The sequence below is a fragment of the Zootoca vivipara genome, chromosome 9, assembly GCF_963506605.1.
Source record: "Zootoca vivipara chromosome 9, rZooViv1.1, whole genome shotgun sequence".
NCBI classification, from domain to species: domain Eukaryota; kingdom Metazoa; phylum Chordata; class Lepidosauria; order Squamata; family Lacertidae; genus Zootoca; species Zootoca vivipara.
In genome coordinates this window covers 27,010,954-27,083,042 of record NC_083284.1, presented here as the reverse complement: position 1 = coordinate 27,083,042, position 72,089 = coordinate 27,010,954, and the positions used below count along the sequence as shown (strand labels likewise).

Here is a 72,089-nt window from a genome sequence, read left to right as displayed (position 1 = left end):
GATTTTATGTCAAGATCTGGCTCTGAACTGGTGTGTCATATTCAAACAGCTTTTCTCTTTCCAATATCCCCCCTTGGTCAGGTTGCCCAAAGCCAATTGAAATCCATTTCTGATTCTGCCTTTCTGCACAAAGCAGTTTACAAAGGCCCAAAAGCAAACTGACAACAAAACACTTGATTAAAAGCAACTAAAACACAGATAAAAGCAGTGGGAGCAGATGAACTGCAACAGCATAAACACAGTTTTCTCCTCAAGCAGCTGATAAGAAAAGAGGCATCACTTGGTGCCTGAAACAAACTAATAAGTGTACCAAAACAATAAGTCTGAGGAAGGCCTGCCAAAGTTGGGGTGCCACAGCCATGAAAGCCCTATCACCATTCACTACCCACCAAGCTTCTGAATGTGGAGGCATCTGCAACAAAGCCTCTGTTGATGATCTCATTTGTAATTCTCCCTTTTCCAATACTTTGTGCCTTGCACACAGCTTGAAGTTATATGTAGATATCAACACCTAAGCCCTGTTGGTAACTAAAGGGATGGCTTCTACTTCTTACCTGACACATGGAGACCACATTAAATGGAACCTAATTAGGGTAATCCAGTCATATGGCTCACTGCTCATATCATCTGATGTGATTAATATTTCTTTTTATACGTTTGTAGGGGTGTGGAAATTTTAGGATCATACAAAGCTACCTTATACTGAGCCACGCCATTAGTCTGTCTTGTTCAGGATTTTCTACACTAGTTTCCAGGATTATCTCTAGCCCTTCCTGAAGATGCCAGAGATTGAACCTGGGGGATTTTGCATGTAAGACGTGTGCTTTATTGCTGAGCACTGATCAAAGCAGACTCTGGAAAAGGGCAAAGGAATTCAGTATGTTTAATTTAGAGAAAGCTGTAGTCATACACATGCATTTTGCACTAAGTTGTTATACAAGCTCCAGTTAAACTGTGTTTTAATGCAATGTGTCAAACAAGGTCACGCTGTTTGTCTGTAGATTAAAAAAAGAAGTTTTATACCAGCTGAGGCTCCAATACTTTGGCCACCTCATGAGAAGAGAAGACTCCCTGGAAAAGACCCTGATGTTGGGAAAGATTGAGGGCACTAGGAGAAGGAGATGACAGAGGACGAGATGGTTGGACAGTGTTCTTGAAGCTACGAACATGAGTTTGACCAAACTGCAGGAGGCAGTGCAAGACAGGAGTGCCTGGTGTGCTCTGGTCCAGGGGTCACAAAGAGTTGGACACGACTAAATGACTAAACAACAACAACATACCAGAAAATAGGGTACCCATCATACAGTTCAGCAGAAAGTCCTGTGCCATTTCGGTATTAATGAAAAAGTAGGAAAATACTAATGCACATTTAGAAAGTCATCCTTTTCAAATGATTTAGAACATAGCTTAAGCTTGCTGGATCAGGCCAATGACCCACCTAGTCCTGGGTTCTGTTCTCACAGTGGCCAACCAGATGCCTATGAGAAGCCCACAAGCAGGACATGAGTGCAACAGGAGTTACGGTCATCCCCAGTAACTAGTATTCTGAGCCATGATGCCTCTGGCAGTGGAGGCAGAACATAGCCATTGTGGCTAGTGCTGTGTTTCTCCGAAAATAAGCCATAGTGATAGGCAGTTTAACCTTGTAGGTTAAACTGTACCATACTTAATAAAAAAATAAGACATCCCCTGAAAATAAGCCACCGTGTTTTTTTTTTGAGGAAAAATAAATATAAGACGGTGTCTTATTTTTGGAGAAACACGGTAGCTGATGATAGTCCTGTCCTCCACGAGTTGGTCTAATCCTAAAGCCATCTGAGTTGGTCTTAGATGAGTTAGGCTTCGTCACTGCCTCCTGCGGGAACTCATTCCCTAGCATTGGAATATTTTGAAATATTGAAATGGTTGCTATAGGATTGCACTGTTAAGCTGTACTATTTGTAAAGTAGCCCAAGCAGCTTAATATTTTTCAGGTTCATCCATTCAGGATTAGCAAAAAATGAGACAAATCCCTCAGTTGTATTAAAAAGTGCTGAAGGTGTAGAAATATATATATATTAAGTTGAAAGGAAACCCGTTTGGATTTTCCCTCAGCTTTTTGTAATGAAGGCGAGGGGAACTAGGGAGTCTAACATTTTCTATGGAACTACTATGGGAGGGTGGCGCATTACTTAACAGACTGCAGCCATGGGATTCAAGCAAACATTTCCACTTGTCAGTGGACATGCATGTTTTCTGCGAGAGAACTAAATTCTGCTCATGACTCCTGACCTCCCTAGGAATAAAAACACCAATGAATGCATATTAATTCTGTCCTTTAGCCAACAAGTGTGAAAATGTTTCTATTCAACTGTCTATACTATTCTATTCTATAAGGATTATTATTCTATTCAACTGTCTATACTATAAGGATCAAACTAGGCACAACTTTAGCCTAGGACATTTCTCATAGGATTGCACTGTTAGGCTGTGCACATAAGGCTAGGTACTATGAACTAGATCATGGTGGTTAACACTTTTCCTTCACATTGTTTTCATTTTTAACATGATGACAAATCGTACCTTTGCAGGCTGCCTGCGTGGCTGTCAGTGTGGGTGTAAGTTTGCTCTCCCTTGAGCCATTGCCCCAATACAAGCTGCATCCCTTTCCACAACTTTTTAGTTTTTTAAAAAATGAGGAGACATTACCAGTGGCAAGCACACAATTCAAAAACATGTTTAAAGTCATGCATTGTTTAATCCTATCTTATTTGTAGCAATTTTGACCTTTTTTAATAGACAAAGAATGAATAGTCCTTGCTTCATACTAATTTTTGCCTCCCTTATCATGCGAAGAAGAGAGCAAGAATTGAATCTCAAAATAAAATTATGCTGTAATAAAAGATTCCCTCAGTACTTCTCTGAGGAAAATATTGATCCTTCTGTATAATTGCTCCATTATCAAAGAGCACAATGCCATTAAATTCCTTCAGCATTCCATTAAACTAATGCTTGTTTCTTTTTTAATTATTAGAGGGCCAGTAACAGACTCTGGCCTAATCATTCAGGTGTTATTTTCCTTTTCTTTTTTTAAGTCTTTAAAGCCAAAATAGGAGACAGAGAAATTGTACAGCTCTTAACCAAAGGGCCTTTATAAAAACGAAGCTGACTCAGCTGGTTTTACATACAGACCTTTTCTTGCAGGAAAGAATGAATGTCTAGGACAGTGGAAATTAAAAAAAACAGCACTGAAACGATATTTTTGAAGTGGGATTCAAGGTTTCAAACACTAAATGTGTAATTCCTTCTCCTTTCTTTCTGTCCTTGTGTCACTGATATAAAATAAGTGTGAAATAGATACAATTCCATGTCAGTAGCAGAAGATGAAAGCTTAATGGTAAGTTATTCACATAGCTTGTTGTGTTTTGGTAATGCTAAAGTGACAACACAACATTTTTTTGTTTAAGATATGTTCTGCGAGGGCTTTGGCTTTAATCAAAGTGCTTTATTACAATTATTTTAATGCCCTCATAGAGATTAATTTTCTACTCGTCTACTTTTCTGGGACATACAGTTAAACACTTCATAATCCTGCCATGGACAGTACTTTGACTGAGTACCATCATCTCTTTCTCATCGTGGGTTTTTATTTTTGTTCTTTTCTAATTACCAAAATAAGAAAGATAGTATTGATGTTAATCAAATAATGCTAAATCCCTCCCCTCCAGTTAAGCAACATACTGGTAACAAGGCCTGCTTTCAATCTCAACACTTTTCTTTTGAGGGCGCTGAAGTTAATATTAGGTGACTGTGTCTCTGTGCTGAGTGGTACATTGTGTATGATATATTGAGAATTGATCATACTGAAGATTGCCCACTTAGTTAGCAATTGTACAGCGACCTAGTTTCCCAAGTTCACTAGCTGAGCAAACTGTCTTGATGATTGCATCATGCATTTTTCTTCCTTTATGCACATTGATTTTTCAGTCTGCAAACATTTGGGCATCCTAATCTGTTTTCCAAGGGTAAATCCTTGAGGAACATCATTGTCCTCTATTGTGAGGACAAATAAAGGAACAAATTCAAGGAAAATCCAGGAGTCAGTGAGCAAAACTTTCAATTTACAACTCTACCAAAATTATGAATATATTTCTAAACACAAGCCAAAAAATGAAATAAAATCACTTAGAAGTTATCCCATGGTCAGGAAATTTGATAAGTCTCTTACGTCCCTTATAATTTTTATGCCTTCACCCATTCTTTGAGTGTCTTGACTAGGATTTCTCATGTCTACTTGCATCTCTTGTGATCTCCAAGGACCTCTCTACTGCCTTCGAAGTTGCTCCACAGGCTTACATGGGCAATGCCAACATTATAGCTGTTCAAATATCTTCCACACATAAACATCTGTGCATGGAGAGGAAGTGGGACTGTGCTCATTGCCTCATCTTAACATCATGCATCCTGCTGGCACCACATTTAGCATATCCATATTTATTATGATATTTGAAAGGGAAACCTATGTACATAAGCTGTATGTGCAAAGGCTCTCTGTGAAATAATGTACCGTTTTCAGATGATGTACTGACTATGCAGATGTCAGGGCAGAGTCAGCAAGGCACAAGATGTTGGAGGTAAAGATGAGATTGGTGGTCCTGCTCCTTCTTCACATCTTGGATGTGCATATGGAGGGGGTCAGTTGAAAATCCCTATTATCTCCAGGATGAAGTGCTGAGAATCACTTTATGTTTAAAACAGATTTTCTACAGATGAAACTATATTTTAGAGAACTACAATGGCATTGTATACATGTCCACTCAGACAAGAGTGAGGAAGGTAGCATACAGGAGGTCACCCATCCAGAGACTGACCAGACCCTGACCTGCTTAGCGTAAGCAAGTTGGTGGCTTCATGTACCTTCAGACCATACCCTGAGACACATAAAATAGGTGGACAGCAATGGGAGATTTCACATTCACAAAGTTTTCTACAATATTCAGATCATTATTGTTGATGGAAAATTGAGACTACCTAATGCCTTGGTTCTACTTTGCAAATTATAAGTCCAAAAAAGTGATCAAGAAAATAAGGGAGAAATTTGGAAGAGGAGAATTCCAGAAGCATCCCTACTATGGCTAATGCTGCACATGTTACTTATCACATCCATTACCCAGCATCATTTTGATTATATTAAGCCACAGACAGACTTCAAGAGATTGGAGTTTCCAATCTGCATAGTGGCTGTTTTATTTAAAGACTCATTTGTTGTGGCAAACTAGTTGGCTGAAATGAAGTGCCTTCATTTTCTCTTAAAGCAACAAAGTGCACATCAGTAATATCCCTATGGGATCTTGAGACATGGTCAGAGGCCAAAGCAATGCAGACGTACAGTAGGCATAATTGGCCATCCCTGGGTACTAGCCTAGCTTGTTCCTCTATAGACTTGTTAAATTTTGTTTCATTAAACAAACAGTGAATATAATGATCAATAATATATGATGATGTGTATCACATGAAATTACATACAGAGGGAGTTAGGCCAGAACTAACAATTAAAATAATAATAATGCGCTTAGTTTTATTAGGTAATCTCTAGGGGTGCTGTGAATGATCACATGGAGCTTTGGAAACTCTTTTGCACTCCTGGAAATCACCAACGTAGTTGGATGCAGAGAACCTGTCACAGTGGCCGGAGTGGACTACTTCAGAGTAACGACGCTACGCAGCTCTGCATTTTATTCTTTTATTGGTGCTGCGTATTTACAGTGCTCAAGTCATTGCTATTTACACGGAGCGATGTTGTCAGTCGGTTTCAGAACCTCCTAATGGCTTTTGGCGCGTCTTTCTCCAACACAAAAGCTTTGGCAGACCCATCCTCTTGCCCCTCCTCTTCCTGCGTAATTCTGGAGTTGGGGGGATGGGTCTTCCCCCCTTACTTGCCCCTTCCTGTCCCACCTGGGACCCTGGCTCCTCTACCTTGCCTGAGCCTCGGACACGACTTCCTGCTTCCCCACTGGAATCGGAACTCTCCCTGCTTTCCCCTTTGCTCGGGGACGGGCTTGAACTCAGGAGGGGAGGGACTTCGCGATATCCCCTGTCCCTCACATCCACCCCCCTCCCAAGCTCTCCTTCACCCCTCCCCAGGCCCCCCCCATGTGTCGGTGACGACTGGAAGCCTAAAAACTCGGTGCTCTCCGAGCCCGTTGGTGTGAACACCTCCCCCCAGTCCTGCGAGCCCCCCCCTTCCGCCTGGGAGGACGGGAATCCCAAAAAGTCCGTGGCGTCAGAGCTGGTGGGGGTAAAAATGTTTTGCCAATCTGCTCCTTCCTCTGACTGGGTGGATCTTGGCGACACCCATACCTCATCCTCTGGTTCCTCAAACTCCGCTTCCCAGCGCCATGGTGAGCTGTTCTCCCGTGCCTCCTCCTCCTCCCCCTCCCTTTCCATGTGCCAGGGCTTGGGTCTGTGGGGAAAGAGGGCGTGAAATTCTTCCACCAAGAATTCCTCCTGTATCTGAGTGGCGGGAACCCATTCATTCTGGGACGGTGGAGCATCCTCCCATGCCATGAGGTACTCCAGGCCCCCCACCCCCCACCTTGAATCCAGGATGGCCGTGGCCTCATTGAGTTGCTCCCTGCTTTCCCTCTCCCCCCCTCCCTCGGGGGTTTGTTCGCTGTCTCTGAGCCTGCTGCTTTCCCTGTACGGCGACAGCAGCGATCTATGAAACACTGGATGCACCCTCATGTCCTCTGGCAGTGCCAGCCTGTATGCCACCGGGTTGACCTGTTGCGTGACCGTGAAGGGGCCCAGCCATTTGGGTGCCAGCTTTTTGCACCTCCCTCTGGTGGGAAGGCCCTCCGAGGACAACCACACCTTGTCCCCCACCCTGATGACCTCCCCTTGTCGCCTGTGGCGATCTGCCCCCTTTTTGTACGCTTCCTTGGCCCTCTCCAAGTGTTCTCTGAGCTGCTGGTGCACCGTCTCCAGTTCCTCTGCCCAATCCTCAGCCTGTGGGCCCTCCTCCTCCTCCTCCCTCTCCCTCTCTGGGAAAGATCTGAGGTCGCGCCCGTAATTGGCCTTAAAGGGCGACACCCCTGTGGAGACGTGCACTGCATTGTTGTAGGCAAATTCTGCTAGTGGCAAGCGATCCACCCAGTCCGTTTGCCGCTGGCTGACGTAGCATCTCAGGTACTGCTGCAGAATGGCGTTGACCCTCTCCGCTTGTCCGTTGGTCTGCGGGTGTCTAGCCGTCGACAAGCTGACCTCCACCTGCAGGAGGTTCATGAGCCGCCGCCAGAACCTGGAAACAAATTGGCGGCCACGATCCGAAATAACCCTTAAAGGTAATCCATGCAGTCTGAAAATGTGATCAACAAACAGTTTGGCTGTCTCTTCTGCCGAGACTGCCCTGGCACACGGTATAAAGTGACACATTTTGGACATGAGGTCCACCACCACCAACACTGCAGTCTTACCCCTGGACGAAGGCAGATCTGTGATGAAGTCCATGGACACCACTTCCCACGGCCTGTGTGGTGTGGCTAAGGGCTCCAGCAACCCTGGTGGCGCTGCTCTGACCACCTTCGCCCGCTGGCAGGTGGTACAGCCCCTTACATAGTCTCGAACATCTTCCCTCACCCCTGGCCACCAGAAGTGTCTCATGACTAGGTGAGTGGTCTTGTCCCTTCCAAAATGCCCCGCTGTAGGGTTGTCGTGCATCTGCTTGAGGACCGTACGTCGAAGCTGGGTGGTGGGTAGGTACAGCGCACCCTTGTAGAAAAGCAGCCCTCTGCGTTCTGCAAAGTCTTTTGCCTGCTCCCTCCCCCCTCTCAGTTCTCTGAAGATGCGGTTGGCAAATTCATCCGCTGCCGTCAGTGCTGTGAGTTCTGCCTCGCTCACCACTGCTGCTCCGCAGGACCATGCCGACGGGGGGAAAATGTGCCTTGGGGCTGGTGGCGCCTCCTCCTCCATGTACTCTGGCTTGCGGGAGAGGGCATCCGCCCTGACATTCTGCTCTCCTGGGATGTAGTGTATGGAGAAGTTGAAGTTCGAGAAGAACTCCGCCCACCGTATCTGCCGCTGGTTGAGCACCCTGGCAGTTCTCCAGAACTCCAGGTTCTTGTGGTCTGTGCACACCTGGATGGGGTGCTTGGCGCCCACCAGGAAGTGTCTCCAGTGCTGGAACGCCGCGTGGATCGCAAGAAGTTCCCGATCAAAAACTGTGTAGTTTCGCTCGGGCTGGGTCAACTTCCTGGAGAAGAAGGCACAGGGTCTCCACTCTCTGTTGGCGTCCAGTTGCAACAAAATGGCGCCCACAGCCTTATCAGAAGCATCTGTTTCAATGCGTAGGGGCGCGTCCTGAACCACGTGGAACAGGTTCTGGTCTGAGGCGAACACCCTCTTGAGGCTTTCGAACGCTGCTTGCGCCTCTGGTGTCCACCTGAACTTCTGCTTGCCTCTCAGGCAGTCAGTGATGGGAGCCGTAACTCGAGAGAAGTTCTTGATGAACTTCCTGTAGAAGTTGGCAAAGCCTAGTAGGCGTTGGGCATCTTTGCGCGTCCTGGGGCTGTGCCAGTCCAGGATGGTCTGCACCTTGTCCTTGTCCATTGCCAGCCCCTTGTCTGACAGCTTGTAGCCCAGGAAGTCCACCTCCTTGGTGTGAAACTTGCACTTCTCCAGCTTCACATACAGGTGGTTCTCCTTCAGGCGCTGTAACACCTCCCTGACGTCCTTCACGTGCTGCACTGGGTCGTTGGAGTAAATAAGGATGTCATCCAGAAAGACCAAGCATTTCCTGAAGAGTAGGGACCCCAGGACGTGGTGCATGAAGGCCTGGAAGCATGCTGAGCCCCCTTGCAACCCGAAGGGCATCACCAGATATTCAAAAGAGCCCAGAGGCGTGAACATCGTGGTTTTCCACTCATCGCCTTCCCGGATCCTGATCAAGTTGTACGCCCCCCTCAGGTCTAGCTTGGTGAAAATCTTGCCTCTGCGTGCCGCTGTCAGGAGATCATCCACTCTGGGCATGGGGAAAGCCACTGGCTCTGTCACCGAATTCAGCCGTCTAAAATCCACCACAAGACGGCGCTGTTGCGTGTCTTTCTTGTCCACCCAGAAGACCGGGCTGCCCCCTGCTGCCTTGCTTTCTCTGATGAACCCCCGCTTGAGGTTCTTGTCGATAAAAGCGCGCAGATCCTCCAGTTCCTGGTCTGACATGGCGTACAGCTTGGCTGGGGGTATAGTTGCCCCAGGCACCAGGTTGATCTGGCAGTCAAAAGGCCTGTGTGGGGGCAGGTGGTCGGACTCCGCTTCACTGAAGACCTCCTGCAGGTCCCAGTATGGTTTGGGTATCGCCTCACCCCCTTTGACGTGCATGGTGGCCACCGTGGCTATCGGAGGCCCCTCCCCTGGTTGGTGCTGCATGCAATGTTCCAGGCAAAAGTCCGATCCAAAAGTGATGCATCTCTGATGCCAACTTATGGAGGGGTCGTGGCGCGCCAGCCAGCTCATGCCCAAAACGATTGGGGGGTCTGAGATGGTGGTGACGTTGAATGCCAGTGTCTCTGAGTGCCTTCCAACCGTCATTCTCATGGGGGGGGTTTGATGAGTGATGGCCCCTCCCAGCAGCTCTCTGCCGTCAATGGTTGCCACGTGCAGAGGAAAATCCAGCTGCAGAAGCTGGATCTGGTGCTCTTCTGCAAAGTTTCTCGAGAAGAAGTTGGCTGAGGCACCACTGTCAATTAGGGCGAGGACCGTCAATGGATAGCCATTTGGGAGCGTGAGCGTCACTTCTAGAACCACTCCTGCTCTGGGAGGGGTGGGCTGGCTCTGCTCCTCTCTGTGCGGGTGGGTGGGCTGGGGCTGTTGTCTGCTGACTGTGCCTGGCTGCCGCCCCTTGTCTCCTGCAGCCAGGCTTTCCCGTTTCCCTGCTGTGGTGCTGCGTCAGTGGGGGAGGGCACAACCGTTCCCGCCTTTCCTTGCCACTCCCTGCGATGTGGGCAGTCTCTGACGAGATGCTGGGGGGAGTTGCAGAGAAAGCAATTCCCACCCCTTCCCTCCTTGCGTCTTGGCGCCGCTGGGGTTTGAAAAGCCCGCGCGCGCGCGCTATCAATCTGCATGGGTTCCTGGTCCTGACTGGCCCCAGGCGTGGCTTGAAAGGGTTGTTGAGGGAGTGGCTTCTCCTGCGACCGTGGGAACCAAGCCCGCTTTGCGCGCGTTGCTTGCTTGTCGCTCCATCTGGATTCCTGCCTCACCCCCACCGCCAGAGCCGCTTTGCTCAGTTGATCCATATTACTGGGCTTTGGACCTCTCGAGAGCTCATCCTTCACCTCCTCATGCAACCCCAAGTAAAACGCCGCTTGCATTGGGGCAGACTCCAGATCCCACCCCAATCTGTGCACCAGCATGGTGAATTTCGCCCAATACGCGCGAACTGTCATATTTCCTTGGCGTAAATTATGAAGTTCCTCCTTAGTCTGGTCCATATGACTATCGGACGAATACATCGTTTTCAAACCTTCTAGAAATAGTTTGACATTCTTCATGCAAGGATTCCTTGTTGCAATTAACGGTCTTAGCCACTCCCTGGCCGCCCCTGTAAGGTGCTCCACAATAAACGCTACTCTGTGCTCATCATCAGGGAACTCATCGTGGTGCAGCTCAAGAGCATACACAATCTCAGTCTCAAAGCCCTGAAACTCCTTCGGGTCTCCATTGAACTTGCTTACTAGGGTCCCGGCTCTCCTTCCTGGCAGCACTTGGACTTGGGGTGCCCCTCCCGCCTTGTTTTTCTCTGCATCCAGCTTGTTTTGGAGGTCTACCGCCACCGCCCTTAAATGCTGCTCTTTTTCCTGGAGCTCTCTCACCTGTTCCGCAAGTTGTAGCCGGTCGTCCTGGACCTTCTTAATCTCCTCTTTAGCTGCCTTCAATTCTCCCTGCGCCTGCAGCGACAGCTGTTGCAGTTCTAGCTGGGCTTGCTCAGCGATCTGCCGCCACTTCTCCGCCTCTGACACGCTCATCCCGGCAACTCCAAAGTAGCCCAAAAATGATTAGGAGGTTGCTGTCACAGTGGCCGGAGTGGACTACTTCAGAGTAACGACGCTACGCAGCTCTGCATTTTATTCTTTTATTGGTGCTGCGTATTTACAGTGCTCAAGTCATTGCTATTTACACGGAGCGATGTTGTCAGTCGGTTTCAGAACCTCCTAATGGCTTTTGGCGCGTCTTTCTCCAACACAAAAGCTTTGGCAGACCCATCCTCTTGCCCCTCCTCTTCCTGCGTAATTCTGGAGTTGGGGGGATGGGTCTTCCCCCCTTACTTGCCCCTTCCTGTCCCACCTGGGACCCTGGCTCCTCTACCTTGCCTGAGCCTCGGACACGACTTCCTGCTTCCCCACTGGAATCGGAACTCTCCCTGCTTTCCCCTTTGCTCGGGGACGGGCTTGAACTCAGGAGGGGAGGGACTTCGCGATATCCCCTGTCCCTCACAGAACCTATCTTCCAAAAAGGTCACCATTCTGGAGTTTTATTGTTTTTATCGTTTGGAATGCATTTATTACCTATTTAATAGGATGCATTTGTGTCCAGCTACAGTATTAACCACAGAACGGTGCTTACTGAGTTTGACTTTACTACTAGAAATCCCAATGAGGTTTTAGAGGACAATACTTCCAGAACACAAGCTCATTGTTGTCTATGTGCTATGTATAGTGGCTGACCTTGGAAGCATAGCGTTGTAGACTTGGAAGGGACATTGAGGGTCACCTAGTCCAACCTTCTGCAATGTAGCATTCTCAACAAAAGCCTACATGACAGAAATGGAGGCAGTGAGAGATTTTATTTTCTTGGGTTCCATGATCACTGCAGATGGTGACAACAGTCACGAAATTAAAAGACGCCTGCTTCTTGGGAGAAAAGCAATGACAAACCTAGAAAGCATCTTAAAAAGCAGAGACATCACCTTGCCAACAAAGGTCCATATAGTAGGAAATGGGAGATTGGCAGTTAGATAATGTGATGCACTCCAGAATATAAACCATAGATAGAAAATATGATTGCAATGTATCACTAAAAGAAAAAAGGACCTAAGAGTTCAATAAAATGAGTATATGCTAATTTATATGTATAGCTGAAAATTATTTATTATTTAATAGAAATTGAAATGCAGTGGTTTACCATAATGGGAAAGGCTATATGACCAAGTGACTTGCCTGTTAAGCCTGCTGCTTAGGTCCTAACTGTGGATGGGCAACTTCAAGGCCCATACAATTGCTTTTTAAATAATTCTTTATCTTTAAACCAGACTTGGGCCAGGCAGCTCCTCAAACACGATTCTGCTTTCTGGCAACCATTCAAATGGAGGACTGTCCTCTTTATATTAGGTCACAATGCTACCCTGATAAAATAGATTGATTTTACTTCATTTTCTTTAGAACGGGCTTTAGATAGTGTTCTCTAATATCAGAATAAACCTGACATTCAATAATATAGTGAGGTCAAGATCTCTGTGTGGGTTCCTTTCACCAGATTTAGTGGGGTTATTGTCGATGATTCAGTTAAATATCAGTATGATTCTGGTGATGAAAAGCAAACTAACAGCAGCTTAGAAGAATACTGCTTTTTAGGAGGCTCTAGGAGATTGATATATACTGACTAATGCTTTGGATAATTCTTTTCTCAGAAAGATAAATTAGAACAATTACATTTAGGTCTGCAAGCCATCTTTAGAGCTATATATAATTTGTTAGAACTTGAAATATTGGGTTATAGTCAACTAAATTTACTCACAGTAGACCCATTGAGATTAATGGACCTAAGGTCTACTTTGAGTATGACTCACTTTGCCAGTCCCCTGACTCCCCCTTCTTTTTGTGGCTACCGGAGATTATCTCAGAGATTCCTAGACTAATGGGTCTGTTTTCAGTAGTTCCTCAGCTCAGGAGCATGGCTGCCAAGTCTCCTGCTGAAAAATGTGGGATCAGCAGTGGCGCGGCACCGGAAGGTGCGTAGAAGCAACTTCGCTGCCTGATTTCTGGTGCCCAGGCATGGCCAGAGCGGCACCGGAAGTCGCTTCTACGCATGTCCGGACATCTACGTGACTTCCGGTGCCGCACTACCCATGTGTGGGCACTGGAAATCGGGCAGCGCCAGGACCCAAATGGAGCCTCCCTGACAGGTAGGAAATCCGGGGATTTACGGGATTTTTTCCAACCCGGGCTGCCAGCGGGAAACGGTTTAAAATACAGGGGTTTCCCGCGAAAAACAGGAGACTTGGCAGCTATGCTCAGGAGGATTGGTAGCTATGCTCACAGACAATCCCTGCTGGGATCATGGCACTGGGTATCTTAATACTAAAGTAACTAGGAATTTGGATGATACTATTTCATAGTCAATGCTACAGAGACTTCATGCTGACTTTAGATGAATATAAAGAATGTCCCTCTGGTGAATCCATCTTGTCATCATTAGGAAGAATGACAGCTGAGCATGAGGAACAATCTTTTTTTTATAAGAAGGTATCAAATAAAGACAAAGCAATCCAGACATCTCTAATACCTGAGGCAATAGATGATCTGTGCTTGGTAGGGTGCCCACAGGAAGAGATAGCCTTACTAATTATTCACAATTGGTGTGTGAGGAAAATTAATGGTTCCTTTATGGGAAAAGAAGCCTTATTTCAGGAATTACAGTGTTTATGGGGAATTCTCCTGAGCGAGGCGATTCATAATGCTCATTTTCCAAATGATCTCTTTTCATCAATGACATTGTGACATCTGAGTGATAAAAATTATTTCCTAATGCAATCAGTAGTAGAAAAACTCACCTTTTACTATGCAAAGATTACATGGCTCACTTTTACCTAAGCTTTCTCTGGTCTTTGCCTCACACCTACCTCATCAACTGAACTTCCCGACTGCCATTATTTCTCCCCAAAGACAGCTATTTGTCCCTGCCTCCATTGACAGTGAGCTCCTGCCTTTTCACTGACTAGTCCTTCTAGCCAATCAGAGACTGTTGTTTCCCAGACCAATCAAAATGCTAGTCCTCAAAAATATGTCTGATCCAGGCCCCATCTATAAATTTAAATGGCAATTGTCTTTCTTGCCTTCCTTTCCCTTTTCAGAACCTGTAACCAAGCAACTACTTCTAAGTAGGCCTGCAGCAGCACAAGGCTTTGACAGTTACATGAAACTAATGAAGTTCCAGCTCCAGGACCCCTAATCTTAGAAGGGCCCCAGAAGTGATTCAAGTCCAACTTGCTTAAATAATGTTTTCAAAGGTTCCCTAATTTTCATACCCCTCTCCATAGAATCCTAGAATAGTTAGAAGGGACGACAATGATCTAGTCCAGCTTCTTGCAGTGCAGGAATATTTCACCCTACTTGGGGCTTGAACCCATGACCTTGAGATTAAGAGCCTCATACTTTACCAATTGAGCTATAACTCAAAAACTATAAGGCATAGGAAATTTATATTCACATCAGTGACCTTGATATGTGAGATAATCCAGTACAGCCATTTTAATCAAAATATGAGATGTAGTAGCTTTTAAAAAAATGTGATCTACCATGGAGCAAACCCATTGAAGAAGATAACAGTGGTTACCCAGACCTCATTGCTGATTTGTGAAGAGGCCCCCAATTCAGTTCAAGCTTCAGGGCCCCAAAATGTAGGCCCACCACTGCTGATATCCACAGAGGTCACAGAAATATTTCCCAAAACACAAACAAACATTTGTATAGACAGCATTTCTCTATTTGGCAGCATAGATTTGATGATATTTTTTTTTGCAAATAAATAAATAAAATAAAATAAACCTCTCAGAGAATTATGAGGACATTTTAAGATATGATCTTTCCTTGCCTAGCATTTTCTTATTATCATAGTATATTTATACTTCATGAATCAAATGTTTTGTTAAGGAGGCATCTAAGTTTGAGAAATTTGCTGTAAGTTCCTTCCGATCCAACTTCGAGTCAGTTAGATGACAAAATATCCTGGAATTCAAGAATTGTGCTTGGCATACTTGTCCGGCACTGACAAATCACAAGCTTGTTCTCCCTTGCTTTTGCAAGCACTTTATTTCTTCCCATCTATTTACTATACCCACTGTCACTCTGATGAAATCACTGCAAGTAGTCTTTTGAGTTAGTCAGTTGATAAATCACACAGCCCATTTGGTATGCAGAATGGCTCAATAGCTTTAGAGTGACTGAGTGGCTTACTGGTGGGGGAGAGAGAAGAGTGTGGTTGAAATAAAGAGTAATTAACTTCTAAAATATTAGCAAGATCAAAATTAATGGTTGTGGCACAGTCAGTGGCTATAATTTGACATTATTTTTTAATGATAAACAATGTAAAATGGTGCTAACAATGATGTACTTCATACTGGCTAATTGACATTTACAATTATGGCAAGCCGCTTTTGGGGAAATTAGTACAATAATTGAATTTTGCCTCCTTCATTTGTGGCAATAGATATTGAAGCACTTGGGCACCCTGGACCTATGGTGGATCATTATGGTTGGCACTGCCTTTCTGCTTCCGCTTGTACTTCAGTAGGCATCCTGTTTTTGGGGAGAAGCAGCAGATGCAGGTAAGGAGAGAAGCCAAGTCCAGGGTCCAAAGAACTATGAGACCAAGAGGTTTTCTAAACTCCCTGCATTCAAGAAGCAGGCCTCCTACATTGAATAGTCAAGTGCTTTGAAAGTAGGAGGAACTCCGAGACTGAGCTTTGAGAAGAGTACGGATATTAGCGGTTTAAAGAAAAATTCTCATGATTAGAGCAACCTCCTTAAAAATGAGCTCTTTAGACCAATTAAAATGTAATTCTGGTTGGAAATATCCTAAGGTGACCCTTACTCCTTATACCTAGGCAATGAAGGGACTCTGCTGGACATTTTGTTCAGTAGGTCCAGGAAGCATCTCTGAGTTTGGTGGTCCATGTCAATATATTCAGGAACTGCACAAACATCTGGATTCCAAAACACATACTTTCTCTAAGGTGTGCCCAGTGGACTCGTTCAGAGACTAAGGGTGTGTTCACATAACAACCTCAGAGCACAGAGAAGTTAATGTTTCTTTCTGGTGTGTTCCACAGCTCCTAGTTGTTCACATCAGCACATGCTTCATTACTTTGAGATTCATTTCTTTTTGTGTTGATGAAGCAGAGATGTCTTTACTCCAGGCAAAGGTGTTCACACCTTGGCTAGAGATGAATTGTTGTTGTTGTTTAGTCGGTTAGTCGTGTCCGACTCTTCATGACCTCATGGACCAGAGCACGCCAGGCACTCCTGTCTTGCACTGCCTCCCGCAGTTTGGTCAGACTCATGTTCGTAGCTTCGAGAACACTGTCCAACCATCTCATCCTCTGTCGTCCCCTTCTCCTTGTGCTCTCCATCTTTCCCAACATCAGGGTCTTTTCCAGGGAATCTTCTCTTCTCATGAGGTGGCCAAAGTATTGGAGCCTCAGCTTCAGGATCTGTCCTTCCAGTGAGCACTCACGGCTGATTTCCTTCAGAATGGATAGGTTTGATCTTCTTGCAGTCCATGGGACTCTCAAGAGTCTCCTCCAGCACCATAATTCAAAAGCATCAATTCTTCAGCGATCAACCTTCTTTATGGTCCAGCTCTCACTTCCATACATCACTACTGGGAAAACCATAGCTTTAACTATACGGACCTTTGTCGGCAAGGTGATGTCTCTGCTTTTTAAGATGCTGTCTAGGTTTGTCATTGCTTTTCTCCCAAGAAGCAGGCGTCTTTTAATTTCGTGACTGCTGTCACCATCTGCAAAGGCTAATAGAGATGAATTATGAACGGCTTAAGGAATTCAATTGATGTTGGTTTGAGAAACAGTGCATCACATAGTTATATTTTATAACAAAGTATAGGATATATCATATTTACTTGAATCTAATGCTCACCTTTTTTGGCGAAATTATGTGCGAAAACTAAGGTGTGCATTAGATTCGATGGCACATTAGACTCAGTAAATACGGTATATGCTTTTAAAACCCAACTGGAAATGCAGTGAGTACGCAGCAAATAGGAGTGTGAAGACAGCCTAAGTGACTATAGAGTCTTAAAAATACGCAATTTGGTGCTTTTGAAATTTGATTGTGATTGGCGGTTATTTTTCAGGTGAAAAATACATAATTTTCTTTCTTGTTTCATTTCTGTAACTATTGCATAACCTCTCTTGTCAAAATAGCACATTTTCATATGAAAATTGAATAATAATAAAAAATCAGCTCAGCTCCAGTTCTGAGATAACCTAGGCCTGGTTAAATGGCTGTTATATTTTTATACTGGAAGAGACATATTCAAAATAGATTAAGCAATAGCTTGCTCTTTAAAAAGACAGAAAATGGCATTACATTCCTAAATCCTCATTTTTTTCAAAGACTATATTAATTCATACATCAAAGCCCACAGTTTAAACTGCTTTTGTGTTTCACAGTGTGATGTATATTAGACAAAAAGAGACTAGAGCTTGTTATGTTAATGAAAATAGTGTTTGGTCTGAAATTCATCGCCAAGTGCCTAATGATATGTTCTATTGTGGCACATCTTGTGGCTTATAAGCATTCTTTTCAGAAGAGATTTCCCTCACCATAAATCCATGTGCATATAATTTTGAGGAGAAATAAACAAGGAGAGAACTTTAGGTTGAAAACTGATAGTGGTAGACATATCCTGGCTTATCCCTGAGACAGGCGCAGAATAAATCAGATGCCACACTAGGAAAACGCATCCTGATTCATGACTGTATACTATGTGTATTTGTTTCTGATGTCTAGTTATTTAAACTGTAAAGCTAGAACTGTTTTATCCCTTGAATATGAAAAATGATAAAATCTCACAAGCTGCATAAAGATAATATTCCTCCTTTATAACATAAACACATCTATGTTTACTTTCCTTCCCCTGTACTTTAAAATTCAGTGGGAGGGAAGTGAAAAATAGAATATTCTTGTACAAAGCACCTGTCCATATGATTTGAAACGTTTTCAAGAAAAAAAATACAAACGCTCCTGGAACTTGGTCATTTCTTTAGTTTTTGACAGCTAACAGGGCACAAAACACTAAGACTAACACTAACAGGGCACAAAACACTAAGACAGTCTTTGTCAACCTGATACCATCTAGATCAGGGGTGGTGAACTCCCAAGAGACTGCGATCTACTTACAGAGTTAAAAACTGGCAGTAATCTGGGGGTTTCAGGTCAAAGTTGTTGAGCTTTTTTTGTGGAGCTTCTTTGGGGGAAGCCAGTGATCTACTGATGATCTACCACAGACCTCCAGTGATCTATTGGACGTGCCTCATCTAGATGTTTGCGACTACCAGTGCACCGCAACTTACCATGAACACACCTCTTGTTCTCTTAGAATGGTAATGGTGCCTACTTGAGAGATGCCAGAAGCCACCTGAGAGGTGCTGGAACTCAGTTCCAGTGACTTCCAGCTGGAAAAAACCCTGGGGACTACAATTCTCATCCGCAAAGGCCAGTGTATGTTTTACTATGTCATCTGTGGCCTAAATCTGGCCTGCCTCAGTTGTGGACTACCAAGCCAGACACTAGCTTTGTATTGTAGCCTGCCTCCTACTTGCCTAATCTCTTATGTTTGCAGTCCTATGTGGGCAGCTGCAGGAAACAGTATAGTGAAACCCTCATGACCCACCATACATGGCTGGCGGCATTTGAGCCTGGGCTCAGTTTCGTGAGCCACAAGCTGTGCAGCTCTTGTTGCAGTTATTAATATGATGCATTTGGAAACACCTGCCCGTGCAATTTGCAATTACATGCCTACAGCTTTCAGGATTTGACTTCATTTGGAAGTCTGATTCATCAAAGCAGGACCTGCAGTTAAGCTGTGCTATTGACCTTATTTGTATTCTTCTGTTGGGATTTCTGAGTTAATTATACATTTTGCACAGATAAAGGTTACTGGAGAGCTTTAAAAAAACTTTTTGAGAAGTCTAAGGAGTAAATGGAAGGTGAAATTTGAGATACTAATAATTAAATATATGTCTCTATTTCAATGGCAAATGTATCTGTGTGATTGTATATGGAGTTTGAATGTGGTGCCCAACAGCTTTCCATGGGAATCATGCAGCCCTCAACTTATGCAAGCATCATTGAAACGATTGGGAGCAATCACAGGAACATCAGGAAGATAACCTAAAAATGGATTTCCTGTGTAATAGGTGTACCAAATATACACAAAAAAGACACAAAAAAAGAAGCATTTCCCCATCTGATGAAGTGTGCATGCACACGAAAGCTCATACCAAAATAAAAACTTAGTTGGTCTTTAAGGTGCTACTGAAGGATTTTTTTTTTATTTTGTTTCGACTCAGACCAACACGGCTACCTACCTGTAACATTTCCCCATGGTTGCTCTATTTTGTGGAGCAAAAGTTTGGTCCAGGAACAATAAGCAGAATATTGAGGTCCAGGTTCTGTCAGCTCTCACAAATATATAGCTATTAGTATGAATGGATTTTACACAATTATTGGAGGGCCAGCAATGGTTTCTCTCTCAAACTCTTCCCCATTATCTCCACAGTTTCATTTGCATGTACTCTATATACAGTACAAAGGCCTACATTAGGACAAGTTGTTTTAAACTGTTTAGTGTTGTGTTTTAATGTTGACACCCTGGGACCTTAAGATGAAGAGCAGGTAACAAACAAACAATACATAAGCTAACAACTTTTGCAAGCAGGTGTGAATAAATGGACCATATTTATAAATTCTTCTGCAATTAACTGATGTCTGAAAAGTGCTTAGATTTCCTGTTCTGTTCCCTTCTTGGAACCCAATGCGCAGAACACTGTCATGCCAACCAACTGGAAAATATTCAGAGAAGGTTCATGTTTTCTTTAACTCAAGAAAGTGCTTCTGCTTCATGAGAAGATATACCTCTTACTTGGAACTAGGGATGGAAGAGAAATATGTTTGGTCTGAGACTGAGTTTTAAAACTGACCTAATTTAGCACTCTCTGGATTTATATACTGGTTGAAATGCATATTTCAGTTGGGTTATGCACTTTTCTGAATTTTGCGATGCATTATTTTGTGATGTGCAGTGAGGGGAATGCATTGAAAGGCATAGAAAAAATGTGTATTTTAAGGGGAATTTGCATATAAAAAGGTTTGCAAAATATAGACAATTTAAGGGAAAATTTTACTTGCTTCATACTTTCCAAAAAAATCTGCTAAAATTGGGATGAAACGAATTTATGATAGGGAATTTTCAAAACTGATATAGAATGTAAATTAGCTAATCCATCCATCCTACTTGGAACTAAGGAAGCAACTGCAGAAGACATAATGGAGGTGGAGTAGTGAGAAATGCAAAGTGAAGAATTATGTGTTCCCTGGCAAATTATTACCATTTCTCCTGCACAAGGCACTTGGGAGGCAGCTTGCCATTTCTATATGTTTCTGCTACATTGTAACCTTTATTCATTCCTCCCATAAATCACAGGACACTGTTTGCTGACTAATCTAGCTTCCATCTCTTGCCCACAGTTTATTGTCTTTATATTTCAGCCATCATCTCCTTTCTGCCTGCTTTGTTTACTGAAAATTCAATACACTATTGAGTAGAAGTTGTTTAAAAGATCAAAACAATGTCAGTGATTAAAATGATGATTTTGATCTATTGGGTGCAGATTTTCTGTGATGGGATGAAAGTTTGTTGGCACAAAATGATTCTGTTCTCCCTAGGCATTCTCTTCTAGGAGCTGAACTTCCTTGAGCATAATAATAAAGTGAGGGAAATAACTGCAGTAATAACATCTGACATTTTATGATGTTGCTTTCATACCCAAGGGTTCCACAGTGATTTACAAATGAGAGGACCGATTCTGCAATATTCTATGTTGTATGCATGGATCTTTTATAGCTGGGTGCATTGGGACCCCAATAACCTCCTCACAGTAATTATATTTATGATGACAGAGTCTATACAACAGTCCTGGACTCGGTTCTTCTTGTGCTTGTTGCACCTTTGTGATTTACAAGATTAAACATTGCAGGGCGGATTCAAAATCTTCACTTTAATTAGGATATTTATGGTCACGTCTATGGCTGCCAAACTACAACACAATTGTTGTACAGATCATTCCACTTTAGTTGTAGTGGTAATGTTTTCTAAATATACAAAGCTCAGTCAGTCACTTTAATCATTTCCCCGAGCTCTTATCTGATAAGGCTTATCACAATAACTGTCATTATTTACCAGGGTTTTTCCAAGAGAAAATCTCTAAGACATCGTTTTGACTCTATATAGGTTTGAGTCTTCCATATTAGTTCCCAGGCATTCTTCTATAGAGATGATGTAGATATTTGTGACTTTTTGCCCCAAATCAAAACTGCATACAACATATGCTGTTGCAGATGAAGGAGGTTTGATACTATTTTCATTGAATCTGTGGTCATAAAGCAATGACTTGAGGCATGCAATGATGTGTGATTAAGCAATCGTGCATGTGATGTCTATGCTTTGGAATAGGGGAGGTGATGCTCCATTAATAATATGCTCAAGCACAATAAAATAGTGGATCAAATCTGCATCGCAAAAATAGCATGCCTGCTTTTGCTTATGCTTTTAAAGATTTGGTGCCTATAGGTAGGAAGGCAGAACTATCTATGGGAATAAATGGACAGTCACTAATAATTATTTATTGAATAAAACTGGGAGCAAAGTATGGACTAATGCTACTTTTTGTTTTCTTTATATTTACCCATTCAAATGCACAAGTCATTGGGGAGGATAATATCTAATAATCATCAAAATATTGATCAGATACAGATTTTAAGGAAGACATATGAAAAGTTCTTCCCAAGGGGTACTCATGTTACTTCTTGAAGCAGAAATAGCAGGGTGTTGTGGCACCCAGAAGACAAAGATTTATTATAGCCTAAACTCATGGGTTACAGTCCATTTCATCAGATACATAAAGAGTTATCCTGCACTGTTGTTCAAATATATCTGATCTGGAGAGAAAGGGTTCATATGCCTCTGGTGAAATGGACTGTAGTCCACAAAGCACAGACCATAATAAATTTTAGTCTTTAAGGTATGTTAATGCTCTTTGTTATTGTTACTAAAGCTTCTGTATTGGCTTAAAACCACTTAGGGTAGATCATTTTCAATCTATTTCCCTTCCATGTGTTTCATATCTTATACCCTAATTTTATTGACATTTATGTTAAAACAAATTCCACCGAGCTAATTGGGACATACTCCCAAGTAAACAAGCACAGCACTGCAGCATGACATGATTTATTCAAAGCAGAGGTGTTGAACACACTTTGTGAATGAGAATAGTATATTATGCTAAAAGAAGGCTTAGTTTGGTAAGTATTTTGTTTCCCTTAATTATAGGAAAAGACTGAACCTACAGAGAAGTGTAAAAACAAAAAAGAAACTGGCTGAAAAAGACAGTGCAGAATATGCACAATGAATTATCACCTTGACCAGGATTATAACTAGAATTGAAAATGAGAACAAGAGTGGAATTCATATCCATATAAAGCCAATTGCAATGAACCTCAAATTATTTTCAGTGAAGCTAATGAGATAAACTGATATTTTTTTTATCTCTTTTTCGTTGAATAACTTAAAATTTAAGGCAACCTCTCCCTATCTGCTTCAACATTACAGAAAAAGAGAATTCACAGCTTATATTGGGGTTGACATACAATATGATTAAGCAGCACAATTCTAGGCATTCCTACTGAATCCAATGGGGCTTATTCCCAGATAGGTGTGCATATTATTGCGGTCTAAATTATATTTTCCACCAGAGCTGCAAATTCTTGTTAAGCAGGATCAGCTTGTGCACTTTCCTCATCTGTGTTCCATGTTAGGGAATGTCATGCAGTTGGGTCTATGCAGGAAAAGAAATGAAACTGGGTTTTCATATCTTAGGTCAGCTTAGGTCCAAATGGATGAATCCAATTGGGCACAGAATGATGCATAAGAAACCGAAACAACAATAACAACTTTGTGAAGAATGCTGGAGTAGTGAGTGGCCTATGGCCTGCATAGCCCCTTACCAGTTGATGGGTTCTCTCCATAAAGCATCCCAAGAAACTTAGGGATCCTGTGATTAATTAGCAGACCTACTGTACTGAAGCAGGACTTCAGCTGTGCTGGACAGCAGGCAGAAGGAGGGAGCAATGAATGAATGGGAAACAGGCAGGACATCTATCTCTTCATTGCATAGCTGACCCTGTTTGTTACTGGATGTGATGAAGAGAGGATGAAGCACTAGAAACTACCTTATGACTGCCTCAATGCCTCTGAATCAAAGAAATGGGTCTGTTGTATTTCTACCTTCTCAAAGGATGGCAATTAAGAGCTCCTTACATGGTGTCCATTTCTCATATGAGTAAGCTACCTGTTTCCTAGATCACAAACACCCTGTAGGGACCTTCTGCAGTAAAGTCCTCATGAGATTTCTGGGTTGATGCCTTAGCCAGAAGTTTAGTGGTAGGGCCAGCTTGCCTCATTCATGTGGCAATATCCTCTTTGAACCTTTCCTCCCACCTTCTATCTTATTTTGATCTTCATCCCTTGCACATGCATCACCTTGCCCTCGCAATTGAGGGAGCTGGGGTTGCACAATGTCAGCATGCCATGGGGTGTGATGGCATGTTGTGCGGATGCCCTGAGGCTTGCACATGTCACATGCATACCATGCAGCATGCACGCATGACTACCACATAACTTTGAGGCAAACCGTCCCCTTCACTGACAATTTTTGCATGCCCCACCCAAATGGCACGCCTGATCCCTTAAACACATGGGTTCTTCCTCCTTTCTGGGACTGCCCACTCAATATTCAAACATATAAGGCAGCAACCCTCTCACTTGTTTTATGCTGACTGAGTCAGTAATCATGTTTCTTGATGAGAGCAGTAAGCATCCTTAACTTTTTTACTGAAAAGAATTTGTCACTAAACCATGTTGAATTCAGAGCACTGGAGCATATGGGGAAATCCCATACCAGGATGGAACAAATCTGCTTTTTCTTGTTTTTCTTGTGCCAAATTATCTTTATGGCCACTGAAAGCCTTGAGACATTTCACCTGACTGCAGTTCAGCAATATGTTTTTATGCTAAGCGTATATTTCAGTTTCAGGGCAACTAATTTTATTTCTATACTGTAATGGGTAATATATAACATTAAGTACCAAATCTCCAAAGCCATTTGGTCTGTCACCCATAATCACAATTTGTTGGCTCACAATTTGGCTGGTTGTAACTCCTTGTTTTGCCATGTCAGTTTGCTGATAGTTGCCCACTTGGAACTGGTACATCTTAGCAATTAAGAGAATGGATTAAATAGATATTAACTAAGGGTACGTTATAGGGCAGATTTCAGCCTGAAAAAGAGGAAGTTGCGAGAGAAGAAAGAACCAGAAGTTGGAAAACAAGCCCCAGATCTAATATGAATTGGGGAATTAAAACCAAATCCTCTGCTAAGGAAAAGGGAGAAAGAGAATGGATTTCAGATGTCCAGAATGCCTGTAAAAGAGATGTTGAGTGAATCCCAAACATGCGCAATGCTCATGATTCTGCTGGTAAGACCTGCTCAACTGTGGAATGGATTCCCTTGGAAAGTGGTAGGTTCTCCTTTATTGAAGGTTTTAAAGAAGAAGTTGGATGGCCATCAGTCGTGGATGCTTTAGTTGAGATTCCTGCATTGTAAGGATTTGGACTAGATGACCCTCAAGGTCCATTCAAATGCTACAGTTCTATGAATGTATCTAACATAGGTTTGCCACTTAGATCAGACAAAAGGTACATTAAATCCATAATCTTGCTTTCCACCATGGCCAGCCAGAAGCCTGCAAGCAGAGCATGAAGTCAGCATCCTTTTTCCTATTCTTGATCTCCAGACACTGGTATTTGGAGGCAAAATACCACTGAACTAGGAACTCCATAAGTTAATGCCCCATTTATATAATTTTCTGTGGCTTTTGGGGAGAGAATTCTAAGACTTCTGGTAGGGGAGAGGGTCTCTTGCCTTTTCAAATAACAGATAGCCAAGGATGGTTTTCCTTTTCACCTTTTTTTGGGGGGGAAACCTTACAAGCGCTAGTTCAGCATTTTTTCCTGGGGACAAAATGCTGCTAAGAATGATGACAGTAAGTTATGATGTTGCATTCCCATTCTGCAACAGACTCTGGACCATGCGACAAAATGTTTAGAAAACCATAATTGTTTTGTTGTGATTTTTATTGCATTTCAAACACATACTGCAAAATATTCAGTGTGGAACAGACAGACCAGAAGGAAGAAAGCATAATGGGATATTTAATGGTAAGCCAAAGAAATCTAACAGAACTAAACTTTCATTGAGGAAATGATAAAGGAAAAGCAACTAGATTCCCAATGGGAAAGATAAAACTCATCTCCTTCTTTTGTAGCTAGAGGAGGATACTCAATTAAAAGAGAATAGTGTTTCTGACATGAAAGAGTATATATAATTTAAAGGAATTAGTTATGCTTCCCTCCCTCAGCCCCATTTATCTGAAGGTCAACATGAATATTTCAGACAATGTTAGGCTCTCTAAAGAGCAAAAAAATATTGGGGGTCTAATTCATGTTAAAATACTCTTGAAAGAAAATATTTGTAATGTCACATACAACTGGGGCCAAACCATTTCATCTGCTTTTCAGGGGAGAAAGGCAAAATGACAGCACTGCATTCCTTGCCTTAAATAAAAACCAATAGCTGTTCACATTCATATAACTCTAAGCAATCTCTATGTCTTGTAAACAGAAAGTGTGGCCAGTTGCCGATTCCCCACCAAAGAGTGATGGCAGAAGTGCAACAGAACAATACTACCATTGCTTTTGGGGTAGGGAGGGGAAGGCACCCGAGCCTCTTAGTTGAGCTATGAACCAAAAGCCCATGGAACAAGCCAGTGATCAGGGCTAAGACATGTTTGAATTGAAGGGTGAACTCGAGTGTAGAAGCAAATGTCAAGACTGATGGACAAATGGACTGAGGGTCAAGTCAGAATTGAAGAATAGTCAAGGGTTCAGAAACACACAACAGCTACATTATGTTGCCCAAGCAAGGCTTTAGCAGGACAGGTAGCCATTTATACTTCACCCTGTGCCAAAGCATCCAATGGCCATCTTCTGTGGGTGGAGCCACTCCTGGTCCAGAAGGTTTGTTACTGAGGTTTTCCACCTGCAGTTCAGTGGTTCATCACAGGAAGTCACACGGAGATCAGCTTCTGATGCTCCATGCCATTGGACATTGGCATGACATTTAAGTATCCACCTAGAGATGGTGAAACTTTTCAATACTGCATATATTCTAGGTGAGATGTACATTTCGCTTGGAATACTACACATGATTTCCTGCAATTATGCCCCACTGAAGACAGTGCAATTTGCTTTTGAGTAAACAGGCTTGAGATTGAGCTGTGAAATCTTCAATACTGATGTGAAACCTGGCAACTATCTAGGGTGGGCTTTATGATTCAAAGGTCATAAAAAATATTATACGGAGGCAGATGGACACACACATGCAGTGAAAATACCGAAAGACATATTGTATCTTGAGCAGGCTTAGTGGTCTGGAACAAATGGTCCTTCATGTCACTGTTATACGTGATCTGTCAGAGAAGCAGGTTCACTGCTCTCCTAAGCTTAACATAAGTGTTAATGCTGAATAACACCAATTTGATTGTCTTCCAAGCCTAAATTTCGATCCCAAGACTAACCACCTTACCTGCCAGCCCAGATCATGGGATCCCTGGTGCCCGTTAATCAAGCTGTCATGAGATCCTGGGTGTCACATGTAAGTGATCTAGTAAATGCACCTCGTGGATATAAGCCCTAGCATTTGTCTCAGAGAGGTTGATATTCAGCACAGACCTGAAGGGATTGTTTACATGCTGTGTGACCCATTGGCCAGGTTGGGGGATCTGTCTCTCTGCTGCTGTATCTTTGGGGCTCCCAGCAGCTGAACAGAGGGGTTATTATCTGTTGACTTGGTATGTTATTCTATGCTTGCGTACAATATCCCTACAGCTTAATAAAATCTTAGATTTCTTTATCACTAGTGTTTTGTGTTTGCATCCAGAATCCCTGAAAAAGTACCCCCTCCCCTTGGCAAGACAACACACACCTTAAATTGGCATCTGCAAGTAGAGTATGAATAAAACTACATCCAACAGATCTGCAATATTACAAACTAAAAATGCCTTTACAAATGTTTTTTAATTTAAAGAAAGTATGCATGAAGTTAGAGGTGCTCATTTAAATACTCTTTGGCTTACTAGACATGAGGACAAAAGTTATTCATACTTTTATGGAAACACATAGGCACAATGCATATCTCACCAATCCGTCCGACCCTGCACTTATCTCTGTTCACCAGAATGGATATAACTAGTAATAGAAATCTCAAAGACGACAGATCAACAAGTATAATGAACCAGAAAATCCAACATCCTTACTTGGCAATCTTCTGTCTCTTCTCTTGTGAGAGTAACAATAGATAGTCAAGAATAGGGTTCAAGATTTCGTGAATTGAGGAAACATCTAATTGTAGGCATTAACTTGCTGAGCTATGTATTAATCCAGAATCAGTACTTCTTTTTCAGACAGCTTTTGACTCAGTAATTCAAGAGGCTTCTGTAGTTGTCTGTGCTGGTAGCAGCCATTGCCATTTATAGGTCTCCGCTAAGAAGCTGTCTAGGACCGAAAGTAAATGACACCGCAGTAACATGAGAAATCCAGAAGAATCCCCCAAGACTCTCTAATCAATCACTGCAGAGATGGCAAGATTGCAACCTTATATTCTATCCCATTGGGCTAAATTCTGATGGTACCTGGGTTAATCCAAGTCAAATTGTAAATCTGATTTGATTAACATTTTAACTCAGAGTTACACTGGTACTGCAGAATCAGAATCTATTTCCTGCTCCCCATTTAACAGCATGCACTGCAGCATGTAAGTGGGTTTATCATATTTAAACTGCATAACTACGTTGCGAAAAACATTCTGAGGAGACTGCAGAGTATAATTAGGAGAATTGTTTTAATTAAAGAAAATAACAGAAGTTACATTAATTCTACAAAAAGTTACAAAAGCATGACCCATTCAGTGACCCATCCACCAGGGTACTGAGAGAAGTACACAGACCTCCCTATATACTATATCTGATTGCTGACACAGCTTAATTAAATACAAACTTAACATCACCTGTTGTACTGCCTCACAACTGCAAAACTATGTCATGACAATTACTTTTGGCTTTTAAAGAGATACACATTCTTGTGAAACAGTAATGAACCTCAAAACTTAAACCATTCAACAAGTGGTTGTGTCAGGGCAGAGCCAGGACGCTCTGAGTCCCCAGACATAGATGAGCATGGGCGCTTAGAGACAGGAGCAGAAGAGGAATATGTGTATGCGGAAGAGGAGGGAGAAGAGGTCAGTGGGGCAGTGTCCACTCCAACAGGACCCGAGAACCAGGAAGAGGTGGGGGTGAACAGGCTGACTTACAGGCACTGCAAGGGTTAACCTCGGCATCAGATGGGGGCAGCAGATTTACGACGACTCCCACGAGACACAAGACAGGGCCAGAGGCAAGGCTCTAGGTTCCTGCACTTTAGGTGATGGAGAAGGAAGAAGAAGTCCTTAGCTGTATCTGAAGTGAGTGATTGATGGATTAATCACTATGCTTTCTGTATATAAAGGTAAAGATAAAGGACCCCTGACAGTTAAGTCCAGTCGTGAACGAGTCTGGGGTTGCAGCGCTCATCTCGCTTTACTGGCCGAGGGAGCCGATGTTTGTCCACAGACAGTTTTTCTGGTTCATGTGGCCAGCATGACTAAGCCGCTTCCGGTGAACCAGAGCAGCGCACGGAAACACCGTTTACCTTCCCGCCAGAGCAGTACCTATTTATCTGCTTGCACTTTGTCATGCTTTCAAACTGCTAGGTTGGCAGGAGCTGGGACCGAGCAATGGGAGCTCACCCCATCACGGGGATTCAAACCACCAACCTTCTGATTGGCAAGCCCAAGGCTCAGTGGTTTAGACCACAGTGCCATCTGTGTCCCCTGCCTTCTGTATATAGTTGTAAATAAAGACTATAAAGCTGTCAGCGGTCTGCTTTGGTTTCTTGTGACGAGAGCAGCTTCCAGCCCTGACAGGTTGAGAGCAAAGGCATAAACAAAACAACCCATATGGTCAAGCAATAACAATGTTTGTCTTCATTTCTGCAGATATGAATACAAACTTTACCTCATACACAGATTCACAGGTTATCTTTGGACAACTCACACCCTGCCCCACCCCATTCAAGTTCCTTATCTGTAAAGTGGAGACTAATTACTGAAGTTGTCAAAGTTTGACCTTTCCAGGTGAGGATACAACCAGAATACAAACTATTCTTTCTCGCACTGTTCACCTGTATTCCAAATTAAATGTATTTCCCTAGAAATGTTCTCCTTTATAATTTGAGCACCTGTACTTTCCTTTCTTTTACCCTGGCACCTTGAACACTGTGATGAAGATGGTGCAAGGATTAGGGATTTTAGGAATAGGTCAATCCTTAGTATGGGGTTCAGGAGCCATGGAAACTCTTATGTCCCAAGGCTCTTAGTACCTGGGGTCTTTCTTGGGAAATAACTTGGTTTGCCAATATGAATAGATTGGGAGTAGTTTGACCTTTACTGGGGATATTTGTTTCACAAATGAAACAAATATTGTAAAGTGTTTTCCACATTGTTAAAAACATTGGTCAGCTTGAACATGTGTAAAAAACAGTCTAGTATAGAAATGAGTGGTACTGGGAAATATATTTGAATAACTATTGCAAGGAATTGTATATTTTGTAATGGCTGTTCTAAGCTGCAAAATACATACAATTATATTACAAGGATGCCACCATTCTTTCTGACAGAGCTATTGAGCTTTTAACAATGTTATAGGAGGTAGAAATCCATGTGTGAAGTTTCCCCAATGCAATAATGCAAAGATTGCAAAATCTTCACCTGTTGACTTCCAACTTCCAGCTTCTAAAGGCATGGGTTAGGGTTACCTTGCTAAGTGATTTTGTTTGCAAAAAACCCAACAGCCCTAGTCTCTCTCTCTCTCTCTCTCTCTCTCTCTCTCTCTCTCTCTCTCTCTCTCTCTTAAATGTGATACACAAGATAGCTTTTGTCCTGTTTATCCCCCTCCTCCCATGTTCTTGCAAATCAATCCATATCACAAATAATTGATTGGGGACTGGAGCAGAAATGAACACTTCATGCATTTGCTTAAAGGGAATTAATTCTTAATTAAGTTGGCTTTCTTTGGATTTTCATCTTTAGGGAAAATCAGCCACTGCTAAGCGTTTGAGATCTCTTCAGCTACTTTAATATTAGGAAAAGCTTTTATAAGAGATTTTAGGCACTTTGCATGCTAAGTAGGTCGGGAAAGGGTATCTTACATTGATGGCTGAAACAAAAATTAATGTTGACATTAAAAGGCTATAGTATGTTATGGTTCTCTGCTAATATAAGCAAAGTAAGTTCTGGTGCAAGAAATGGGTGAATGCCCCGCCCCAAGCCCTGGTTATGGGATGTGTGACTGTGAACTAGACTGTACCCAAAGTCAATACTAGCCAACAGCCGTGTGTCCATTTCCTTGAGTGTTGCATGGCACAGTTGCAGAAATAGCTGTCAGCTCATGTAGCCTCCAGCCATCAACCAGCCCAGGTAGCTCAGCCATCTTTTTTTTCTTACACAGTCACAAACCTGGAGAGGGCTCAAATGGAGAATGAATGTGACCACCTGAGTATCTCAACCAGTCCTTTGACAAAGTACCCACAAAGTCCAAGAGTCTAGTTAGAGAACCATCCTGGGGTTGATGAGGCATGTGACCCTCACCTGCCTGTGTCCCCACCTGGCCAGCTAGGAAGCTGGGCTGAGGGCCCTTGCCTGCCTCAGCCCCCTGGAGTGCCCTGTCCACTGCTCCCTATGCCTCAGAGCCCACTGTATTTGTGGAGACAGGGCCCCTTTGGCTCTAGTGATGGGCCCTGCTGTTCTGATTCTTGTTCACTGGCCCACATCCCCTCATCATCCTCTGTCACCCCATGAGTACTTCCTACCTACACCAACCTCTCCTTCCCCATCCCCAGCTTGCCCTGGTGTGTCCTAGTGCAGGCTATACCTCTTACCAGGATCCTCTTCCTCTTCCCCGTTGTCCTGGGGACATAACCTATGATTCAACATATAATGCCATGGGTCTTCTCCATTGGCATGGCTAATATTGTTAGAATACAGCCTTTAGTTGATGATGTATGTGCACATCATGCACAGCCCTATTGCAGGGACAGGGAACCTGTGGCCTTCTAGATATTGTTGGACTCTAAATCCCATCACCCCCTGTCATCTTGGCCCAATGGAAGGGATAATTGGAGCTGTAGTCCAGCCACACCTGTAGTGCCACAGGTTTCCCATTATTTTCCTAATGTATTTGCAGAATCTGATTGTATAATACAACAAAAAAGAAGTCATTTCCCCCAAAATTATTTCCAAGAGGAAGGGAGAAGATGAGCACTACCATAAGCAACATTCTTCTGAAGACCTTTAAGAGGGAATAAACGTTTAAACTGCCGTTATTAAATTATTTACTGTTAATTGAATGCATGAGGGTGGGAAAAAGTTATGCCTTCGCACAAAATGTTCTAGACTTCATTTTTTAAAAGAAATTGGCAGGAGTTCTTTTTTTTTTTTTTTTGCAAATCAAGAGTTCTCTAATTTGCTACTAGCAAATGTGTTCCAGTTGATAATGAGGAATAGTTCCCAGGATAGGTTAAGCCATTGACATCAGTTACTTAGCATGGCAAGTGAACCTGTTATTTTCTAGTTGGCAAGATATTAGCAGGATTATTGCAGCTAGTCAGGCTGGCATTAATTACAGGAGAAGGCAGCCCTTAAATGTTCCTCTAATCTCTCTTGTCTACCTAGCTTGGATCAGGGATTTGAAATTTGTCAGGAGATCAAAGGACTGCCAGAGTTGTGCAATTCCACATTTGGCAGAGCTATCAGCCCTTGAAGACCAGGTGAAACAGATGAAGTTTTGTCACTATGTCTCAGCAGAGGAATATTAGTTTATATTCTGATCCAAGCAATAAATGCCAGATATTACATTTACACAAAATGTCTTACTGGAAACTCTATCCCCTTTGAACTGAATCACCCTGTAAACCACAGCCTCAGTGACAGGGTCGCAAGCTGCCTGTTGCCAATTTCTATACGCTCCTTCTTTTAAATGAATGACAGCATAAAATTAATTGCCATTTGTGTGGTGTTAAGACTAAGCTGAGCAGCCAAAAAGTAAAATTAAATCCCACCCTGATCAGGCTTAGCTGCAAAGGTGCTAAGAGGAACTAACAGATTGTGACAAGGGGTGAAAGAAAGTGTCGAAAGACATTTTTCACAAGGGTTGCTCAAAAGGATATTTTAATTGCCCTCATTAGTAAATTGAATGGATGTGCCACATTGGTCAGAAAATGCATTTTGTTGGAAAGTAATCTAGCTGCACATTTGATAGCACATTATTATTATTATTTTTAAAAAGATATACTGGTGGATGCCATGGGAGGTCAGGAAACTTGCTCCCTGTGACAGACATCCTCACTGAAGATGGGTGTTGGGTAATGTGGATGATATTTTAGGTGTTTTATTAGATAAAGCCCCCCTCCCCATTTATCTGCATAGGAGAGGTCTATGATTACCGTATTTTTACCGTGCATATGACAATATTTTTTTCCTTTAAAAATTGTGTGTCGTCTTATACATGGATAACAGAGGGGGGACAGGTGATTGGTGGCAGCAGCCAGCAGGAGATTGTCAGCGGTGATTGGGCGTGTGTTTGCTTGCTACAGCAAGGCCTGCTGACGTTTGGCTGCTGCTGCAACAATGGACCTTTTTTTACAACAGCGGCAAGGAATGTGTGCAATAGGCTGTGTCTTTGTCGAGTGGGCAGATGGGCTTTTGGCGGCTGTAGAGCAGTGAACCCCCCCCCCCAAGAAGCTCAATAACTCTGGGCAAACTCCCCCCCCCAAAAAAAGCTCAGCAACTCTGGACAATTACCCCCCCAAAAAAGCTCAGCAACTTTGGGCAATCCCCCCCATTTATTTGTTGTGGTCCGAAAAAATAGGGGTCGTCTTATACATGGGGCGTGTTATACATGGAAAAATACAGTAATTGTTTATGGTTGTGTTCAAGATTTCACAGTAACAATACGTTCCATATTTCCGTGAAGGATGTCCAGTGTGTATTTAACACCCCTTATAGAGTGTCCTTAATTCTTATTTAATTACACTCTATGGGGGGTTTAACACTGGATAACTTCACAAGTGAAGCAGAAACTCTTTGCAGAGAAACTTTTAACTGTGCTTTTCTGAAGGGAATCTCAGGTAGACCTTTACTACCTAGCATGGCTATCAGTGTTCTAAACAGCAAAACCCACTCAGCCCCTTCTAGGATTTACCTTCCCCGAAAGGAATCAAAACCACATTGTCCTGCTTAGCTAACCCCACTCAAGTAGTTTAAAAACTCCAGCTGCCCATGTTGACTGAGAGTCAAATCCTCATTTGTAACTGAGAACCAATTCACTATCAGCCCCTGACAGATAATCCCTATCTTTGCCCACTCAGGTAGGCAGAAATCTCACCTGTTCACCCAGGCAAGAAAAGGTCCCTACCTGACCACTAAGCTATCGGCAGCTAACTTAAATGCCAATTTCTCCTGACTGGCTCTCACCAGCTCTCACTGGTTGCTGGATAACCAGGTGGCAGACCCAGCACCTTCCTTCAGAGATGAGAAGTAAGAACAGAAGGAGGGCTTTTCAAGCTTGGACATAGTCAATATCAATCTTCTTCAGCATTTTGTTTCTTACAGTGGTCAACCAGATGACTGGGGAGTTTGCAGTCAAGCCATGATGTCATCGCTTAACAATGTCGTCTTTGAAATCTGGCTGTTTCTGCCTGAAATCTGGTTCACTTCAGAACCTGTGGCCCTCCAGATGTTGGTTTCTAACTTCCCATCAGTCCCAACCAGCACAGCCAGTGGTCAGGGCTGATGGTAGTTGTAGTCCAGCAGGACCACATATTACCCAACCTTCCACCTTTGGAGTGAAAAGAATTGCTGATAAATGGCTTAAATATAGCTCTGAGTAATAGTTAGCATGAAGTAGGAGGCTGGCAAAATGCTATAACATAAAGCTTGCCGATAGCCATAGCAAGATGTTCAGAGACTGCTAATAATGGGAAGCTTTCCCTAATTGTCAGGTGATAGGAGATATATATATATTGTATTTGAGTGACCAGAAGATATGCCATTCCTGTTAAATGAGATACCGAGGAACAATATATCCATACTTATTTCTGATGCACATACAACTTAACCATGTTTACTTGGAAATTAGTCCAGATGAGCTCCCAATAGTTTATTGCCAAATAATTATCCATAGGATTGAAGGCTTAGGTTTTACCTCAACTAAGAAAATTCCTATGCTTTTCTCAGGAGTGCAACAGCCCATTAAAACTTCCCACTAGAGGTAGCTTAACCTTTAATTAAAATACATTTTTAGGGGTTTTTTTAATGCGTTAATGAGACAGCAAAAATGATTTTGCTGAAAGATGAATAGCTATCCAGGCCTTAGAGCAGTGGAAGTTAGAGCCTCATTAGTAGTTAATTATGCAGAACACAGTATATAAATAAAGCTGTTATGGCAGTTGAGAGAGAGAGAGAGAGAGAGAGAGAGAGAGAGAGGAGGCTTGGTGCATTACCTAATGACATAAAATGTTTACAGTCTGTAGTAAGTAAAGGTACAATGTCTTACCGAAGTTATTAATGGTGTGTTAAACAGCCTGACAATCTGAATGCTCATCGTTTTGCAGATAAATGCTTGATAGCAAAATGAAAATGAACTACTTTCAGGAAAATAAGTACACTTTAAAAAATGGGGTTCAGGAAGATTATTGTACAGGGGAATAAATATTGTTTATACATAGAGAAACCCCCTTCCATTGCAGAAAGCAAACCTATGGATCCAGACCAATAATTTTTATTAAGATGGGCAGATCCATCTACAATATTTCCAATTTGTGTCAGTTTTGCTCCTTCATTAGTACATTCTGTTTTGTTTCTATATTAATCTCTGTAGTTGTCCCAAAAAAATGTATTGGAATATGTATTTTATCACAGAAAACATATTCAGATATGTATTATATCTTAACATGCACATTTCCAAATATTATATCTCAATGTACACATTTTTAAATGCTCTTTGTTACTTTTTCGGAGTCAAGAGTTATGCAGCAAAATTCAAGGAAGTGCAAAAACTGAAGGATAATTATATTCCAAACTATGTATTAACACAGGCGGTGAAAATTAGTTTGGCTTGCTTAAAAATGCAAACTAAACAGAACTTTCCTCCATGCTAAATATGTATTGCAAAGAAGACATTCTCATGTAACACTGCTGTGCAAGGGTTTTGAATATGATTTCAGGACAACATACAAGTTTTACATCAAAAAATGTAACCAACAAAGAACACTGTTTTACCAAGGTAACTGCATATGGTATGCTCTTCAGTTGTACGGTAATATGCTTTTTTGCAGTACAATGCCGATATTCTGGTGTCAGGTTTATGGCTTTTTCAGAGGCACAACAACCACTTCTAGAGATAAGAAAGCTCCATTCAAATTGGCTAAAAAAACAAAAACCAAGTTTTTTTCCCCTACCCCAAGTCAAGAAATCCTTAGTTTCCATATAGTGCTGATAATGATGGAAGCAGCACGTGAGTGTGCTCAAAAGTACCTTTTAGGATTGTGAGTCCTGTCCCATATTCCTAACAGACTGATTTCTGAGAAATGTTGGTGGATATGACATGATTGCTATATATGATTATATCATGACTATAGAATGGGGCTGCCAGAGATTACCTATGAAGATGGAAAAGCTAGAAGTTGTTATAGTCTGCCTGCTTTTCTGTGGTCAGAAATGGAAATAGCTCAGACAAATACAACCAGTATTTGTTCACCTAATTGTTGATTTGTTTAAGTATGCAAATGATATGAAATTGATGACTTTTTTATATTGTTCTGATGTTTCCTTTCTGTTGAAGTGAATGCAAGATATGTAAAAAGTTGCGTAATTTACACAACATACATGACTTAAGTTAAATAGAAGACAGTGAGATGCATAATATAGTATTTGGCAGAAACCGACCTGCAGTGGAACAGAAACAGCACTAATCATAATGAATGCCAGTCTAAACAGAGATTGCTGCATTCTCTTATCTCTTTTGTAGAGTACACCTAATATGGGTATCAAGAGGAGATAAGCATCTCCCCTTATAAAAGCACCCCTATCTGCCTCCTATTTGCCCAGGTTCCTGACCTGTATTTAACTCACAAGAAGCTGGAGTGGAAGAAAAGTAGGTGCTAGGGGAAGAGTTAAGCTTTCTCTGCCCCCACCCCCGCAAATTATTCCTTTCCCATGGAAAATTGCCCTTTCTTGTGAGTGCTTAAGAGCAGAGGCCATTGAGTTACACTTACATGTGGCTGCAGTATGGCATATGGTTTAGCGCTAAAGGTATATGATATGGCATAGGTACAAAGGTACAGTAAAGGGCAGTGTACCATACAATAGTATACAGGAGTATCTGTGAAGAAATGCAGTATGATGAGTAAAACAAAATCTTTCCCACCCATATGTCTCAAATCTCAATGCTGTTTATTTTATGACTCCCAGAACCATACATCTTGAAGACATCTCTCTCTCTCTCTCTCTCTCTCTCTCTCTCCCATCTGCCCATCAGTTTCTTGTAGCCAAATGGTTTATTCCCTGTAGTTTTCCATTATGGGGTGATCTCTCTCCCACAGGACTTGCCAAATGTATCAGAATTGATCTTTCTTTCTTACAAAAGAAAGGAACAAGAGAATTTTGAATGCAGTTGAGAAGATGCTTCTGCAAAGAAGGCCAACAAAATGGGTTGAACATTTGTCATGATGAAATACAAATTGCTATGAACATTGATTAGAAGCCGCACAATCAATTAAAGCTTTAAAAGAAGATTTCCTCATTTAGTGCATTGGTTCAGCAGTTACCAAGTCCATAGCCCGTTCAAGGAAATTAAATTGGTAAGATGACAAAAGTAGATAATGAATGTCTCCATCTGGATTGTGAACCAGATTTGTTCCCCACTCATCTTGCATATTTTTCCATCCTCAATAAATAAAGTGGTAGCAAACAAAAAGTGCCCAGCTTAAAAAATTAGTGTTGTCAGCTGTGATTGTCAAACAGAAGGAGAAACTTTGGTTTAACTTAGGTTAAAGGCCTTCCTTTGACAGCAGAGAGGAATGGGTGACTATGTCAATTTCATTTTTTCACAGTTTCTCATCCCCCCCCCAATCTTCAGATCTCCATGATTCCACATTAATTTCATTTTTTTTGAATAAGTTATAACCACTTTAGTACATATTTTTGCAAATCAGTTTTCTCTAATGTAATGCATTTTGTATGCTGTTTCATCCATCTATGTATTTTTATGAACGATTATATGCACTTTTGTACGTTCCTTGGCAGGAGAAAGACTGCATTGCAAAATTCAGAGAAGTGTGAATTTTGAAGAATGGTGTTTTGGTTTGCATATTGTTTCAGAAAATGTGACATAACCAAGTTTGCCTTTAAATGTGAACTGAATTGAGTTATTCCCCCATCCCTAAGTAAAGACTTGCATTTTTATGAATATACATATCCAGGTACAATCTATTATTGTTTATTTCATTTATTAATTCCTTCCCATGAGGCACCCCAAACAAATTTACAATAAAACATACATACAACAGTTACATAAAAACAGTTAAAACATATATATATATATTCCAAGAAATGTACCATTGGGGTTAAAGACTACAGAATCCTTGTTCAAGGGTTTAAAAGGCTTCTTCTTTAGCAGAGAAGAGTCCTGTCTGACTGTCTGATATGCAGTGGGAGGGCATTCCAAGGAAAGGGTGACTAAATGCAGTAAGGGTGTCTTCAGCTAGTGCCAGGTGAGGGTACCCTTGGCCAGCTTAGTCACAGAGCTGCCTATTCCAAACTCACTCATCCCAATGGATCTTAGGCTTGAGTTGCAAAGTCAGTTCCTGGAATATGACCATATAATTGCAGGTTTATGATTGAAACACCACTGCTATGTTGCCATAGAATATAGACCAGTAAGAGCATTATATTTCTATTTCACGTTATGTACTTTTATAGTGCAGTGGTACCTCGGTTTAAGAACAGTCCTGTTTACGAACGATTCAGTTTACGAACTCCACAAAACTGGAAGTAGTGTCCCGGTTTGCGAACTTTACCTCGGTCTAAGAACGGAATCCGAATGGTGGAAGGGCACCGGCAGCGGGAGGCCTCATTAGGGAAAGCGCACCTCGGTTTAAGAACGGTTTCGGTTTAAGAACGAACTTCCGGAATGGATTAAGTTCATACACCAAGGTACCACTGTATTTAAATGGAATGCTGGAAATTTTGCTGTCACGATTTATGCTTTATAGAGAAGCCTGCTTTGAATATTCCTTTCTACCATTGCTCAACAGGAAATCTGTTTAATGGTCTAAGATTGTGGCAATTAATGTAAATTTTTGTACTGTTTTGACAGACCATTGAAGGTTTCATCTGCTGGAAGAAAGCTCTCTAAATTAATATTAATGAAAATAGTTAAGAACATAAATAGCATGCCTGATTTCTTTTCTTTATGTGATGTTGCAAATCTTATCTTCATTAAGAAAAGCAATCTATGAAATAGAAAGTCTCTCCCAAGCTATAACTACGAGTCTCTCCCTTTCCATTTCTTCATCAAATTATCTATTTTTCATTTGTTGAAGGAGGAAGTATGTATTTGAGCTATTGTCTGTCAATTGATTGAAAAAATAATATTCATTTCCTAGCAATGCTAGACTTGAACAGTTTGGGAAATGAAAATGCTGGATAAAAAGCCCAGTTGATCAAAACAGAGCATTTTATTTTAAATTGCTAGTGTGACCACATAACCTTAGTTAGGTATATCTGTTGCTACTTGAAACAGACAGAAGCAAAAACATTGTCGCTAGAAGGCTATAGTAGCTCACGCCTCCTATGTATGTTTTTCTAATAAGAAAAGTTATTCAGTTTTGTACAGCTATTTACTGTGTGCACAGACCACAAGATTTTGTTGGATCCAGATCCAGCACTTCACTCAGAAGCCTGCCTCATTCTGAAGTGCTTTGTAGCCTTCTGGCTTTGCATCCAAATCTGCTTTGTGGGGAATGAAGCACTGCTTTCCCCCATTTACTTGGCAATAGACAAACGGCACAGGACCAATAGTTGTTATTTTTTGTTTTTTTCATACAATGTTATCTGTGAAACAGGAGCACTAGTGATGTAATTTAATGATGATAATAGGCTTGAGATATCAGAAAATAATTCAATGAGTGGGCAGACAGTGTTACTAAACTGTACAAGACTGTGGGTGTTCCCTCACTACAAAAAAAAAAAAACATAGGTCTGAGAGAAATTGAAAAGGTAAAAAAAAAATCACAGACACTCAGAAACATAAGACCAAGTGAAAAATAAATAAAATAACTCACTTTTAAAAAGAGGGAGAGGGAGAGGGAGAGGGAGGGAGGGAGGGAGGGAGAGAGAGAGAGAGAGAGAGAGAGAGAGAGAGAGAGAGAGAGAGAGAGAGAGACTCACATGCAGAAGTTCAAGATGAGATCTACAGTGTTTCTACGGAAAATGGGATGGCGAAGTGGGTGCAACAACACTGCATTCTAAAACAAACTCTGGCTAATTATCTGACCGAAGCAAGACAGTCAGAATGGAATGAACAGAACTGCTAATGGATGGATGGAAATAAAACAATACATTACAAGGATGCTAGTGAGAGTGGAACAGAGGAAACCAATTTAGCATCACTAAAAAGGGTAGTTGAGGGACTCTGCCTCAAGTCCACCAGAACTGTTGAGAGCATCCAGTGCCGGAAGGAAAGAAGTTGCAAAAGAGCAGGAAACATGTGAGACAAGCATTCCCTCAAATGACCCTCCCTCAAAACTTTGGGATTCTCATTTATTAGAAGCTGCACATGTCAGTCATAATAGAACTATCCCTCTCCCTCACTTTAGCAGTTTTCCTATGGTAAACAGTGTTGTGTTTCAGTCACAATGTCTTCAGCATCACCCTTTGTGGCCTTGACTCAACTTGTGACACTACTTAGGCCACCGTCCTTCAACTCTTCATCCCTGCCCCTCCCTGAGGCATCCTCCTTTGACCCTTTGACTCCTTTGGCTTTACACAAAGCTGATGTACACCCCTAATGACTATATTGAAGTCCAAAATAAAAATAAAGGATTGGCAAATAAGATAGCACAGAAATGAAAGAGGTGGCAGAAGCTGTGTTATTATAAAGTATACCAACTCCTTGATTAGCTGAGCTTAGCTCTTTCACTGGAATTTCAAGACAGTAATGAAAAGAGGGACAGGGAACGTCAGCTTTTTTCATTTCCTGTGAATGAGATTAATCAGGTCACCTGAAATACCAAAGATTAAAGCAATGAGCTAATCGATTATAGCAATATCCTGAGCTTCCTGCTGCTAATGTCTCAGAGGGAGAGTGAAAGCCGAAGAACTGTGAAAACCTTCTGCCACTCTTAAGTCACACCGATTTAAAAAGGCCATGGGGAAGCCACGTTCCGGACTAGATTTTATTAATATTTCAAAAGGATTTTGTTCTTAATATTGTGAGTCGGCAAACTCTCACCTCTGCACTGAAGAAAGCAACACCGTAGAGCTGCTACTGTTTTTCAAAGTCTTAGTTGTAGAATTTAATTTGCATTTGGGACCCAAGAATTCATATTTAGTTGGTGTCTGGGGAAAAAAAGTTCCAATGATTTGGAAATCTATGCTACTCATTGTGGTTGCTGAAGCCCCAGCCAAGCCTACCTTGACCCCCTGAGGTATGGTGTGCCTCTGTGAATGCCATACACAATATATATGGTATCATATCATTGCGTATTCAGACCCAGGAACCTTCCCCCTAAATAAATTCGCACATGACTCAAATTTTGGTTTGGTTTTTGGCAGAATTTAGGCCACAAATTTATTGATTCTAGAAAGTGAGTGGTTGCATAGGCTCTGGTTCGACTAGCTCCCTGAACCCTTGTAGCACTGACCCAGGGTACCAGCATAGGTCAGCCAAGGGTGAACACCTGGATAGGCAGAAAGCCAGGAACAGGCTAAGTCCGCCACCCAGATGTCCCCCTGGACTCAGGCACGGGCACAACCCCCTCACAGGGGTTGACCAAACCATTTGAGTCCTTTAACGGAATAACCTTCACATAGGGATGGTGAAAGCGTTCTCCCATCCCTATCATCTGAACCAGTGCCTATCTCCAACCTTACAAGTTGTGATGATTTGCTACACGGCAGGCGAAACCCAAATGGCGCCAGCTAATCAGCCAAGTGAGGAAAATTCCTGCCGTGCCCCTGTCCCAATGACAGACAACACACGACGGCATAGCAAGGTCAAGCGCAACAAGCCCTAAAAGTAGGGAGAGGTGGGCGGGTGTTCCGAATGCACGCACCGAAAGAGGAAGCTCTGGGTCACGTGCATGGGCATATAGAGGTCCCTCGATCCATTTGGACTGCGTCCCATTGGCCAGATTGAACCCAACATCGAGGGACCTACCATTCGGGTATTGTGGCTGACCAATCTTACCCACCCACAACACAGGGTGTCAGTTTCCAGGTCTCGTCGCAGCACATGCCCTCTTTGAGGACTTCCCAGAGAGAATATTTGAAATGGTGGTGGCAAGGGGAAGGTATATGCAAACAGTGCTGTGTCAAAAAATAAAAAAAATCTTTTGTGTTGTTGTTTTTACAATTTCCCGTCAATTAACGAAAAAAGATTACATTTGAAAATGTAACTTCAGTAAAATTCTTATGAGTTTTTGTTACCTTACTTTCAAGGTGGCCAAGTGGGGTTGTGAATGTAATTTTACAAATCATATCTGTGCGGTAGCCTGCATTCTGAAAGCTTTATATAAGATGAGGCAGGTTCCACTCTGACTTCTGTGTGTTCATTAAAATGTTGGAGACTGGTATCCCATGCATAGGTGTCCTCATAGGGGTTGTCTCCTGACCTTCTGAAGCCCATTCATAGGTCAGGAGCACAGCCTGCTACTTTGATGTTGACCCTTTAAGCAAATCCATTGTATTCAAATAAGCACCTTGAAGGGGCCAGTGTCATATCATGCATTCAGCAGGAAGTGATCAAGTAATCTGAAAATAAGTATACAGTAACAAATTGATAAAAGTCCATGTACATCAAGCCTGTTTGTTAATGTATGACTATGTTTGTTAATCATTTTTACATGGGGAAGTGCCAAACAAATTGTTAAAATGAAATAAAAGGTACAGTTTAAATGGAAGATTTTGGCAATAGAGAAACATCCTTTCAAAAACTGTGAGTCATTTTGTTTTTCACTCTCATTGTTAGTCAAAGGAAGATATAAGTATTGATAAGCCATCTGATCAATGGGATAAACCAGTTAAAGTATTTGCAGCCATAAATCACATTTGTTCCAATATTCAAGCGTTTCAAGGGAAGATAAGGAGAATCATAAGTAGGTGAAGTACTGCAGTTAAAAGAGATCACCAAAGCATTTATAGAAAGACAGCTCCTGGGATCAATTTTTCTTATGCGCTGAAACACTCACATAGCCAATAAAGCATTAGTAAGATGAATGAGTTTCATAAAAAAAGAGCAAATTTTGGATCCATATTTTATTCACTTCACTGTAACTTAAAATTGCATTTTGTATTTTTATAAACTATATTACTCCATTTTCTTCACATTCTTTATGTTATTTACATTCAAATGGGTTAAAGAGGCATTTTCTGGAGATGTGTTAGCACAAGAAAAACTGCAAAAGCCATTATATGCCATACTGATAGCCAATCAATTGAGGGATCATATTGAGCCTTCCCTTGCCTCCTCTGCCTATTCACATAAGAAGACTATGGGATGCCTCAAAGCAATATTCAGCATTTCCGTAACACTTTGTAGAGTGTTTCAATGGATAGACAGATCAGTATAAATCTAGTTCATGTCCCTGTCACATCTGCTCACAAGGAAGTCGGTTCCACCCCATTTCCACATTTCATGTGCATGATCTCTCACCCTGAAAAAAAACCAACACAAAGTTATTACAAAAAGGGCTGAGGACTGGCCATATTTCCCCCTTTTTAAAAAACAGGTAGTACCCAGGGGAAGGGATCCGTGGTACAGCATCTTCTTTGCATGCAGAAGATCCCTGTTTTTCGAACCTTGGCATCTCCAGGTAGGGCTGAGAGAGAACCCAGTCTAATACAGTTCTGCCTTCATAGTTGCAAATGCTTCTGAATACAAGTTTCTGGAAATTACAGAATGGTAGATTGCTCAAATGTTATTGAACTCCAAGTAGGGATGTAAGAGATCATCGTTTTCTGTTTTGTCACATGCATCACTGTTTCCTTTCAGCTGCAGTTCACTTTCCACCAAAACTACAGTTTCTGCATCATTTTCCACTGTGGGAAAGATACATTACTTATGTAATTTATGTAATTAATTACGTAGATTACATTGTCGTTATGTTGTACCACCCCCTTGATTTCAGTGCAAAGGCAACAAAATGTAAAGGGGGTATATAACCAATTACATACTGTTTGCTGACTGAAAACACCAACAGTGGATACCAATCAAGTTCACTGGATGGATTTCCTTTCCAATGGGATGAATAAGCAAACAACAGCAATTTCCACTCCCATTTCCATTTCCATCAGAATTCTCTAACATCCCTAACTCCAAGTCCCACCAGCCCCAGCCAGCATGGCCAGTGGTTAGGGATGAGGGCAGTTGTAGTCCAACTACATTTAGAGTGCTACAGGTTTCCCATCTCTGATTTAGACCAAGGATGATCAAAAAGTTTAAACCATAGTTCAGTGCCCTTTTCCCTGTAGGCCATTTAGTGGGACAGACAGGGGTGGGTGCTCCAGGGACGACTCTAGGTTTTCTCTATCACTGGCCTGATTTGGTTATTTGAATGTATGGTTGTTAAAGTTCCATATTAACCTTATTAATAAAATTGTGTCCTGTTTCTATTCACCCAGTGCCTTTGACTCTTCATTGCACTCATGTCTTGTCAATTTCACTTCCATCTTGCAATGTTGAAACCAGCTCGGGAGAAATAGTTGCCTTCATCACAAACTGGATCTGCCAGCAATTCTGTAGGGTTTTTGATCAGAGTCCACCTTAAAAGTAAATAAGCAACAAGAGAAAAAAGATGGAAACCAGCAGAATCTATACATTTAATACATCTATACATCTGTTAAGATGTGCATTGGCCTCAGGCCCAGACACAATACTGAAAAGGTGTGTGGGTGGCTTTATGAACTTTGCAAACAGATGAGATAATGTATGGAGCCCACCAAAGCCACATGTTGTAGTAAGACACATTTCAAAGACACAACTTAGATGTATACTATTTGTCCGGGGGGGGGGGGGGGGACAGAAACAGGACAAACCTTGAATAACTTCTGTCTATAGGAAAATGAGCCTTGTCAACCTGGGAAGGTAGCCCCTCAAAAAGAAAAATAACTTGATCATAAACCTCTGCCTTGTGAGCAGCGCCGGTGCGTCCATTTAGGCAAACTAGGCCATTGCCTAGGGCGCCAAAATGGAGGGGGCGCTGGCCAGCCTGCCCCCCCAACCCCCGTGCCACTGCCCGCCGCCGCCCTCCCACGTCGCGCCTGTGTGCTGTGGCTTCCTTTTTTATTTTTTCTTCTCCTGACATTGCCGGGCGAGGGGTGGGCTAGTGAGGCGCCACACTAGTGGCTGACTGGCGTGACGCCCCTCCTCGCTGGCCCGACCCTTGCCCGGCAACATCGGGAGAAGAAAAAATAAAAAAGGAAGCTGCCGGCCGAGCGAGGCTGCTTTTAATTTCGTGACTACTGTCACCATCTGCAGTGATCATGGAACCCAAAAAAGTAAAATCTCTCGCTGCCTCCATTTCTTCCCCTTCTATTTGCCAGGAGGTGATGGAACCAGTGGCCATGATCTTAGTTTTTTTGATGTTGAGATTCAGACCAAGACAGATAGATACCAACAAAACAGTTGTAGTTGTTATTTGTGTTATTGCTTATGGAACTATAAGCTGAAAACCAGTACACATTTTTTTAAAGGAAGGCGCTTTATTCTATGCTTTAAAAACCCCTCCTTTTTTGTTCCAAACCAGACAAAGATTATTAGAAATGGCTTCTTAATATTTTCCACACCTCTTTATTAAGCAGGCATGTGTCTAAAAGTGGCCTTCTTTTGGCATTTCACACTGTTTCCTGAAGTGATGCTGTCACATTTCAGGTCAAAACATCCATTCCATTGCAGGTATGTGAGAGTTGGGACTCGGAAGTTGTGCCTTGGTTGTGCTTCTGACATGCCCAATCAGTAGCTCTCTAAAATAATGCACTCTTTGTAGTTTTAGTAAGCTTTGGCTTCTTGCATGTGATATCTGAGGTTTGACAATTCAGTGGTCACAGTTCTGTTAAGCCAATATTACCTAAGCACATGCGTAGTGCAATCTATTAGAGAAAAAAAGATGTGAATCATTTCAACAAAGGCTGCAATCCTAACTTTTTATATGGCTATTCTATTCTGTTGCTATTCAGCATTGGTAACAGTAGAGTAGTAATTTTTTTAAAATTCAGTCAGTTGTACTGTTACTGTACTTTTAAGACCTATTCTTAAAAGGCAAATTGTGAGGTGCAAGATTATAAAAATGGACTGTTCAAATCCATAGAAGAGCAAGCAGAACGGGATGGGCAGCCCACTGACCACCCAAAAGCCTGTCTCAGGTAAGGGGACTCTCCTGAATGGAATAGGCAGGTACCCATGCTCAGTTTTTATCTGTTTCCCATCACATCATAGCCCAGCCTGTTCAGGATAGCTTGAGGGGCTGCCAGGAAAAAGAGTGAATGCAAAATAAAAGCTTCACCCACCACTGCATTTCAGGACCCAAGCTGGCATCTTTAATGCTTGAGCCTGTGCCTAAAAAACACAGAGAGGAATTCATAACATTAATAGCCCAAACAAGCCTTGTTTCAGGCAAGCTATAGCCATTAAGACTCATCCAATCCTCAAAGCAATTGCCCCAAATTTGATCAAGGCAAAATACCAACAGCCTAGAAATTCACACGTAATTTTTTTTAAAAAAAAAGCTTTCTGTTTTATATATAAAAACAAGCTTGTCCTACATTAATGTTTCATCTCTCCTTTGGTTCATGCATGCCTGTGGCAATCCATAACTGTCAAGCTGCTACTGAGAGGCACACTGAAGTCACTTTAAGAGAAGCAAACTCAGCTGCCTGTGGATTCCCAGCTTAACCTTCCCAACTCTTGGCAAGATGCAGCCACTTTAGTACATGCAAACGGCAGCCAACTTCAGATCTCAGTGGGATCCCTCTCCTTTTCTTGGCAGGCTTACCTCCCTGGATGGCATCTTACACGGCAAAATTAGAAATCAATGATGTTTTGGCTCAGCCCTAGATATTAATAGTAACAGTTGTAGCAAACACCATCTGTTGTCATGTGACGGCGGTGAGGCAGTGTAGTCGTGCAGTTGTTATGAGATATGCCATTTGACAGGTGGGCATAGCATGTTTCTCCTCAAGATCACTCCATCGTCATTAGTAATCTGGCCCCACATTGCAAGTGTTATTTTCTTGGGTAGTTATTGCACCCCAGAGAACAAAACTAGCAATGTATTTGCACAGGATCCCTTAGGTGCAAAATATTGCAAATGAGTTAGTGTTATACTACTAGTCATGGGTTGAGATATCATTGCACCAAACAGCTGCAAATATTATGTGTGTTATCCACACACAAAAATCACACACAAGCAAATGTACTGCTTCATGGTGTTTCTGCTTCAGGAACCATACAAGAGTGTGTATTAAGTTAAGTGTATATTAAGTTAAATGTGTTGTATCAGGTATGTAACATTTGGAAGTGCAAATGTTGCTCTGTTGTCTTGAGGATGTTTCCAAGACATTCTAGCAGGGGTCAGAAACCTGGAGCCCTACAGATGGTGCCAGACTACAGCTTCTCTCATCCCTGACTCTTGACCCTTGATGGCTGAGGCTGATGGTCATTGGAATCCAACAATATTTGGAGGGCTACTGGTTCCACATCCCTGCTATGACATTCCCACATTGTCTGGCAGAAACAGGCATCAATTACTCTCTCTCTCTCTCTCTTGTGGGACAAATTATAAGGACTATACAACATTTATGGGATTCTGGAAGGAGGTGAGTGAGTACATGTGCCTGGGGGCATTTCTGATCCAAACTATTTTTTTTATTTATTTCAACCTGATACTCTTATTCCATAGTGTCGGTATTCTTCCAAATGTTACAGCACAGGAAGATAAGCATTTGAGATATGTATGACCCTCAACAATAAGAAAATAAGGTATTTCGGTTAAAAGGAATAAGGAAAGGCAGATATTGCGGCCAGGAAAATAAGAGAGGTGACTATATAAAACACCACCTGCAGAATCAGAGTCAGAAATGCCAGATTTTAGCAAACATAGAGCGAGCAGGTGTGGAAAGGTCACACACTGTAATCTATCACACAGAGAAAATATCCCACCCAAAGTCTGAACTCTTTGAGCCATGAAATGTAACCCTTGTAAAATGGCAGCATTGTAGAAAACAGATGCTGTGAATAAAAGGGAAGAAACAGATGAGCACACTGTATTAACACGACAATAGAACTGCAATGTTGTCCAGTTAATTCATCTCTGAGACTTATTAAAATTTAAGACATTTTACAATCTCTATTGCCCGTTGACTTCCAATTAATTTGGTAACTTTATTAAAGCAGTAAAGTCATATAGCAGAGTATCTTACAGGGTTTATTCAAGCTTCAAATGGGTAACATTTGCTGCCTGTGAACCAGGTAATTACTGCATAATTAATTTTTTCATACTTTTTAATGTGAGATGTCTCTCAAATATAATTTAATTTTATATATTAATAGTCACCCAGCTCTTCTAATTGCAAGGAGAGAACGGTGAATTACAACTAACCATACTTCCATAATATTCTCTCTGAAAGGCAACGTTCACATGAACAAAACAAAACAGATTCCCATTGTTCACACATACATTAATACGCAACAGTACCAGAGCTGCTTGTTCCATGTCAAGCCAATCATCTTCAGGAATGTCATCTTGTAATAGTATATCTCAATTCCATTGCATTCTCATATCTAGAGATACCTCATAGCTAGCGCACAAGGAAGAGCCACTCTGGTCCGACATCCACCTAAAGAAAGAATGATGGAGGAGTAATCTAAAGCAATCAGACAATGTTTTATTATTTTCAGCTTGTGTCATCACTTAAGAATTATACCCCCCTCCCCATGAATGAGGAGGGCCTGATTTATTTTAATTAGTCGCTAGCTTGCTTGCGTTTGTGTATTTGAACCTGTCTGGTGGCATTCATTGGTATTATGATTGCATTTCCTCCTTGAAACAGCCGTTTGCTTTGGACAATAGAGAATGATAGTCTGGCAAATACTAGAAAGCCTTCAGAGCCAAAGTCACTCTCCACATATCAAATCTCGCTTACATGGTAAGACCAGCAATAAAAGGACCTCAAAGGAGTGGGGAAAAAATCAATTTTGTAATTGGATAAAAGCAGTCTTCTAAGCAGACTGGAGTACCGTAGGATTGTATTGTTCAGCTTTCCAGGTATGTATTTGGTGTGCAATGGAAACATTTAGTCATTCAATAACCAGTTATACCCATGTAGTGTTTTTAAAAAGTCTTAGGACTGAGTCATGCATGGCTTTGCATCATTTGGTATCTCTTGATTATATTGAAAAATACTAATGTTTATATTATCATCTAGTAACAAACAGCTAAAGCTAATCCCTGTGTTTGAAGTGCAGTGATATGGAAGCTCTGTTTTGTGTGATCTGTAAGGGATGTTTTACACATGAATGGATCAAATAATGTACATACATATGAACACACCCTAAGATCTAGTGCAGACATAATGCCAGTCGTCACATAAATGCACCAAGAGTACTGCCATTGTACTTGTGAGAAGTCCCTTACGTGGACTTGCAATCAGACAAGGAGACACCGAGATAAGTCTTACCACTTCCTTTTTATTGTAACGCGTTTGCAAAGGCGGGCTCCACGACCTGAGTGGTGCGAAGAGCCCAGGGCAATGCACAAACATAGCTTATATCCCTACTTCTGCCGCCCCTCCTTAGAGGCTTGGCTTACAATCTATCTTATCAGAGTAAGACACATTTCTATACATTAACCAATCTACACTCGCTATTCTAAGTTAACCTTATTAGGAAGCATGGGCTATACTTCCTTATTTTTACTCTAATTTAGCTGACACAGCATCCTGTTTTATTCTACTTAGCTGACAGGCATCCTGTTTTATTCTACTGAGTTTGAGGCACATCCTGTCTTAGTCTTTCTCACAATCCCCCCTCTTTTTGTATCTTGTCTCAAACTCACAGAGTAGTTCGTGGCCTAGTCCACTTTCCTCATCTTCCTCTAGACTTCCTTCTGGCGCACCTGTTGGGAGGGACTTATAAGCCTGCATTAGCATCATTATGCGAGGGGGAACTGTCCTATCCATCATTCTTTCCATCATTGACTGTAAGCATTGTAGCAAGCAGGGCATACAAAAGCAGAAAAGGATTAAAATCACAAGGGGTCCTGCTAATGCAAAAAGGATTCCTCGCAACCATCCACTGGGTAAAAACTTCTCCAACCAGGACATGTCCCACCCTTCCCAGGTCTGTACTGGGACATGTGCTGTTTTTTTTTTGTATTTTATCCGCTAGGTCTCTTATAGGTGGGCTGTGTGTGGACTCCCTCCCATATTGCTGCCCTGGATGCGCTTGAACAGATATTTCCGTTCCTGCAGATAGGACTGTTCCCATCCGTGATTCCCACACCAAACTCCAGCTCTCCCGTTAGGTCCCTGGCCCTTATCTATGGCAGCACAGGCATCAAAGCAAACCACAACCTTGCCCTCTTACTCAGAAAGAATGGGGCCCTTTCGGGGGACAGATATTCCAATGCCTGCCGCACTGTTGGACTCTCTGCCAGCTCACACTGGACCTTTCCTCCTAATGCTATCTTACAGTGTTGAAGGATTATGTCTTCCATGAAAATAACATTACATTCCTCTGAACAATGCACACATTGCACGCACCCCTCATAATGAGCACAACAACAACATTCGAAAAAGCACACACAAGTACAGAACAAACACATTTGCTTTACAGTCTCGGTGTGTCCTGCTGGATCCTGGTTCCTGATTTAGTGAGTGTCACTTTCAGCGGGTCATCTGGACTAGTCGTTGCCGTCCAACTTTCAGGTGGAGCTCTTTTACCCGGTGGTAATGGGTCCATCCATGTTCTCTGGTCCGTACTGCTGACTCAGTGGTAAGTAGGACTTGGTATGGGCCCTCCCAGCTCGGGGTGAGTTTCTCCGTTCGCCACGCTTTTATCAGGACCAGGTCTCCAGGTTGGAAGCTGTGCTGTTGCTCCAAAAGTGGGGGCCTCTGTGCTAGTATGCCTTGCCTGTGAAAGGATAACAAAGACTGGGACAGTGACTGCAGGTATTTCTGGGTGAACTGATCCCTAAATTCAATCTGAGGGTTTCCTAGGAGAGCTAGATAGGGGTGGCCCATCATCATTTCAAACGGGGACAAGCCAGTATCCTTCCGAGGTGCCACCCTCATTCTCAATAAGGCCAGGGGGAGATTCTTTGTCCAGGGCAACCCATTCTCTAGATACAGCTTGGTCAAGTGTTTCTTGATTTCTCCATTTGCCCGTTCCACTTTCCCACTACTCTCAGGATGCCAGGGGGTGTGAAAGTTCCACGTGATTCCTACCGCCCTCATCACTACTTGCATTGCCAATTGGGTGAAATGAGTTCCCCTATCTGAATCCATTGCTTCCACTACTCCATAGCGGGGAAGGATATGCTCTAAAATAGCTTTGCTGACCACCTGAGCCGTGGCTCTGCGGCTAGGGAAGGCTTCAACCCATCCAGTTAGGTGATCTTTGAACACCAATAAATACTTTTGCCCCCCCCTTTCTGGTAACTCAGTAAAATCTACTTGTATTCTTTGGAATGGCCACACCGCTAACGGTCGCCCGCCCCTTTCTGTCTTTCTGGCTCGGGCCTTATTAACCTTCTGACATATTAAACATTTCCATGCAATAGTGTGCGCCATGGGCCACATGTCCCTGCTCCAATATAAAGGTTTTACCAGATTAATCATTCCCTCAGTGCCCAAATGGCTTCCCTCATGTATTTTCTCCAATATATTCAACATAGCCGATTTTGGAAGGACTATCTGCCTCTCTGGGGTTTCCCATCCATCTCCTTTCCTTTCCCATCCTTCCTTTTCCATGTATCCCTTTTCCTTCGGGGTGAAGGCGAGATTCTTTAAATCCTGCGGATCCACAACTGGTATCCGCAAAATACACTGCTGAATCACTTCTTTCCTCGGTACCCCTTCTGCTGCCTCCCTGGCCCTGAGGTCTGCTCAAGCATTTCCCTGTTCCTCCGGCCTGTTTCCTTTGGTATGAGCTAATATGTGCACAATGCCTATCCTTCGAGGCCCCATCAGAGATCCTAGCAACCGTTCTAACAAGGCTACGTGCTCAATCTGTTTCCCATCCGCCTTAATAAAACCTCTCTCCCTCCATGTCCTGCCAAAAGTATAAACTACTCCCCACGCGTATCTTGAATCTGTCCATATGGTTACATCCAATCCTTTTGCTAATTCTAGGGCACGAGTCAATGCCATCACTTCACATTTTTGAGCTGACCAAGTGTTGGGGAGCGCCCCGCTTTCTATAGCCTCCCCATCTTCCTTTACCACTGCATATCCTGACCTCCTTCATCCGACCTCTGTGGCTGCTCCTTCCCTCAACCCCACTAGGCCTGGCTGATACATTGCCCAGGACCAGCATGAGGGACAGACTGCAACTACGGCTTCACTCAGCGGTGTATCATGGGTGAAGAGGGGGGGGTGAGGTCTCTGTTAGACTTCCCCCCACCCTCTACCACCGCCTGGTCCATATTTGGGGGGAGCACACATCATGGTTTATCAGGATATCATGATGCTAAGCTGCTGATATACCATGATGTTGAAAACCAGCTATCACCCAGCCCTAGTCTGTTTTTTTAGTATCCCTAAAATCCATTGCTTATTAGGAGCTACCCCACATTTTGTTCAAAAACTTGCTTTGCAGAGGTAACTACCATAGAGTTATCAAAAATTTCAAAAGTAGGGGGTCCGTGGCTTGGCTTTTGAAAAATAGGGGGTCCTCAGTAATTAGCTAATTGGGAACCACTGCTCTAAAATACAGGGTTCACAGCAAGATTTGTGCTACCAGAGAGACACATACATTTAAATACAGACATAAAACTGGGAAAGGAATCCCAGGCTATGCCCTATCATGCAAACACACAAGTGTACTAGGAAAAAGAAGAAGGGGAAGATAAAAATACCAATATTTATATAGAAGCCTTTAACAACCCTTAAGATAAACAGTTCAAGACAGAAATTACTTCCTTAAACTAAAAAGTCTAAGGGATGCTTATAACACATAAGATACCCAAGTTGGGTGAATTTTCTAGAGAAGAATCATCCTCATTTGCATGGTATGCCTAACGTAAAGGATAGGAGTAACTTAAGGGTTAAATAAGCACATACAGAAACTGAGAAGGGGTGAGTACTTTTCACACCAAATGGAATTCCTAGCAATACTTTCCCCCCCCCCTCCCTTTCAGCTTTCCCATGAAAGGAAACTTACTTGGGAGTAAGTTTACTTATTAGTAAATCCTGGCTGCTCTCACAGAGACTGTAGGAGCCCTTCTGCCCAAACGAACTCAGGTAGACAATTGCTGGCTATGGAACCTCTACCTTTAATAATATTTTCCTAGAAGGCACGCCATATTGAAAACATTAGGCTAAATTCACAGCACATTTCAAAGTAGAATAGAACATGACAGTAAATTAGCTCTCTCATAAACTCAATTCCAACTAAACATTCCCCATAAGCTCCAAATTTATTTCCTCTTTAATTGCAAGGGCGGCAATCCCCCTCTCAGAATACAGTTTAACACATACAGGAATTCTTTCCTTTCCTTTCTACCACTTAGAGGAAGACTCTATTTTGGAGCCCTTTTCAAATAACAAAACATTTGCACACCTCATTCTCACATTGCCATGTTTAAGATTGATCAGGTCCAACATGGCTTCTTTAAACTAAAAATTTTAGAGCAAGCTTGCAATTATAACTATCTGTGGATATTATGGCCAAATTTAAACAAATCCCTTGAACATTTTCAGTCTTGAGTACAGCTCTTATTTACTTCAAGAAAAACAGAGATCTCTAACATACAGACTCTCAGGCTGGATTTTTCTCTAATTATTTATGGGTTTCTGTCTGGCCTTTTGACAGAGACACAAAGAACAGACTCACATATACTTAACAAACACACATAACAGACAACATGTAACATATAACCATATATATATATCTTTTCTTCATTTTAAGGAATTTGCTTGTTCCATTAAACTCTTATACACTGGGGTTGATGAGCCTCCCCCCATTTTCCCTTCACCTCAATTATTCACTGCACTCACACACTCGCACCTGGGTTTCGTGGCCTGGGTGGTCGCCCACACGCAGGAAACGCACTACTGCCCAGTCCGGTCTCTGCCAAGGCAGAGACCCACACTCAGTTTTGGGTTTCCTCTACGGTCCCCCACTCTTTCACACTGCATGCATATAGGCGCCTCACACAAACAGCCTCCCAACCTAACCTGGTTCCCTTTTACCTTCCCATTTTCATTTTCATTTTATTTTTTTATTTTATTTTTATTTTTACCTTACGCGTTTTACCTTTACCCTATGGAAGGATGGTTCGGTCACATCTTACCTCTACTGCGTGCCTACTAGACCACTTCCACGAGGCTGATCAGGCCTCTTGCCCCTACCTCTGCTGCGGGGTCCCTTACTCACCCATCCTGCGGGGTTGAGACAGTCTCTTTCCTTCAGCCGGCTCCATTCCTTGTCACTCCGCTCATCCGCGAAAACAGGCCAACACCTTATTTCCTTAACTACAAAAACACATGTACTCCAAATGCAATACACCCTTCTCCCTTCTCTTTCCCTTCTCAGGAAATCACACAATACTCACCCCCTTCAGTCCAGTGCCTCCTTCTCGGTGGCTGGTGAACTGGCAGGCGTCCCTGCAGGGCAAGGCAGTCGCTTACTGCAACGGTCCCTGACCGTTTCCTTTCTCTTACTTCCCTTAGACCCACTTAAATCGGTTCTCCGTCGTTCAGCCCTCGGGATCTGTCACCACGGGGTCCGGACAGTGGGTCTCTCCGAAAAGAACGGAGTGCCGGCTGACCCTCTTCCGAGATTCCCGCCGTGCAGACCGTCGAGGGCCCCACGTTGGGCGCCAAAATTGTGAGAAGTCCCTTACGTGGACTTGCAATCAGACAAGGAGACACCGAGATAAGTCTTACCACTTCCTTTTTATTGTAACGCGTTTGCAAAGGCGGGCTCCACGACCTGAGTGGTGCGAAGAGCCCAGGGCAATGCACAAACATAGCTTATATCCCTACTTCTGCCGCCCCTCCTTAGAGGCTTGGCTTACAATCTATCTTATCAGAGTAAGACACATTTCTATACATTAACCAATCTACACTCGCTATTCTAAGTTAACCTTATTAGGAAGCATGGGCTATACTTCCTTATTTTTACTCTAATTTAGCTGACACAGCATCCTGTTTTATTCTACTTAGCTGACAGGCATCCTGTTTTATTCTACTGAGTTTGAGGCACATCCTGTCTTAGTCTTTCTCACATACTGAAAAACTGAGTGGCAGCGAGAACATAAAAATGAATAGTCTATGTTACGCCATAGCACCCACTCTTGGTTCCACACCATGTTCCTTGGCTTTATTGAAAAAAATGTGGAAGAGGCATCACAGAGACATGTGGTTGTCAACTAGAGGAGATAGACTGAGTCCATCTGAAGAAGGCCAGACTGCCTCTGAAATGACTTCCTACAGCTACAGAAGGTGGTTCTTACAATATTTTCATGAAAAGAATGGATGGATGCTCATCAAATTGCACACATTCAATCTATTTATTTTTCACAATGTTGTTTTGAAATGTTTCCTAACATATCCCAGGGGCATGTTGACTTCCTTGTGTCCATGATGGTATGATTGATCCTGTTTGATAATATTTCTGTGGCAGTCTCTCTTATGAGGTCTCTCAATTATCCACTGAAATGAAGATCCAAGGATATTTTGCTGGAGAAGGTGATAAACCTATATGTTGTTAGGCAGTGCAAGTCATAATGAACTCAGTGGCATCTCAGCAGCCTGTGTGTAAGACTGAAACCAAGACTGAGATAAATTCATTTCTTTGTATATTCTGAAATAGTACAATACAAACAAAATCATAGACTTCATCAGCTCTTTTTAAATTGCCAAAGTAGTTGGGAATCAGATGCTGTCTAATCCAGTTGCTATTCTGCATAAATATTTCAAAAACAGAATTAAAATCAGCATTATAATTTTATACTTAAATGTGCCTAAAGATTGATAGCTGCAAAAAAATGGTAGTATAAAATGTGAGCGTCTGTAAAAATGATAACTGTTAGATGCAGGCAAACAAGTGAAAATATTGATACTTTAAAAATATATAGCAGGTATCCTTGTATTCAATAATGGAGTTGAATATTGCAGTGTAATAGGAGCCGCAATAATTTGCTGTCAATGATACATGTGTGTGTTAGTATTGCAGCAGGCAATATAGTAATATAGAAATGTGATGGAAGTAATAAGAAAATAATTGTTGGTAGATAGTGATAGCTTTAACATAGTTAAACACACAATGAATATTTGGGCTACATGAGTAAGGTGGGCAAAATCTATTGTGCTGTTGCAAAACATATTTAAATTCCCAGTAGATATATTTATTAATCAAAGGGCCTGCTTCTCATCCAAATGAAGATAAAATTCAACTTGACAACAGCAGCAGCAAAATGTAATCCCAAAAGATTCTATTGCTGAAAAATAATAATTCATCTTAAGCAATCAGTGTCTACTACATGGCAAAGATGAGAAGCAAACAGATATAATATGGAAACAAAAAGTAATGTTTATATAGATACAGCTTAGTCAGACATTTTGTTGACAGTGCTGGATCCTTAATATTTTTTTCATCCACCTGATTCATTTGTGCATAACATATGGATTGAACTATAGAGTATCATGGTGTCAATCCACCAGTTTAGAAAAATAAACTAGAACTGGAAACTGTGGTTCTTTTGCTTCCTTTCATTGTGCAATTATTAGAGTTCATTTGACCCACAATATTATTTGGAAATAATTCCTAATTGTTCAGTGAGAGAGATTCTTGCCCACCTTTGTATCCATTCAGTTGTTGTGTGCTTTTGTGGTGTCACAGGTAGTCTGTAGCCAAGGGCAACATCTGGGAATGGCTTCATCATAATTCCCTCAGGCCTCACAATGGCGCGTTCACCTCAGCAGTGATGTATCTGTGTGCCTGTTTATAATTAAATATTATACCAGCCTTCATTTGTGGTGATACCTGGGAAGGGCACACCATGAAACTGTTGTAGGGGACCTATTTTCAGGACAAAGATTGCATCCCCCTTCAGGGAAGCCCCCAAGAGCTGCATGACAGTGGCATAGCTGCCAAGTACCCCGTTTTTCCTGGGAAACCCCCGTATTTTCTTACCGTTTCCTGCAGGTGTCCAGAATGGCAAAATACCCTGTATTCCCCCGGATTACGGAGCTCCTGCCAGCAGCCATGTTCTTCTGGTGCCGCGCCGGCACTGGAAGTCGCTTCTACGCACTTCCGGACATGCGTGGAAGCAACTTCTGGTGCTACGGACATTTTGGAAATGGGCACAGCGGCATCGAAAGTCACTTCTACGCATGCCCAGAAGTGTGTAGAAGCGACTTCCGGTGCCACGGTGCTGCTGATCCCGGATTTTTCAATCCGGAACTTGGAACCTATGGACAGTGGTAAGTCGGTGGAGGGCAGAGGCAGAAGAGAGGGGAGGGACCAATGTGACTCTTTTATTTGTACAGAGGTCACCATTCCAGCTACACAAAAGCAAATCTTTCTATACCCCCTTTCCATCTATCTTTCAATCCACTTAAACAAGAAGCATTATCAAAGTTCAAGGAAACATTCCAACTAGGTAAAAGCACTTGAGGGTGTTTATTACAGCTGGTCAGGGGGGTGATATGGAGAACATTGGATCTCACTTGATTTGTGGACTGGAAGTTCCCCACCCATTTCATAAAACTCAGGGGTTATATCTGACATTAGTTGTATTCAGAATAGACCCACTTGGTAGCATAAAATCATGTTTTTCAGTGGGTTTGCTCTCAGTATGAAGTATTTTGGTCTCATTCCAATTATTAAAAATGCCAGCACACAAAGACACAAAAAAATCTAAACAGAGGAAAAGGCTAAAATACTAGTTTCACATTTTTTAAAATTAAAAACCTCCCTAAAAATCCTATAGGTACTTCAGTGATTTCACTCATTGGGTAAAATCAACCCACTCTAACTGATCTACCCTTGCAGATCTGGTTTTGATGCTTGCTTTTGCACCCTCATACCATCATCTTTGCTTGGTGATGCTTAGCCATTGTCCTGAAATGCTGGTTTCACCTCTGTTGTTAGAATTTATCTGGATGCTGAGGATCTCTGCTCCTTCTCTCTTTAATAAATCTAATCATAAAAGGTCTTCCTGAATAGAAATGCTTTCAAGACACATTTAAAAAGTCAAAGAGAGGGGGGCTTACTGGATTTACCCCCCTGGGAAGTAGTTCCACAAGCCATGCAACACTGCACAAAAAGGTCATGTTATGGTGCTCACCAAATGGGTCTGTCCTAAAGTAAGATTGGGTATGATTGTATATATCTTTTTAAAGTAGATAAGTTCATGTGGATGAATGTGAGTCTTTTGGTGCTGCATGCTTAACAAGCTTGATTTTTGCACATGTGCATTGCCCGTGCATGTACAATTTGTATGTTCATAGACTTAATTCACAAGTGAACTAAGAAGGGAAGGATCTGTTGGCATGATCCCCCTCCCTTCCTCCATGAACACATGTCCAGTTACCATACATTATCTTATGAACGCGAACATATCTCTTAACCTCAAGAATGAGCTTCAAATGATTAGCCCTTTCTTAAAATGTCATATTTTATTATTAGTTCAACCAACAATTGAACTAAATTAGATCACTAGGTTATGTTGACAATTGTTCGTGGCATATTTCACATGGCAGCTAATTATTCCAAGATAAATTCTCAGGGGTAGGGACTATTGTTTAAATAAAAAATATTGCACATGCCTTGTGTTAATACAGTCATTGCCAATCAGACCTCTGGAGAGTAAGTGCTGTTGCAATTGGGATAGCATTTTACAATTAACCTCTATAAGTAGAATATGATTATCTAGCATTATCTTGTGTCATGTTTACAGGTTTACACTATACTATGCAAAGAGAGAAAAAGAGGTTACTTTTGCACCTGCGCATCTTCTTTGTAATTGGCATCTTTTGTTCACTCACTGTTTGTGGAGCATCCAGACAGCATCACTGTTAGTCTATTACACCCGTTTTCTGTATAGTCTTCCTGTCTATCCCTCCCACCGTCCAACTTGGACTGTTTTGGTGTGTGACAGTAATAAAGTGCAATTGCTTAAAAAATTTAAAAACGCTACAGTTCACACATGTAGAAGAATAAAGCTGTGGCCCATAGTTCAATCCATTTACCACCTCACATTTTGTTTCTAAGGGCTGTAGAGGCTACTGTCACTTTTTAAAAAATAGAACAGTATGAAAACACGCCCACCAGACATGTGAAAATGTACCTATTTATCCACGTTGCCCCCAACATTTAGAAGCAACTTTTGCACCTGATAATGTTGTGTCAAGCCAAATGTTTTGTAAAAAGTTTGTTTTTAATGAAAACTAAGTTTTTTTAAAATTGTTTTTTTTTATTTCCATGAGCATATGTTATTTTGGTGTCACAAGGCAGCCAAATGCCGCTTGTCTCAACTCCCAGAACAGAGAGAGGTTCTTCAAAGCCAGTTAGCAAGTTGTTCCTAAAGGCCACTTCAAATCTTCCTATTTTAGAGAGGGCACATGTCAATTCTTCATTAACATTTTCATTTTCATTATATTCATATAACCTAAAGAGAAATTCCCCCCTGACCAAAATGTGGTAATCAATTTGGATGTCATATTCAGATGGAAGGTTTGTGTTAACTTTGCTTTTGCCACTTCACATGCGAATTGTAACCTTAAGACAGTGAACATGGCAAAAAGAAACAATTAAATACTACTGGTGTTTAAAGAAATGGAGGTTGGGGAGTAGGGGAGACATCTTCTTACTGGCTTAGGAAATAACCCCCTAAGTAGGACTATTAGTAGCAGTAGTACTTTTTTAAATAGCTACTACTATTATTAGTGATAATGATATTATGTCAACTTTGCTCTCCCGCCTAGCTACAGTGATATTTCTTTCAAAATTCAAATATTTTTTTAGGGAAACATTTAACAGCTTATTTAATAAACTCTATATTAGAATGTTCTGTCACGCATCTGGGTGATGTATGTTTTATCATTATAATGAGAACATGATTCCTTCATAGGTCTTTACTAAGAAGTGAGGGCATTCTTGGACACTGATAAGAAGGATTTCTGGGTAATATGTATAAGTGGTTTGGTGTGGCAACACACCATTAGAGTATCACTCTGAAACAAAGATACCTCTATTACATTTATGTGATAAATATCTGCCTGGCTGGCTCAAACTATCAAAGGATTTGATTAGGGGATTGATTTGAATACAAACAGCATAATTGACCCTGGATAAAAGATGAACTGATATGGACAACAAAGCTTTGTGAACAGGCTTATAAGATTAGGAGGTATCTTGGGGAATGTCAGCAGTCATGATCTATTCTGCAATCATATCTTGGCTGGAACAAGAAATTTCTTTTTATTATGCCTTTGATGAAGTGTTTTCTGACCAGGAAACTTAACCAACAATTTTTATGTGTCTCTCACACACATGGTCACTCCCCTGAAGATACAAGCACATTTGTTTGGCTATGTTAAAAATGTAATGAGCCTGTGGAGACTCCAATACATACATGGATCTTTGCGCAAATTCCCTTGCAATTCAGTTTTATGAAGAGTGCGCAAATTGAATAATAATAATAATAATAATAATAATAATAATAATAATAATAATAATTTATTATTTATACCCCACCCATCTGGCTGAGTTTCCCCAGCCACTCTGGGCGGCTTCCAACAGAAAAATGAAATAAAATAATCTATTAAACATTAAAAGCCTCCCTAAACAGGGCTGCCTTCAGATGTCTTCTAAAAATCTGGTAGCTGTTTTTCTCTTTGACATCTGATGGGAGGGCGTTCCACAGGGCGGGCGCCACTACCGAGAAGGCCCTCTGCCTGGTTCCCTGCAACTTGGCTTCTCTCAATGAGGGAACTGCCAGATGGCCCTCAGCGCTGGACCTCAGTGTCCGGGCAGAACGATGGGGGTGGAGACGCTCCTTCAGGTATACTGGGCCGAGGCCATTTAGGGCTTTAAAGGTCAGCACCAACACTTTGAACTGTGCCCGGAAACGTACTAGGAATGTAGATCTTTCAAGACCGGTGTTATGTGGTCTCGGCGGCCACTCCCAGTCACCAGTCTAGCTGCCACATTCTGGATTAGTTGTAGTTTCCGGGTCACCCTCAGAGGTAGCCCCACGTAGAGCGCATTGCAGTAGTCCAAGCGGGAGATAACTAGAGCATGCACCACTCTGGCGAGATAGTCTGCAGGCAGGTAGGGTCTCAGCCTGCATACCAGATGGAGCTGATAGACAGCTGCCCTGGACACAGAATTGACCTGCGCCTCCATGGACAGCTGTGAGTCCAGAATGACTCCCAGGCTGCGCACCTGGTCCTTCAGGGGCAGTTACCCCATTCAGAACCAGGGAGTCCTCCACACCTGCCCGCCTCCTGTCCCCCACAAACAGTACTTCTGTCTTGTCATGATTCAACCTCAATCTGTTAGCCGCCATCCATCCTCCAACCACCTCCAAGCACTCACACAGGACCTTCACCGCCTTCACTGTTTCTGATTTGAAAGAGAGGTAGAGCTGGGTATCATCCGCATACTGATGAACTCCCAGCCCAAACCCCCTGATGATCTCTCCCAGCGGCTGCATGTAGATGTTAAAAAGCATGGGGGAGAGGACAGAGCCCTGAGGCACCCCACAAGTGAGAGCCCAGGGGTCCAAACACTCATCCCCCACCACCACTTTCTGAACACGGCCCAGGGGGAAGGAGCGGAACCACTGCATGACAGTGCCCCCAGCTCCCAACCCCTCTAGACGGTCCAGAAGGATGTTATGGTCAATGGTGTCAAAAGCCACTGAGAGAGCCAGCAGAACTAGGAAACAGCTCTCACCTTTGTCCCTAGCCCGCCGGAGATCATCAACCAGTGCGACCAAGGCAGTTTCAGTCCCATGAAGTGTCTTGGAGTTTCAAAACATTTTAAGGAATATTTTAAGGAATGGGTTTTCCATCATCATGAAGAATAGAGATGATATGCTGGGAACAAAACGAGGCTCTCAGTAGCAGTTTAATGTTAAAACCATAAGAGGAGCCCTGCTGAATGAGGCCAAAGGCCTATTTCCTGCTAAAAGGCAGGAAACTACAAGAAGGAAGCAGCTGATGGGACTGACTCATGGTATCAGTTGTCTCCATACTGATGCACAAAATATGGGAAACAAGCAAGGTGAATTCGAGGTCTTAATTCAGGATGACAAATATGATCTAACACTGAATTGGAACTGAAACTCTGCCAAGAATGTAAGGTCCAACAGATGTGCACAGGAGGGCAACCACGATTATCAAGGGTTTGGAAACCAAGCCTTATGAGGAACAGTTGTAGGAGTTGGGTATGTTTAGCCTGGAAAAAGAAGAGACTGAGAAGAGATAACATAGCCACCTTCCAATATCTAAAGGGCTGTCACACGGAAGATGGAGCAAGCACATTAACCAATGGATTCAAGTTACGTAAAATGGAGAGTCTGACTATCAGGAAGAATTTTCTGACAGTAAGAGCTGCTCAGCAGTGGAACAGAAACTGAGAAAGTGAGACTCATTGGAGGGGTTTGGACTAGATGACCCCCAGAATACCTTCCAACTCTAAAGTACTCTGAGGCTATGATTTTCCCCATCTGCTCATTGTTTTCTATAGGTTACAAGAAAGCTGGGACAATAATCTCAACTTACATTTATACATATGATTCATTCTCACTGTCAATATTCTTGAATGTTTTGCTGTGCTGGTATCAGAATGCTTTGTCTTTGCAAGACAGAGACAAATACGGTAGTAGATGTTCATAGAATCATAGAATTGTAGAATTGGAAGGGGCCCCAAGTCTCATCTAGTCCTAGTCCCTGCAATGCAAGTATCTCAACTAAAGTATTCATGACAGATTGCTATCCAACCTCTGCTTAGAAACCTCCTATGAAGGAGACTCCTCCACCTTCAGGAGTTTTCTTTTTCATATTAGATTCAAGTATCATAAGCAAAATAAATAAAATCAGGAAAATTTTAAACTGATGTAAAACAGAAGAATACAGAATGCTAAAATTCTGCATTGTATTTGACCTGCAACACATAGTAAAGGTAAAGGGACCCCTGACCATTAGGTCCAGTCGTGACCGACTCTGGGGTTGCGCGCTCATCTCGCATTATTGGCCAAGGGAGCCGGGGTACAGCTTCCAGGTCATGTGGCCAGCATGACAAAGCCGCTTCCAGCAAACCAGAGCAGCACACGGAAACGCCGTTTACCTTCCCGCTGTAGCGGTACCTATTTATCTACTTGCACTTTGACGTGCTTTCAAACTACTAGGTTGGCAGGTACTGGGACCGAACAATGGGAGCTCATCCCATTGCGGGGATTCGAACTGCTGGCCTTCTGATCGGCAAGCCCAAGCGGCTCAGTGGTTTAACCCACAGCGCCACCCGCGTCCCTGCAACACATAGTAGCTAGGTTATAAAATGAAGCCACACATATGTGTATACCAGCTTGCTAACCAATTGTGTTCTGAAGCACTTAGTGATCGCCTAATAAAGACATTCTCTCATTTTCTAAGTGGTGAGTGGGAGTGGTAATGAGCCGTGTCCATGGCATTGATAATATCAGATAGCACAAAAGAGGACTGTAGGAGTATCTCTTAAAAAGACACATATAAAACAATTTAAGAATGGAAATTACAGCATATGAAGGAAACTACTTTATTAATACATGATGGGGCATTGTGATCGTTCCATAATGTAATGTCATAGTCTGGAGAGACCTAGGCAGGTCTTAGATGCCATGCAGACTAACAGTGTTATATGGTAGTACCAGGCTGGGAACAAGCACCTAAATTAAGGATAGGAAACCTGTGACTCCCCAGATGTTGGACTCCAAATCCCATCACAGTCCCTACCAGCATGGCCAGGGATGATGGGATTTGTTGTCCAACCACATCTGGAGGACCGCAGTTTCTTCATCCCTGCTTTAAAAACTTGAGTACGATTACAGTTGTCAGGTTCATTTCAGAGCTAGAGGTTCTGCCTCATGGTTACTTAGTTTTTACAGGTTTTGCTGTGATATGGTCTCCTGAGTTCAGAAACTCTGAACCACTGCTAGCAAACTCTGAGAATCTATGAAGCACATCTCTATTTTTCAAATAGTAGTACAAGAAAAAAAAAGATTGTTCAGAAAACTGAAATCTTCTTCCATATGAAGAAAAAAATGGAGAGTAAAAAAAAAAAAAAGACAATGGCCATTCATCATTTTGCGTGCCGAGGCACCAAGATATCTCCCCAATAACTCACACTAAACACGTAATTTTAGTTTAAGGTTTTTGGCATTAAATTTGGCCACAACTTTATTAAAATACAAATAATAATGTGAGTGGTTGCTTAGGCATTGGTTCGCCAGCCATCTGTCCCCCGCCTGGGACAGATCTGACTCCCTCTAGCCTAGTAGGGGAGCCAGTAAGTAAGCACCCCCTGAGAGAGGACGGGACAGGGGGCACAAGCCCTTCTTCTTGTCCTCTCCCCAGATGCTCCCCGAGGCTCATGTGCGGCCTGTCCCCTAGCGGGGTTAAACAGACAAACATGTGGAGCCCCAGGATTCCTTTAACGGAATACTTCTATATGGCAGCAGCAATCAATGAGGGTCAGGCCCAGCCAAAATCTGTACCCCTCGTCCATTTTATTTGAACCAATGCCTAACCGCAACCTTACAAGTTGTGACTAATTGCAGCGTAGTAGGCAAAAACCACCTGGCACCAGCCAATCAGCCAAGTGGCAAAATTCCTACTAGGCCCCTGAATACAGGCGACCCCATGACAGGCGCCACAAGGTCAGTGCAAAAGGCCTAAACATAGCAGAGGGCGGGAGGGAGATTCGATGCGAGCAGCAAAGAGGTGGCACAAACTGCTCAGTATGCATATATATTGCCAGGGCTGTCAATCAAGCAATTACAACATGCTAAATTCCCCAGCAACATCCATTCCCTCCAATCAGATACCAGAGGTCATCCAAACTGACCCGCCCACCCAGGCCCTGGGATATCTTGTTAGCCCTTCCACAACCCATGTTCTATCCTATGGACAGAACCTGCTTTGCAACATCTTGAGCTGTGTGCTCATTGAAGCTGGACACAGAGGCTAGAAGGGGGGTGGGGCTAGCGGTGAGCGTCCCAGGGGAGTGCCGCCTGCGGAGAGTGTCCCAGGGGGTGCCACCCACAGCAAGCATCTCGGGGGAGCGCCACCCGCAGTGAGCAGCCCGGGGGGGGCGGCACGGCGATTTCACCCTCCTTCAGGGATGACACCTGGGGTGGCCGCCCCCACCACACACCGCTTCCTCTGCCACTGGCTGGCCACAACATTTTTACTCATACTATGCAAGATATTCTAAACAGATGAACTTCTACAGCACTATGCATGAAATCACAAATCAGCTTTATGGAATTTTGTTATACAACAAATATGGAAGCTATAGTAAATCAATGCCTCCCATCTCCAATAAAATATTTCACCCAAGGTATTTTTATTGCACTTTTTTCAAACTCAGATGCTAGCAAGGCAATGTGGAGTGGAGCACCAGTAGATCTTTTAATCTAATGAAAATGCATGAAACCCAATTTATTTTGAATTATCACTATAAGGAGCATCTAAGTGTGTTCCTTTGTTTGTTCACTGCATTTCATTTAAAATAAATTGCCATTTAAAAGCCTATTTATCTGTTTCACACCTGGAAACAGTCTTCCCTTGTGCTACAAACACAGAACATCTTAATGCAAAACCATCTGTGGCTGATTATTACAAGTTTTAAAATAGCACACGATTCAGATTGCTTAACAGCGAGCTGTAAAATAAAATAGACTCCACCCTTCCCCCCCCCCCCAAAAAAAAGAATGCTTGAAAAAAGTTGAACATGTTGGTCCTTGTTTATCACCCAGTTCAAAAAAAACAATTCAAACACACCTTCAAATATTTACAGTGCTGCTGATGATTAACACCTATTATTTTTTGTTTGACAAAAGATACCAACTAATTGCTGATTTCTGCTTTGACTGCTTCCTTTCCCTGCAACAGGCATTTAGCTTAGATTGCAGGCTGCAGGATGCTTACTAAAATTTCTTCGCCATTGTAACAATCTGAAGCCAGGTCATAGCTGCCAAATTTCCCGTTTTTTCACGGGAAACCCCCGGATTTTAATCCGTTTCCTGCTGTTATCCTGAATAGAAAAAAATCCTGTAACTCCCCCGATTTCCTACCTGCCAGGAGGGCTCCTTCTGCACATGTCTGGACATGCACATAACCGATTTCGGGTGCTGCTCTGCCCATGTCTGGGCACCGGAAATTGGGCAGTGCCGGCACCGGAAGTTGCTTCTATGCATGTCCACACATGCGTAGAAGCGACTTCCTGTGCTGCGCCGCTGCTGATCCCGGATTTTTCAACGGGAGACTTGGCAGCTATGGGCCAGGTGATGAGGTTATTTCCTGTCCCACTTAAAAATGTGCGAAAGGAAGTGCCCAGCAAATTGATATACAAATGGCAGTGTGGCATCATTATGGAATACACTGGTACAGACATCGTTCTCTGCTATTAGCTACCATACCTCAGACTGGCACCTTGGCATCCACTCCTTGCATAAGCTCACCAGAGGCCATTTCCCCACATTTCCACCTTGTGTTCATTTTGAGAATGTGAGTTCAAAAAAATAGCACTGGCACTCATATCTGTGACTGGATCTCCTGGTGCTTTGAGGGGCACTCATAATCTGATTGGAGTAATGGCACCCAGGGAAGGTAGATTGCACCCCCCCCCTCAATATTTTCCTGTTCTCCATTGGCTCTCTAAAGATACTGTTAACTGGGAGTGGGGGAAGAGATACAAGTGCTTTTAAGATGGGGAAAATGGTGGAGAACCCAAACGTAAGCAAAATTCCCAGCGTATCCAATTCATGGCCGTGGTCTTTAAAGACCGTGACTACATGCTTCTGAATGCCAGCAGCACCGGATTTAGGGTAGTGTGGGTGGTCCCCCTGCACAATATGATGATAACCACCACCTATATTTATACGGGTACTCAATTATTGTGAAAACAAGAAAAGGGGGAGTGGATTTTTATAATTGCTCAGGGTGTCATATTACCAAAATCTGCTCCAATGCTAGCTTCTGGAAAGTTCAGGAGGGAAGAATGTTCTTGTGCTTAAGTTTTCCTTGAGGGTTTTACCACAGGAACCTGTTTGGCCACTGTGAGAACAGGATGCTGGATCAGGTGGGCTATTGGCCTGATCCAGCAGGCACTTCTTAGGTTCATGTGGCTCTTCTGTGTAACATATTCTCTGACCAGTTCTACATGAGGCCAAATACCCATAAAGCTTAGTTAGAGTGACCACAGATCTTGGTTCTACTGTATATCCCCTCTTACAAATTGACCTCTGGTTCTGGACTTGCATTATACTCTGTGGACATAGAAGGGATGGAGAAAATAAAAAGGGATGAACTTGTGAATACAGGTTTTCCCACCCTGTTTCTACAGCTATGGTCTTAAAATATAATTTATCTGTTGCCAAATGTCATTTTTGTATGGAGAAAGAAAGAATAAAAGCTGTGCTTCTTTGGGTGCTTGAAAATAAGAGATGATATTTGTTTCAGAGCACAAAAATGGTAAAATTTGAATGTGGATAATGTAGTTTTTAAAATTTATTTACAGAATTTTCAACTATGTTTTATTTGTTGGTTTCATACATTATAACCTGGTTTTCCACTCAAATTTGGGTCCACGAGCTGGCTGACATCTTGATGGTTTCATATAAACTCACTTTTAGGCACCACAAAAATGCCCCCCTGGAACCAACGCTAACAGAAACTTACAATGCAGAAATTTAAACTAAATTCTCAAACGCCAAACAGTATAGTGATGTGAATGGTGTCACATTGCCTGATATCAGCCTTTAAAGTCAGTGGTGACTGGTGAGGCTTCTAGTAGTCAATATAAGAAAACAGAAAGGAAACCAAATACTATTCCAGTAGCAAAATATCCTTTGCCAATTCCAGTTGCACAGTCCTCCTTGATTTATATTGTTCCTCCATCTTGACCTTTCAATAGCTGTTCAGCACTGAGGCCCATCACACACTCATTCGTTCCTGATTGACACTCAGCAGGTGATCCTTTTCTCATCCAGAAAGCAGCAAAGCCATTCAGTTCTCTTCCTTGATGCTGCACTGCAAGGCATCAGTCAAAGTCAGCAGTAGGTCGCAATTGACATCAGCTGTAGCTCATTACTGGGAAACAAGATTGTCATGCTGTTCAAAATAGAGTGATCCATGATTGGAAGCTTGGCAGTGATCAGTGAGACAATTTTATTATCACGTTCATACTAAGTAAATGAGGCAGTATGAATCTGTACTATATAGCTCCCTGGGCTACACAGCACAGATTCCTTGGCATGGGATGGATAAGCTTCAGGGACTTCGATAACACAGTCTTTTTAACAGGAGGCTCGAGTGAGTTATAAATGATCATATATGTTTGGGTAAATGGAGTTTATGTCTAGTTTAAACTAGGTAAATCTAGTTTATATGGAATACTGAACATCTCTCACATATTTAAAACTAAGGAAACGGTGCCTACCCTATCAAAAATTCCTCCAAATGTGTTATCTGTATCTGTGGAAAGCATATAAAATGATAAACAATGTTAGTTAGATGTCTTGAAATCAGCTTAAATGACTTAAGTCCACTTAAGGCCAGTCATATCATGTCTCTACATATTCAGTGAATTTATTAGAAAGCACTTCGGAAAAGGACTATTTGAAATGAAGGACTTGCAATGAATTCAGTCATGTCATTGAAAACCATTTATTTGATTATACAGATACTTGGGGTGACATTCAGGCCATACAAATAATTGAGACTGTACTTTCCCTTTAGGAGAAAGTCCAGTGATAGACTGTGTGATATGTTCTCTGCAACTAAAGATTGTTTAATCTTCTTTGGGAAACTTGGGGAAATTTCACAGATTATCATCTACTGCCTGGAGATTGATAGACTGTCTGAATGATACCTAGGTGCTCCCAGACTGATTTTCAGACACATTGTCTTTTCAGATGTAATCTTGCCACATAAATTGCACATTCAAACATTTAAGACTGCATCCCTTGGCTGGTGGTAACAGGTAAATAAGGTCAACAATCCTATGCACACTTACTTGGGGGTAAAATCATTGGCCTCAGAGGGATTTAGGCTTCAATCCTAACCCCTGGAAAGGGAGTGGCAGGGCTTTATGAAGTGGGACATCTGGTATAGTACTGCCACTCATGCCATCCTGGGCAGAACGTAGGAGGCTGTGCCATCTCCCAAGGCTTGGTTCACATGAAAGCAGTAGGGGCAACTAAAAATCCTGCAGATCCTGTGCTAGCCCCACCCCAAAATGCCCCGTTTCAGGGAGTTCTGCTGACTGCTGCCAGCATGGGTGACGCTAGCAGCAGCTTCCCTCCTGCCACTTGAGTGGGTACGTTGGAGCATTCCTTGCCAGCAGGACTATCCTACCAATGGAAAATGGGGAGCTCCTCTTGCTAAATGGGCAGGGCTGGCCAAGGGGACACTTTCATTCCATCCAAACTCCCATCTAGCATGGTGTTGGATTGCTCTGTTATCACCAGGCAGATAAGCATGAAATCAGGCTGTCAGATCAATTAACAAATAAAACATCTATTCCTGAAGAGGGAAACAGTAGATCCTGGGGATTGAATGGAAAGAACTTCTGCTCATGCACGGATGTGTGTATCTTAATTCCTGATGATTCCCACACTTCACCTTCCACCACAAGAAGACAAGATAGCAAGATCCATGCTTCATCCATTTCTATTTCAGCTGATCCCCAAAGAACAGCTGTTGAGGCAAGCTCAGGAGATTGCAGATGGAGGAAGGAGGCAAGAAAGCCCATCTGCAAGCAGAATAGTAATTTGGATCCAAACCATAGAGTATTAAATATTTGCAGTGCTTTGATGTTATTGATTAATTAGCAATCAGATTATAGGGATATATGTTGCTTTAAAATGGGAAGAAGTAATAAAATTGGGCATAGCAGCTCAAAATGAAGATGGGTTTCAATGTATATGATGATGGCATTTTTAAACAAATAATGCTTAGCACCCTGTCCTCCTGTTGCACTGTTAAGTCACAAATCATCCATGCTTCTTCTTATTTTAGTCCAGTGGCACTATAATTGTGGTTAAAGAGATGTAAGTGTAATCTGTCCCACTGAGAAGCAATTTATGCAAGCAGGAATCTCCCGTTTGAGGTAACAACGACATTCTTCTGAAATCATAAATGGTTGTTGTTGTTTTTGCAATTCTGTCCTAAAATAGTGGCAGCCCATAAGTGCATGGAGGAAGTATACAAAAAGCTATAACTCATGTAATAAAACACATCATTAGGGAAAACAGTACTGCAGGCACCTCTGCTAGGGAAAGTGTTTGGTATTAATCTTCCAGTAGCTGAAAATGGAGAATGCATTACATGCTGAGAAATATTCTGATGAAAGATTTCCACCTGAACATTGAAATATTTATTTATCTGCCAAATGCCTCTTTGGAGTAATTGTCCACCTAGCACAGAGTTGTTATATCTGACCAAGCAGCAGCTCTTCAAGGTCACAGGTTTTTGCCACCAGCTGCTTGGTGCTCGATCCTTTTTTCTAGAGATACCAGGGACTGACAAGTGCCAGAGCACACAGAAACGCCGTTTACCTTCCCGTCACAGTGGTATTGATTTATCTACTCGCACTGGTGTGCTTTCAAACTGCTAGGTTGGCAGGAGCTGGGACAGAGCAAGGGGAGCTCACCCCATCACAGGGATTCGAACCACCGACCTTCCGATTGGCAAGCCCAAGAGGCTCTGTGGTTTAGACCACAGTTCCACCTGCGCCCCTATGTACCATGCATCAGAAGCAGTTTCATCATGCTGGCCACATGACATGGAAAAGCTGTTTGCGGACAAATGCCAGATCCCTCGGCCTGAAAGTGGAGATGAGCACTGCACCCCATAGTTGAATTCGACTGGACTTAACTGCCCAGGCGTCCTTTACCTTTATCTGTCGGGGATTGAACTTGGAACCTTATGTACACAAGGAATGGGTTCCACCACTGAATTATGGCACAAAATCAAGAAGTTACTTGTTATTCTTTGTGCAGGCGCCCCCTCCCCCAAGTTGGAGTGATTTAGCATCCTTCCTTGGAGTCTGAGCCTTCATATTGGCTCTGTGCTGTGAAAGTTGTGACAGTGCATATAAATCGCTGCTCATTGATATGGCCACAAGCTGGGATCTGAAGCAAAACATTTTGAGTAAGATGCATAGTTGTTGGGCAAGTACTCCTCATATCAGTTTACAACCAGAATAAGAGAAGAAGAAGAGGAAAAAAACCCCTACCGCCCACTCTAGTTCTCTGGAGAAAGAGTGACATCTTGTGGATTGATCATACGGATTTCCCATCTGGAAAACTGAATTCCTATCTCCACTCCTCTGCTCCTTCTGTTAAAAAGCTGGCAGTCTGCATTCACGTGGCATCTGCTGCCATTTGTTTAGAGCAACTCCTGATTTGACAGAAGGATTAAAAGATGGGCAACAGGATTCCTCATCCTTTATTATGCCATGGGCACAAAAAATAAACTTTGTTTCCAGGCTCATTTAGTTGGAAGGTAGCATTTTAACTCAAGTTTTCAAGTTCGTAAGTTTATTGTTCTACCCAAAAGCCACGGCATGCTTGTATTAGGCAATAGTATTAATAAAAAAATATGGAATATACAACTATAATATTAAAAATCAATAATATAAAAGAAAGACTTTGCCAAGTTCCTGAGCATTAAACACAATTTCCCTTGCACATCTCTGACAGCTCCAATTCTAATATTATTATAATAATCGTTTAAATAATACCAATTTAGCATTTTAATTGAAAATTGACTGGTTATTTATTTCATTTCATAGAATCATAGAATCTTAGACTTGGGAGGGACCCTAAGGGTCATCTAGTCCAACCCCCTGCAATGCAGGAATCTCAGCTAAAGCATCCATGACAGATGGCCATCCAACAGTACCTCTGCTTAAAAACCTCCAAGGAAGGAGAGTCCACCACCTCTAGTGGGAGTCTGTTCCACTGCTGAACAGCTCTTACTGTCAGAAAGTCTTTTCTGAATGTTTAGTCGGAATCCCCTTTCTTGCAACTTGAAGTCATTGGTTCGAGTCCTACCC

The 72,089-nt window shown here is 42.3% G+C and overlaps 2 long non-coding RNA genes across 3 annotated transcripts; both read right to left on the bottom strand.

Moving 5' to 3' along the window:
* Positions 1–16,506: 16,506 nt before the first annotated feature.
* On the bottom strand, positions 16,507–27,662 carry LOC132592681 (uncharacterized). The gene is made up of 3 exons (XR_009558216.1): positions 27,483–27,662; positions 26,126–26,299; positions 16,507–16,776 (listed from the first exon to the last, which is right to left on the bottom strand). It is a non-coding gene; the product is annotated as an uncharacterized LOC132592681 (long non-coding RNA).
* A 15,051-nt stretch (positions 27,663–42,713) lies between these two features.
* Positions 42,714–46,410, bottom strand: LOC118084376 (uncharacterized). Of its 2 annotated transcripts, none has more exons than XR_004692488.2 (4): positions 45,383–46,410; positions 44,181–44,359; positions 43,334–43,482; positions 42,714–43,251 (listed from the first exon to the last, which is right to left on the bottom strand). It is a non-coding gene; the product is annotated as an uncharacterized LOC118084376 (long non-coding RNA). The 2 variants fall into 2 exon arrangements; XR_004692489.2 differs by having other exon boundaries at positions 46,358–46,410.
* Between the last annotated feature and the right edge of the window lie 25,679 nt (positions 46,411–72,089).